Consider the following 72089-nt stretch of genomic DNA (forward strand, 5'->3'; position numbering starts at 1 on the left):
AAAATGTATTTGAAGAATTTATGACTGAAAACTTCCTAACGCTGAAGAAAGAAATAGATATCCAGATCAGGAAACAGAAAGAGTCCAAAATAAAATGAACCCAAAGAGATGTACACCAAGACATATAATAATTAAGATATTGAAAGTTAAACATAAAGAAGGCATTCTAATGTCAGGAAGCGTGAAAGAGAGTCACATATAGGAAAAGCTATATAAGGTTATCAGCTTATTGCAGGCCAAAATGGAGTAGCAAGATATATCCAATGTGCTTAAAGGGGAAAATCTACAACCTAGGTTTTCCACCCAATGAAGTTATTATTCAGAATTGAAGGAAAGATAAAATTCTCAGAAAGGCAAACACTAAACACATCAATACTAAAGCATTTCTACAAGAATTGTAAAAGGAATTCTCTAAGAGAAAAAGAAAAGACTATAAGAAGTAAGAAACAATACTACCTAGACAGCAGAGACATTACTTTGCTGACAAAGTGCACATAGTCAACGCTATGATTTTTCCAGTAGTCCTGTATGGATATAAGAGTTGGACCATAAAGAAGGAATTTATTCTTTCCAATTTTGGCACTAGAGAAGACTCTTGAGGGTCGAACAGGACACACAGGACTAAACAAAAGGACACTCTACCAGGTGGCAGCCATGGCATTTTCTTGGGAAAGTCTGGCATGTACCAGTCTCCAGTCCTAAAACTTAGCTTTTGGATCCTGTTGCACCCTTGGAAAAACCTCAGTCAACACTGGTCTCCAGCTAAGTCTCCCCCGACCAAAGAAGTAACCACTGGCCTGCCCTGGGAAAAACTCTAGTTCATTCCAAGTGCTGGCTACAGCCCTATTGCCAAGATGGTTGCCACTGGTGTGCACTGGAAAAAAGGCCTGGCCCATGTCCACTCCAGCTCCAACTCCAGCCCAAAATGACAAATGGTTAATCAAAGAAGAAAATATAACATTCATAAATATTTATGCACCCTACAGAGAACACTTAACTAGAGCAAATATTAACAGACATAAGGGAGAAATTAACAGCAATACAGCAATATTTGTTGTTGTTCTTCAGTCACTCAGTTGTGTCCAATTCTTCGTGGCTCCATGGACTGCAGCACACCAGGCTTCCCTGTCCTTCACCATCCCCCAAAGCTTGCTCAAACTCATGTTTATTGAGTTGGTGCTGCCATCCAACCATCTCGACCTCTGTTGTCCCCTTCTCTTTTGCCTTTAATCTTTCCCAGCATCAATAATATTTGGGGATATTAATACCTCACATCAATGGATATATCATTAAGACAGAAAGTCAGTAAGGAGATATTGGCTTTAAATCTGCAGTCCCCAACATTTTTGGCACCAAGGACCAGTTTTGTGCAAGACAATTTTTCCACAGACTAGGAGTAGTGGATGGTTTGGGGATGATTTCAACACATTTTAATGCAGAATCAGTGAGAGCCCTGAGTTTGTATTCCTGCAACTAAAGGGTCCCATTGGGAGTGTATTGCTTATGTCCAGTCTACTCTGTAATCTCATTTTGGTTGCTCTCACTGCATAAAAATCCTTCACAGAGATAGGATGTTGGAAATAGAAGCAGGCTTTTCAGTGCTTTTGTGGCAATCTCAGGATATTGCAGCTTGACTTTAATCCAGATCATATGGAAATTTGAAGTTGTCTCAAACATGCTTTTAAGACCACCATCATTTGTGATCTGAGCAGTTGATCCTCTTCTAGCATGGACAAAGTTGATTCATCTTGCATATTCACAAATGGTCTTGGATCCATTCCTTCCCAGTTTAAGTGCTTTTTCGTGCCTGAGAAGTAATGCTCAGTCTTTTGAAAGCTGAGATAAGTGATCATGTGTCAGCTGGGAGGAAGAAGGGCCTGGCTCAGTTTCCTTCAAAATCTCTGCTAATCTTTGAAAAATGTCAAAAATGCTAGTGTTCACTCGTTGTCCCATAATTCCAGGTTGGTTTTGAATATAACCACTTTATCTGCCAACTTGAACACATTTGTCATTCTCCCTTGAAGTTACAGATTGAATTTGTTGAGCAGATTGAATGTATCACACAAGTAAGCAAGTTTGTGATCCATTCTGTGTCACTGAAATTTGCTACCCGTGGTGATTGTTTTTCTAAGACAAATCTGTGGAGTGGCTCTCATTAATGCAAAAATTCTGGCCAGTGATATACCTTTAGAAGCCCATCTTACTTCTGTGTATAAGAGAAGACATGTATGCCCTGTATCATGTCCTCACAGAGCTGCATGAACAGACATGAGTTAAAGACATGCACTTTAATGAAGTTGATAATTTTAATTACATCCTGGAACACTTTGGTAAGCTCAGGTGACAATTTTTGGCTGGTCAGCATGTCTCTGTGGATGGCACAGTAGATAGACTCACATTCAGAAGCAATCTCTTTGACCTGAGTAGTATAATCAGAAAGACATCCATTCATGGCAGCTGCTCCATCTGTGCATACACCAACACAAAAAGACCAATTCAGTTTTCCTTTTGCCAAGAAAATGCACTGGTCATAGCAAACACCCTCTTCTAGCAACACAAGAGAAGACTCTACACATGGACAACACCAGATGGTCAACACCAAAAACAGATTTATTATATTCTTTGCAGCCAAAGATGAAGAAGCTCTATATAGTCAACAAAAAGAAGACGAGGAGCTGACTGTGGCTCAGATCATGAATTCCTTATTGCCAAATTCAGACTGAAATTGAAGAAAGTAGGGAAAACCACTAGACCATTCAGGTATGACCTAAACCAAATCCCTTATGATTATACAGTGGAAATGAGAAATAGATTTAAGGGACTAGATCTGATAGATAGAGTGCCTGATGAACTATGGACTGAGGTTCCTGACATTGTACAGGAGACAGGGATCAAGATCATCCCCTGGAAAAGAAATGCAAAAAAGCAAAATGGCTGTTTGGGGAGGCCTTACAAATAGCTGTGAAAAGAAGAGAAGGAAAAAGCAAAGGAGAAAAGGAAAGATATAAGCATCTGAATGCAGAGTTCCAAAGAATAGCAAGAAGAGATAAGAAAGCCTTCCTCAGCGATCAATGCAAAGAAATAGAGGAAAACAACAGAATGGGAAAGACTAGAGATTTCTTCAAGAAAATTAGAGATACCAAGAGAGCATTTCATGCAAAGATGGGCTCAATAAAGGACAGAAATGGTATGGACCTAACAGAAGCAGAAGATATTAAGAAGAGGTGGCAAGAATACACAGAAGAACTATACAAAAAAGATCTTCATGACCCAGATAATCACGATGGTGTGATCACTGACCTAGAGCCAGACATCCTGGGATGTGAAGTCAAGTGGACCTTAGAAACCATCACTATGAACAAAGCTAGTGGAGGTGATGGAATTCCAGTTGAGCTATTTCAAATCCTGAAATATGATGCTGTGAAGGTGCTGCACTCAATATGCCAGTAAATTTGGAAAACTCAGCAGTGGCCACAGGACTGGAAAAGGTCAGTTTTCATTCCAATCCCAAAGAAAGGCAATGCCAAAGAATGCTCAAACTACTGCACAATTACACTCATCTCACATGCTAGTAAAGTAATGCTCAAAATTCTCCAAGCCAGGCTTCAGCAATACGTGAACTGTGAACTTTCTGATGTTCAAGCTGGTCTTAGAAAAGGCAGAGGAACTAGAGACCAAATTGCTGGATCATCTGCTGGATCATCGAAAAAGTAAGAGAGTTCCAAAAAACATCTATTTCTGCTTTATTGACTATGCCAAAGCCTTTGACTGTGTGGATCACAATAAACTGTGGAAAATTCTGAAAGAGATGGGAATACCAGACCACCTGACCTGCCTCTTGAGAAACCTATATGCAGGTCAGGAAGAAACAGTTAGAACTGGACATGGAACAACAGACTGTTTACAAATAGGAAAAGGAGTACGTCAAAGCTGTATATTGTCACCCTGTTTGTTTAACTTGTATGCAGAGTACATCATGAGAAACACTGGGCTGGAAGAAGCACAAGCTGGAATCAAGATTGCTGGAAGAAAGATCAGTAACCTCAGATATCCAGATGATACCACCCTTATGGCAGAAAGTGAAGAGGAACTAAAAAGCATCTTGATGAAGGTGAAAGAGGAGAGTGAAAAAGTTGGCTTAAAAGTCAACATTCAGAAAACGAAGATCATGGCATCTGGTCCCATCACTTCATGGGAAATAGATGGGGAAACAGTGGAAACAGTGTCAGACTTTCTTTTTTTGGGTTCCAAAATTACTGCAGATGGTGACTGCAGCCATGAAATTAGAAGACACTTACTCCTTTGAAGAAAAGTTATGACCAACCTAGATAGCATATTGAAAAGCAGAGACATTACTTTTCCAACAAAGGTCCATCTAGTCAAGGCTATGGTTTTTCCAGTGGTCATGTATGGATGTGAGAGTTGGACTGTGAAGAAGGCTGAACACCGAAGAATTGATGTTTTTGAACTGTGGTGTTGGAGAAGACTCTTGAGAGTCCCTTGGACTACAAAGAGATCCAACCAGTCCATTCTGAATGGGATCAGTCCTGGGACTTCTTTGGAAGGAATGATGCTAAGGCTGAAACTCCAGTACTTTGGCCACCTCATGTGAAGAGTTGACTCATTGGAAAAGGCTCTGATGCTGAGAGGGATTGAGGGCAGGAGGAGAAGGGGACGACAGAGGATGAGATGGCTGGATGGCATCACTGACTCGATGGACGTGAGTCTCAGTGAACTCCGGGAGTTGGTGATGGACAGGGAGGCCTGGTGTGCTGCGATTCATGGGGTCACAAAGAGTCGGAGACGACTGAGTGAACTGAACTGAATCATTCAAAGACTCGACAATGTCTGTAGCTGCCGTGTTGGTTGGCAACAAAGTGCATACAAAATATCCTCAAGCACATCCTCCTGAAAAATTAATTAGCCCCAAACAAGCACTGTTGCCCTGTTGCCAATATTGGTAGACTTGTCAATCCGGATTGAGTACCATGGTGATTCATCAATCCTCTCTAACAATTGTGCCTCAGGGTCTCCTGTTTCATCGATTCGTCTTGTTATGGTGCTAATTGACAGACATGCACATGCTGTCTTTTGAACTGCAGCCTCTCCCAAAAGTAAATGTCCTTAGCAGCAGGCAAGATCAACTTTTCACTAATAGTAAAGGGCTTCTTAGCTTTAGCAATGCAGTTAGACACTAAGAATCATGCGCTCAGTGCAGACACATTTGATGAAGTGGTGTCCTTCAATAATTGCTTCTGTTCTTCACGCTCACATTGTTTTCCTTTTGAAAACTCTAAAGGCTTGTCATTTAATGCAGGGTGCTTGGCCAAGCAGTTTCAAAGGTTTCAGCACTTCATTGGGTAGCCAGTTACCTCATATTATAAATACAAAGCAGGCTTTGAGAATGTGAATAACCTGTTGCAATGAACCTGTGATTTAAATAGGACTCCTGATATTTTAAGTGCATCCTTCTTTTTTTGGCAGTGTTAGAGTCTTCTGCTGTCTCATCACTGGGTCTTTACCTCTTTTCAAATAAGCTCTCAAGCAATCTTTTTTTAAATTAATTAATTAATTTTTTAACTTTACAATATTGTATTGATTTTGCCATTTACTCATCTTGAATGTGGTCATGTTGTGCGTTTACCAAAACTGGCTGAGATGATTGTGCCATGTGGGAAAGAGGCATGGATGGAAGTGGTAAATAAAATAATGGGTAGACCATGCATGGACTAAAATAAATATTGGTTTATGACTTAAAGCCTGCCATTAGAGGCAACTCTACAATTGAAGTATATCAACTCACTTGCCTGTGTAAAGCCTGCCACCAGATGCAGCTTAATTTTCACTTGCCACTCAGTGATAGTGATTTGATATGAGTCTGCAAGAAATTGATTTATTATGGTTTCTGTGCTGTCAAACCAGTCTGCTAATGATAATCTGTATTTGCAGCCACTCCCCAACACTCACATCATTGCCTCAGCACCACATCAGATCACCAGGCATTAGATTCTCATAAGAAGTGTGTGACCTAGATCTCTCACATGCACAGTTCACAGTAGGTTTCATACTCCTTTGAGAATCTAACGTTGCCGTTGATCTGACAGGAGGCAGAGCTCAACAGTAATGTGACCAATGGAGAGTGGTTGTAAATACAGATGAAGCTTCAGTCACTCATCCACCACTCACTTCCTGCTGAGTGGCCTGGTTCCTAACAGGCCGTGGACTAGTACTGATCAGTGGCCCAGGGGTTAGGGCCCCCTGCCTTAAATGACCATTTATCCAAGGATCCTAGTAGATATATATTGAAAATTTCATCAATTAGTAGCAGAATACACATTCTTCTCATGTGCACATGGAACATTTGCCAGGATAGTTCACATGCTATCCCTTGTTGTTGTTCAGTAACCCAGCCATGTCTGACTCTTTGCAACCCCATGGACTGCAGCATGCCAGGACTCCCCATCCCTCGTCATCTCTCAGAGTTTGCCCAAGTTCATGTTCATTGTATCTGTGATGCTACCCCTTAAAACAAGTCAAATAATTTTAAGAAGTTGGAAGTCATATCAAGCATAATTTCTGACTACAATGGTATGAAACTAGAAATCAATTACTGGAAAAAAAAATGAAAAAAGACATGAACAAGAGGAGATTAAGCAGCACGTTGCTTAACAATAAATGGGCAGTGAGAGAAAATTAAAAAAAATACCTTGAGACAAAATTTAAAAAACAAAAATGTTGAGACGAGGGGCTTCCCTGGTGGTCAGTGGTAAACAATCTGCCTGCCAATGCATGACACGGGCTCTATCCCTGGTCCTGAAAGATTCCCCGTGCCACAGGACAACTGAGCCTGTGCATCACAATTACTGTGCCTGTGTTCTTGAGCCCAGGAACTCCAACTACTAAGCCCACATGCTGCAACTATTGAAGCCTGCATGCTCTAGTGCCTGTGCTCCACAACAGGAGAAGCCATGGCAATAAGTCCATGTGCTACAATTAGAGGGTAGCCCCCTGCTTACTGCAACTAGAGAAAAGCCCATGCAGCAACAAAGACCCAGCACAGCCATAAATAATTGAATAAAAATATGTTTAAAGAAAGTGAAAGTGTTAGCTGCTCAGTTGTTTTCAACTCTTTGCAATTCCATGGACTGTAAACCACCAGGCTCCTCTGTTCCTGGAATTCTCCAGGCCGGAATACTGGAGTGGGTAGCCATTCTCTTCTCCAAGGTATCTTCCCAACCAGGATTGAACCCAGGTCTTTTGCATTGCAAAATTCTTTACTATCTGAGCCACCAGAATGAAAAGAAAACTGTCCCAAATCTGTGAGATGCAGCAAAAGCATTGTTAAGAGGGAAGTTCACAGTAATGCAAACTTACCTCAAGAAAGAGGAAAAATCTCAAGTAAACAGCTTAACCTTACACCTAAATAGAACTGAAAAAAAAAAAAAAAACAAGCCCTTTTGGTAGAAGTAAATAAATCATAAACATCAGAGTATAAAGAAATAGAATAGATATTTTACAAAACCCTTGAGATTATCAATTACACTGAGATGGTTCTCTAAAAAAAATGATAAACATTAAGCAGACTTATTAAGGAAAAGAGGACCAAAATAAATAAAATTACAAATGGAATAGAAGTCACAACTGATACTAGAGATAAACAGTCATGATAGACTACTACAAACAATTACATATCAACAAATCAGATAATCTAGAGAAAGTGGTCAAATTAGTAGAAACTTATAATCTTTTAAGATTGAATCAGCAAGATGTAGAAAATTTGAGCAGACTGATTTAGAGTAATGAAGTTGTATCTGTAGTTAAAAATATCTCCCAACAAACAAAAGTCCAAGACCATAGAGCTTCACAGGTGCATTCTACCAAATATTCACTGAAGAGTTAATATAGCTTTTATTCTTAAACTATTCAAAAAACTGAAGAGAAAGAAGTACTTCCAAACCAGACAAAACCACTACAAAATTAATAATAAAACTTATAGCCCAATATTCATGATGAACATAGTTGTAAAAATCCTCAAGAAAATATTAGCGAACTGAATCTAAGTGTACTTTTAAAAGATCTTACACCATAATCAAGTAGAATTTATCCTAGGGATTAAAGGATGGTTCAATATTTGCAAATCAATGAATGTGACACACCATAAACAAAATAACAAAACAAAAATAAAAAAAATCACATGATCATCTTAATGATGCGGGAAAGGTACTGCAAATAATTCATCATAAGTTTATGATAAAAGCCCTCAGCAAAGTGGGTATAGACGAAATATAACTCAACATAATAAAGGTCATATATGACAAAATCACAGCTAATATCACACTTAGTAAGGAAAAGAAGAAAATATTTACTCTAAAATCAAGAACAAGACAAGGATGCCCCTTCTTGCCACTTTCATTAAATGTTTTATTGGAAGACCTAACCACAACAATCAGAGAAGAAAATGAAACAAAATTAATCTAAATTAGAAAGGAAGAAGTAAAACTATTACTCTTTGCAAATGACATGATTCTCTATATATAGATATCCCAAGGATTCCACTAAAAGGCTATCAGAAGTAACAAATGATCTCATTAAAGTTTCAGGATACAAAATTAATATAAAAATTATGTTGTGTTTCTATACACTAAAAATGAACTATCACACAGATAATTAAGAAAAAAATCTCATTTAAAATTGCATCAAAAGAGTAAAATACCTACAAATAAAATTAACAAAGGGAATGGCAATCCACTCCAGTAATCTTGCCTGGATAATCCCGTGGAAAGAGGAGTCTCCTGGGCTGCAGTCCATGGGGTCACAAAGAGTCAGACACGAATGAGTGACTAACAGAGACACAAAGCTAACCAAGAAGGTAAAACACGTGTGCTCTGAATAGTATATGGCATTTATGAAAGTCACTGAATTGATGCAAATAAATGGAAAAAATATACTGTGCTCATGAATTGGGAGGATATTTTTAAATGATCATACAACTCAAGGCAATCTACAGATTCAATGAAATTCCTATCAAAATAATAATGTCATTTCACACAAAACTAGAACAAACAACTTTAAAATTTTTGTGAAAACACAAGACCCTGAATATCTGAATAATTTTGAGAAAGAAGAATAAAGCTGGAGGTATTACATGACCTGATTCAAATTATACTATAAAATTACAGTAATCACAGTAATATGATATTGGCACAAAAATAAATACATAGATCAAGAGAACAGAATAGAAAACTCAGAAATAAACCCACACTTAAATGGTCAGTCTATGATAAAGGAGGCAACAATATACGATGGGGTAAAGACAATCTCGTCAGTAAATGGTGTTGGGAAAACTGGACAGCTACATGTGACACAATGAAACTCAGTCAATTTATCACACCAAGTACAAGGGCAAGACAAGCAAACATATACATATGGGATCACATCGAATTAAAAAACTCTTGCACAGGAAAGGAAATCATCCACAAAATGAAAAGAAGCTGAATGGGATAAAATATTTGCAAATGATATTTTATAAGGGGTTTATATCCAAAATATATAAAGAGCTCATACATCTCAGTATCAATAAACAAAGAATCTGTTTTAAAAATAGGCAGAGGAACTGAGTAGAAATTTTACTAAAGAAGACATACAGATGGCTACCAGGCACATGTAAAGATGCTCAACATCACTAATCATCAGGGAAATAAAATCAAAACCGCAGTGAGTTATTACCAAAAAGACAAGAAAAGTGTTGGTGTGGAGACATGGGATGAAATACCAGCTTTTGCTCTCATTATATGTAGTGCTTAATTGTCCAGCTTTTTATTTTCAACTGTTAAATGGGAATAATCATATTTCATACCACAGAAGCATGTGTAAGATGCAATTTTTTAAAAAAGTAAAGTGCTTACGAAAATCTGGCATATTTAACACAGAAGGAAATGTAATTGCTATTATTATATTTTGGTGTAGCTTTCAGAGAGCTATTTCCAGTTTGATTATCTGCAAAGATGCCAGCAGTACTTTTTTCCCCTGAAAATACTTAAATACATTTGTCAACAAATTGAAATGTGATTCATTAAAAATGGACTTAAGAGAATATTTGTACCTGTGAATATTTCTGTTGTGCTATATATGTGTCATCAACCATACTTAATGAGTTTTTCCTTTTATTATTTGACATACAAAAGTATGACATAAAATTGATAAAACTGTGTTGACACGTTTTTAATAATCAGAAGTCCCTTGTTTGTTTATATTTGAAGTCTGTTTGAGATTTTATCTACTTGTGGCACTCTGACAAGGTGTTAAGTCGTTATGAATCTCTGTCTCTTCTGCTCTAAAATGAGAGTAATGCATAGTCATATCATGAGTTTTTATGATGATTAAATAAAATAGCATATTTAAATTAAAAGTCATATCTGAGGCATCACACATGGACATTTTCATTAGGAGGATATTTAAACACTCAGTAACAGTGGTTGCCTTTACGTAAAGGTCCTGAGTAGCTGGAAAACAAGTAGGTAGAAAGAATTATTTTCTACTTTAACATTTTTTTTTAATTTAAGCTTATCTTTTGCTTTTGTTCAGTTTCATTGAAATATAGTTGACATATACCTATGTGTGTGTATGTGTGTGTGTGTGTGTGTGTGTACATATATCAGATTAAGGTGTACAGCATAATGGCTTGACATATATATTTGAAATTATTACAGCAATAAGTTTAGTTAGCATATAGTATCTCATGAAGTACAAAGAAACAGCAAAAAGAGATTTTTTTTCCCTTTGGGATGAAGACTCAGGATTTATTTTCTTAACAATATTTGTGTATATCACATAGTAGTGTCAACTATAGTCATTATGCTGTGCATTACACTCCTAGTACTTATAAATGGAAATTTCTACCTTTTCTTGAATTTCCCTTGTCCCTAACCCTTGCTGATGGTAACCACAAATTTGTTCTTTATCTATTTCTTTCTTTTTTTTTTTTAATTTTCTCTTTTAGATTTTACATATAAGTAAAATTACATGGCATTTGTCTGCCTCTGTCTGAGTTTCATCATTTAGTGTAATACCCTCCAAGTTCATATATTTTGTCACAAATGGCAAGATTTCACCCTTTTTCATTCCTTTTTTATGGCTGATTAGCTTTGTCTTATATATCTATATATATCTATCTATAACATCTTCTTTGTTCATTCATCTATTAAATGGACACTTAGGTTGCTTCCGCATCTAGGCTACTGTAAGTAATGCTGCAATGAACACTGGGATGCATATATCATTTTGAGTTGGTGATTTTTGTTTTCTTCATATAAATGTCCAAAACTAGAATTGTTGGATTATGTGGTAGTTCTACTTTTATTTTTTTGAAGAACTTCTATACTTTATCCCACTGTGGCTGTACCAATTTATATCCTATGAAAAGTGCATGAGGTTTTCCATTTCCTTTCATTCATTTATTCATCTTGAATGACAATGACCTTCAATTTTAAACTCATTCCAATAACAAGACTTTAATATTTGCTTTGTATGAAATTCTCTTTCTCAGATATCCACTTGGTTTATTTTATCTTCCTTGACAATCCTTAAAAACAGCACCTGAATCATGCTTTCCATTATTCTGTTCATCACTATCTGACTCTTTATAATATACATATTTGCTTATCTCTATATTATTTACTTTTACCATGAGAATATGAGCTTCACATGGATAGGGGCTTGCTTATTTGTTTATAGCTATGTAACCAGAGCCTTGAATTATGTGTGACATATTGCATATGATCATAAATATGCATGAATAAGTCATTTAATGAGTAATATATCACAATATGTGGTATTTATGTTTGTCATTAAATATTATTTTCAAATATTCTTTAATTTTGATAAGTTGTTTCCTGTTTATGAAAATTTAATACATTCCTTGCTTTGATTTCAAATATTTTGACATTTCAATTAATGGTATAATGAACATCTCTGTACATGAACATTGTTGCCTAATTCTGATTGTTTCCTTAGGATAAAATCTAGAGTAGAATTCCTTGATCAAATAATTAACATTCCATAACTTCTTAAATATTTTGCCACAGCAGGAAATTCATTGCAAGAGCTAATCCAATACCTTGTTGCTAATACAGATACAAGAGATATTTAATTGAACATGTAGGTTTTTGAGGGAAAAAATAGGATGAGATGCAGAAGGAGCTCAGAGAAACATGGTGGTCTAGGGTAGGTTTCTAGGGTAGGTTAAAAGACACAACTTCTTTCTTACCACTTAGCCAAGCCTTTTCGATATTTCTTGCAAAGTTAGTTTCAGCTCCGTTCAGTTGCTCAGTCGTGTCCGACTCTTTGGACCCCATGGACTGCAGCACGCCAGGCCTCCCTGTCCATTACCAACTCCCGGAGCCTACTCAAACTCATGTCTATTGAATTGGTGATGCCATCCAACCATCTCTTCCTTTGTCATCCCCTTCTCCTCCCGCCTTCAATCTTTTCCAGCATGAGGGTATTTTCCAATGAGTCAGTCATTTCTTCGCATCAGGTGGCCAAAGTATTGGAGTTTCAGCTTTAGCATCAGTCCTTCCAATGAACACCCAGGACTGGTCTCCTTTACGATGGACTCGTTAGACCTCCTTGCAGTCCAAGGGATTCTCAAGAGTCTTCTCTAACACCACAGTTCAAAAGCATCGATTGATGGGCGCTCAGCTTTCTTTATAGTTCAAAGTCATTTTAGTGGTGCTGAATTCTTTGGGCTTTTCCTTTTCTGTAGAACTCTGTTTCAAATCTGAATAGTAGCCTTCCTGGGTAGTCCATTCTTGGTTGTAGATATATTGTGACATTCCTTTCTGGTCTGCAAAGTTTCTGCTAAAAAACACACTCATCAAAGATAAGGTGTCCATATGTGCGTGGGTTTATTTCTGGGCTTTATATTTTGTTCCATTGGTCTATATTTCTGTCTTTGTGCCAGTACCATACTGTCTTGATGACTGTGGCTTTGTAGTAGAGCCTGAAGTCAGGCAGGTTGATTCCTCCAGTTCCATTCTTCTTTCTCAAGATTGCTTTGGCTATTCGAGGTTTTTTGTATTTCCATACAAATTGTGAAATTATTTGTTCTAGCTCTGTGAAGAATACCGTTGGTAGCTTGATAGGGATTCCATTGAATCTATAAATTGCTTTGGGTAGTATACTTATTTTCACTATATTGATTCTCCCAATCCATGAACATGGTATATTTCTCCATCTATTAGTGTCCTCTTTGATTTCTTTCAGCAGTGTTTTATAGTTTTCTATATATAGGTCTTTAGTTTCTTTAGGTAGATATATTCCTAAGTATTTTATTCTTTTCGTTGCAATGGTGAATGGAATTCTTTCCTTAATTTATCTTTCTATTTTCTCATTATTAGTGTATAGGAATGCAAGGGATTTCTGTGTGTTGATTTTATATCCTGAAACTTTACTATATTCATTGATTAGTTCTAGTAATTTTCTGGTGGAGTCTTTAGGGTTTTCTATGTAGAGGATTGTGTCATCTGCAAACAGTGAGCGTTTTACTTCTTCTTTTCCAGTTTGGATTCCTTGTATTTCTTTTTCTGCTCTGATTGCTGTGGCCAAAACTTCCAAAACTATGTTGAATAGTAATGGTGAAAGTGGGCACCCTTTTCTTGTTCCTGACTTTAGAGGAAATGTTTTCAATTTTTCACCATTGAGGATAATGTTTGCTGTGGGTTTGTCATATATAGCTTTTATTATGTTGAGGTATGTTCCTTCTATTCCTGCTTTCTGGAGAGTTTTTATCATAAATGGATGTTGAATTTTGTAAAAGGCTTTCTCTGCATCTATTGAGATAATCATATGGTTTTTATTTTTCAATTTGTTAATGTGGCGTTTTACATTGATTGATTTGCGGATATTGAAGAATCCTTGCATCCCTGGGATAAAGCCCACTTGGTCATGGTGTATGATCTTTTTAATGTGTTGTTGGATTCTTATTGCTAGAATTTTGTTAAGGATTTTTGGATCTATGTTCATCAGTGATATTGGCCTGACAAAGGAGGCAAGAATATACAATGGATTAAAGACAATTTCTTTAACATGTGGTGCTGGGAAAACTGGTCAACCACTTGTAAAATAATGAAACTAGAACACTTTCTAACACCATACACAAAAATAAACTCAAAATGGATTAAAGATCTAAACGTAAGACCAGAAACTATAAAACTCCTAGAGGGGAACACAGGCAAAACATTCTCCGACATACATCACAGCAGGATCCTCTATGACCCACCTCCCAGAATATTGGAAATAAAAGCAAAAATAAACAAATGGGACCTAATTAACCTTAAAAGCTTCTGCACAACAAAGGAAACCATAAGCAAGGTGAAAAGATAGCCTTCAGAATGGGAGAAAATGAAGCAAATGAAGCAACTGACAAACAACTAATTTCAAAAATATACAAGCAACTCCTGTAGCTCAACTCCAGAAAAACAAATGACCCAATCAAAAAATGGGCCAAAGAACTAGACATTTCTCCAAAGAAGACACAGATGGCTAACAAACACATGAAAAGATGCTCAATATCACTCATTATCAGAGAAATGCAAATCAAAACCACTATGAGGTACCATTTCACGCCAGTCAGAATGGTTGTGATCCAAAAGTCTACAAGCAATAAATGCTGGAAAGAGTGTGGAGAAAAAGGAATCCTCTTACACTGTTGGTGGGAATGCAAACTAGTACAGCCACTATGGAGAACAGTGTGGGGATTCCTTAAAAAAACTGGAAATAGAACTGCCTTATGATCCAGCAATCCCACTGCTGGGCATACACACTGAGGAAACCAGAAGGGAAAGAGACACGTGTACCCCAATGTTCATCGCAGCACTGTTTATAATAGCCAGACGTGGAAGTAACCTAGATGTCCATCAGCAGATGAAAGGATAAGAAAGCTGTGGTACATATACACAATGGAGTATTACTCAGCCATTAAAAAGAATACATTTGAATCAGTTCTAATGAGGTGGATGAAACTGAAGCCTATTATACAGAGTGAAGTAAGCCCTAAAGAAAAACACCAATACAGTATACTAACACACACACACACACACATATATATATATATATATATATATATATATATGGAATTTAGAAAGATGGTAACAATAACCCTGTATACGAGACAGCAAAAGAGACACTGATGCATAGAACAGTCTTTTGGACTCTGTGGGAGAGGGAGAGGATGGGATGATTTGGGAGAATGGCATTGAAACATGTATAATATCATTTGTGAAACGAGTCGCCAGTCCAGGTTCGATGCACGATACTGGATGCTTGGGGCTGGTGCACTGGGACGACCCAGAGGGATGGTACAGGGAGGGAGAAGGGAGGAGGGTTCAGGATGGGGAACACATGTATACCTGTGGTGGATTCATGTTGATATATGGCAAAACCAATACAATATTGTAAAGTTAAAAAACAAACAAAAAAACATACTCATCATCTTAGAAATTGCCTCCCTTCTGGCTCAGATTGTAAACAGTCTGGCAGCAATGTGGGCTTCCCTGGTAAAGAATCTGCCTGCAGTGCAGGAGATGCAGGTTCAATCCCTGGATTGGGATGATCCCCTGGAGGAGGGCATGACAATCCACTCCAGTATTCTTGCCTGAAAAATCCCATGTAGAGATGAGCCTGGTAGGCTTCAGTTCATAGTGTCACAAAGAGTCAGACAGGACTGAAGTGACTTAGCATGTACAGGGTTCTCTAGAGTAAGTATTTGTACACAGAAGTTAAAACACATGAATTTGATCAGCTATCAACTACACAATTATGCAGAGGGAAAGATTATTACCATTGTAGATGGGTGTGTCAAAAACGCAAGAAGACTATAATAGTTTAAGGTAGGTTTGGGATAGCCCTTGGATGTGCAGAAGCCAATGACTGCCTGAATAGACAACAGAATTAAGTGCCCAATAAACAAAAATGATACTTTACTTTAGACGATTATACAATCAAGATTAATACTAACCTAAAGGGGTTTCTTGATTGTGCTATTTAGCTTACCATATGTAGACTAAATTGCTACCTAATGGCCCATTATTCAGCATAAGGAAATTAAAAACTAAAATTATGTTTTTGTGAACTCTTCTTTATTTCATGAATATAGGAGTATTTAATTCTCCCTTATATTATTAATACATAGATATTAAGAATTTAAAAAATTTCTCTGCTTTCCAAAGCTAATTTCAAATTCACTTAATCATGCTAGCAAATTAATCAGCACTATGTGCTCCATTTATTAAACACCTATTAATAATAAGTGAAAGAGTGTGCTTGATGTCGTCTGAGTTAGAGTAAGTTGTCATTCCTGTCCTTAGAAGATTTTAATCTCTTGTGAAGAAGGGATATAATTACAGAAAGTAACCAAGTACATGTTTAAGAAAAGAGAGAGCATTGAAGTAAAGAATATAAACATCCTTACAATAAAGACAGAAATATGACCTGAATTTGAAATGGAAAGGATAGCTTAATTTTAATTTCCATGTAAGACTCCATGGCGAAGGTAGGACAAGCAGGATTTAGGTTAAATCAGTGGAAGAAAATAGACTTTTCAGGAGAAATAGCTATTGAAAGATGTAATAAGAATACAAAGACAAGAAGTAGGAAAGAACAATGCCCACCTCGTGGGGGCAGACATGGATGGTAAGTGTGGACAACCAAAAGCAGAGGACATTGGAAAATACGATAGAAAATATGTGGAATATGGGCTCAGACAACTCATAGAAGACTGAAAGCGTGACTTTGACTTCAAAATGGTTTTGACAAATCAGGATGCATGTGACATTTTAATAGTGATGCAGATGTCTTCATAGACAGCTGTAAAGACAGGGGTCGGTCCATGAATGAAGTTAATTGACACTAAATGATTTCTTTCACCTTAAACCAGAAGGTTCATAAAATGTTTAGCTCATGGCTGCATTCAAAGCACAGTTAGGATAAGGGGACTGTACAAGCAGTAAGACAGACCCAGTATAATTTAATGGGGTAACAATATTTCATAAACTCCAAGGTTGTGATTCTTAATCCTGCTCTTACAGTTAACACAGCATGTGGCATTTCTGCATTAATTTCTCTGGTTATAAAATAGCTGTTTCCCACGACTCTCTAGGGGATAGTACAAAATCAATTGAATAATGACAGATAAGTACTCTGAGCTTCTTAGAGAGAGAACTAAATCTCATAATTGCCTTCTCCAGCCACCTTCATTTTACTTTACAGAGTGAACAGGAGTACGTATAAGAGATGGATTAATCTTATCTTTCTTCATTCTCCCTTCATTTTTTCTTAAGAAATTATACAAAAAGGGAATTGTTACAGAAATTCAGGATACAAAATTTTTGTTCATAAATGATAAACATAAGTCATATATTAATAAAATCATTCAAATGATACATTTAAGAACTGAGGCATAAGTCTTTATAATCAAAATATGCACATATAACATACCTGAAGTATGCTTTTGTGTTATATCCACCATTAGAATAATTTATACATGGTCTTTTAATTTTCCGAAAAAAAAAAAAAAAAAGATAGATTTTCACTGATTCACCTATATTTTTTGTTCCAGATTCAACTTTTCTCCATAGCTCACATTTAAAAAAAAAATTGGTTAAATTTAAATGTACTGTCCTTGGGCATAGAACATTTCTCAGTGTAGCACTAACAAGTTTACTGTATCTGTTAAGGTTATTTTGAGCACATGCAATAGAAAGCAATAGACCTTGGCCTACTTAATTAAGTACAAGGAGATTTATTATGAGTTTGCTTGGTGCTCAAAAGGCAATGAAAAAGCAGGGAATCAAAACTTCTGAAAAGGCAGGTACTAAAACAGCTTCAGGGACAAGGAACTCCTTGTGCTTTAACCAAATCATTGCCATCAGGTTGCCTCCCCTCTCCTTAGATCCCAGCCTGTATCTCTCTGTCTATGATCTAAATTCCTGGCTGGGAGTAAATCTGACTGCCACTTTGAATCTAGCTCTAATGGTTTGATTCAGTCAGGTGCAGAGGGCAGGCTCAGGTGTTTGGGGCCACATCCAGAGTGGGAAGATTTTTTAGGCGCCCAGGATCCATCACTCTAGTTCTTATGATCAAAGGCATTTTTAGCTCTGTTATTATATATAAACTCTACTCCAGTTTATGCTAAAGAGGATTTGAGTAAAACACCTTTAATAGCAGCATTATTGGAAGCATAATAAAGGGCAACTGCAAATAAATTTTGTCAGGAGTTAAGCCAATCTATACAAAAGTCACTTAAATTTATTGAATGGTTGCTACTCTTTAAAAAATGATTGAAAAGTGGAATATTATAGAAAGTAAAAGGCAAGAGTGGGTATGTAAACTGTATTTTAATTAAAAAATAAGAAATAGAGAAATAAAGAAAACACTGTTATAGGAGCTAAATTCCAATGTAACATGTAAAGTAACTGAAAATGTACTCAGTAGATATACTAGTTCAGTTCAATTGCTCAGTCACGTCCGACTCTTTGTGACCCCATGGACTGCAGCACGCCTGGCTTCTCTGCCCATCACCAACACATGGAGCTTGCTCAAGGTCATGTCCATTGAGTCAGTGATGCCATCCAACCATCTCATCCTCTGTCGTCCCTTTCTCCTCCTGCATTCAATCTTTCCCAGCATCAGGGTCTTTTCCAATGAGTCAGTTCTTCGCATCAGGTGGCCAGAGTATTGGAGTTTCAGCTTCAGCATCAGTCCTTCCAATGAATATTCAGGACTGATTTCCTTTAGGATGGACTGGTTGGATCTCCTTGCAGTCCAAGGGACTCTCAAGAGTCTTCTCCAACACCACAGTTCAAAATATCAATTCTTCGGTGCTCAGCTTTCTTTATAATCCAACTGTCACATTCATATTTGATTACTGGAAAAACCATAGCCTTGACTAGATGAACCTTTGTTGGAAAAGATATAATGAGGGCCTTATACATGGACATAAAAATACTGAAAACACATAATATATAATATGAAAGAGACACTTCAGTATGTTAGCTAATATCACTTCATAGGTATTATAGAAACTTTCTAAGAAAGGAGCCTAGAACTGGAATGCTTAGATTGTTTTCTTAATAAAAAGATGGAACAGACATGTGGAGGAGTATCCCTATACGCCAAGGAGGTATGCAGCTGGATGGGAATCTGAGGCTGGATCTCAGGACAGAACATTTGAATAAATGGAAAGATGATCATAACTGATGTTTCTGTGGAAGAAGTTGAAAGTTCTCAGCCCTGAAAATAGTTCCAAAATATCAATTGTGAAGCTGTCACAGAAGGAAGATACATCAGCAATGTAGGACTTCAAATGTCTTGACATCTGCTGGAAGTCTTATTGTGCTAAAAGCAGCAAATCTGATAACTCAGTAATGGTAGATAATGTGTTATCTTCAATACTGCATCCCCACAAGTCAGCGTTCTCCCACAAGACCCATCCTCCAGCCCCCCTAAGACCTGTGTGTCTCCATCCAGGAATCCTACTCTCGTGTACACAAACCCCTCATCAAGCTACTGTCTTCTTTGTTGGCTTTCACTAGCACTGGATCTTTCCTAAGAGGGTGGTTGTACTTTCGTTTTTTTTTTTTTAGGGTTTTTATAATGCAGGTTGTGGAGGCTACATTCTTGCTGTTTCCAAACCTTTACAACCCAAAGCTCATATAAATAGGCATTCTGCTTTGATGCTTACACCAGGCTTTATTACATGGGTCCTTCTCTCACCTCTGTCATCCACCCACCACTTGTCAGTAGCCTACCCCTAGGACCATCCTCCCCCAAGTCTTTAACTCTAGTCAACAGCTTTACCCTGTGCCTTAAGCCTTTACATCATTCTGGCCTTTCCATGGACAATCTTAGAGCATTCTGATTCTCTCTCTTTCTTTTTTTTTTTTGCCTCCAATTTTCAAGATTTTTTTTTTTCCTTTTTCACACCAGCCATTTCTCAACTCTCACAGCCTGAAGTGGGTTTTTGTGATAACATTTTACTTTTGGAGTCTAATATTCTATTTTCTATTTTTTGAAGTTGCTCAATCCCTTAATATCTTTTTTCTGACCATTGTGAGAAAGCTTGTGTTTGACTATCTTATTTTTCCCAGTTTGATCCTGATCCATCTACTCATTCATTCTCCTGTCAGCCATCTCATCTCCTAAGTCTTCTTTCTTCACAGCTCTCATCTGGCTAGTTAACTAACTGATTTCTCCACTCATATTTATGTTGTTGAACAGAGAGGGGGAAAACTCACAGTTTTCAATAATTTGTGATTAAAAACTCAGACTTTCTAATCTTATCTGGTCTATAAAAACTGTCCAGGTTTCCTATGAATGATGCTAGACAACTCGTTTCCCACTCACTATAGGCGCCATATTCAACCTTCATTTCATGAAGACACCCAAACACATCATCGCCTCTACTTCAAAGAGAAAATAGACGATTAAACTAAGAAGTTATTAATGTTTCTTGTTCCTTTGATATTTTGAGGAAAGTAGCACAACTTCTTATCAAAAGTGACTTTGAAGTGTAAGGACTGTTAAGGTCATGTAAGAAAAAGCACTGATGTAGATGATTCCAGGGTTGGTTCATCTGCATACTATTGTCATTAGAGAACCATCCACTTTGGACCATGGTGAATAGATTCAAGCATGAACCCTCACAATCTCTGACTTCTAGTCTTCATGACTCTATATAATTTCCTTCCCTGGGGTTTGGGTGGGACTTGTAACTTGCTCTAAACAATAAGATATGGCAAAGGTGACAAGATGTCGCTCCTTTGATTATGGTATGTAATGTTGCTCCTGGATGTACTTTGGAAACACTCCTTGTGAGCTTTGAGGAAGTAAGGAGCCATATTGACTCCCTGTCAGAAAGCTGGGCATGGCCTTTAGGAGCTGATGGGCAACTCTGGCCAACAGGCAGGAAGAAATTATATCCTCAGTCTACAACCACAAGGAAATGAATGCAGAGTACAACCTGAGTGAAGTTGGCAGCATAATCTGCCCCAGTAGAGTTTCCAAATGAGGACACATGTAGAAACCTTAATTGCTTAAAAAGTCTACCCGGTAGCCTTCAACCAAAAGATGCCATTTCATTTATACTTTGAATGATAGTACTAAAGAGGTTTGGAAGCAATTACCCTGAGGAGAGTACCTGCAGTATGATAAGACCTGCATCTAGAAAATAGGAGATTTATGAAAGCTATTTTTCAGGGCAGAAATGAACAGCATTTGAATTACATGGGATTAGATAATATATTAAACATCTCCTGCAATATATATGCAATTTTTTGGTGGCTTGAAAATACCCTGTTTTTACAGTCCACCATATTATGCAGAGCTGAGTGAATATAGTGGGAGAAAGAAAAGTAGGACTGCTCTTCCATGAATGGTTTGGATAGGGATCTGAGTTATCAAGGCCATGTTACAGAAATTGAGTTTGCAACAGGGCACACAGGACAAAACAATACTCTGTCACCAAACCAGGAACAATGGCAGTCCAAAGCGGGGCTTGTTACCTGATTGGACTTTCCAATTTTCTTCCCTTTGAGACAGTTGAAGTATGGATAGTTCCTTCCCAGAATCACATAACATTATTGGGTAACTTGTGTGTGTGTGTGTGTGTGTGTGTGTGTGTGTGTGTGTGTGTGTATGTGTGCATGTGTGCATCTGATATTTAGGTAAAGGAGCTGTGAGTCCTCCATTTTGGTACTTTCTAGTACAATTCACCTGACTAAAAAAGTTACAATGAAGAGTGCCCCTCACTACCCTACTCTATCATATTGCACATGGATTTTAGTACATATCCTTGCTACCCCCTTTCAGCCAAACCAAATATAACTAGTATTATATTATCAAATACAGATCTAATTATATCCACTATAATATTCAACCCCTTTTGGGAAGTATGTTGTAATTCAAGGCCAACTTATTTATCATTATTATTTAATTCATCCTCAGTTTATGCAAGAGAATATTTACTTTGTTATATATTAGAACATTCCATATTTCTTTAATACCTATTTACTATGCCTGAATTATATTTGTCTGGAAGAAAGGCAAATCAAATTTTAGTATAAATTCCCAAGACATGAAATATTTGTTAAAAGGAAATAATATGAAAATTCTCAGAATATCCTTTTTGTATCAATATACAGTGCTGCTAAGTTGCTTCAGTCGTGTCCGACTCTGTGTGACCCCATAGATGGCAGCCCACCAGGCTCCCCCATCCTTGGGATTCTCCAGGCAAGAACACTGGAGTGGGTTTCCATTTCCTTCTGCCATTTCCTTCTCCTATGCATGAAAGTGAAAAGGGAAAGTGAAGTCATTCAGTTGTGTCTGACTCTTCGCAACCCCATGGACTGCAGCCTACCAGCCTCCTCCATCCGTGGGATTTTCCAGGCAAGAGTACTGGAGTGGGTTGCCATTGCCTTCTCTGAATATACAGTGAACTGAGATGTACAGGGGTTATACCATAGTTATTTGTTGAATACAACAAATAACTATGGTATAACCCCTGTATATCTCAGTTCTTTAACTGATATTTGAACAGCACCATGAATGGAAAGTAAATACTATTTAATATGCTCCTACTTTCTCCCTTCTGGCTATCTCTTTCTCCTCATCATCTGCCACGGTTGTCGCATTATTCTCACATCTCAGCTCAACAAAATGTTTTCAGTAAATTATTCCTGACACCTCAGACTAGATGACTCTGTCTCATGGATACTCTCAGTGCAGCTCTTCCTTTGCCTTCAGAAACTCTAAAACATTGTTTATGCCAGAGCACAATTTAATTATTTTCCTGGGAAAAGGAAGATCTCTACTAAAATCTTCCTGAGTCCACAGCTACCAGAAATGCAAACCACAAAAAAGCACATGCATTCTGCATTAGGAGTGGAGTGCAGTTTCTCAACTTGGTGGTAAAAATGTACCAAATGGGCAGGGAGGGGCTATGGAAAGATTGGTAAAGTCTGCAGAGGTGTAACAAGGTGTAGAGGCAGGTCCTTTCAGAACCATTATAAGTAGCTTGATCCACTTCTCCCTGACTTGACACAAATAAATGACTTAGATGCAACCATTTGATTCCTTACGTTTGATTACTCTGGAAAGTAGATGTCCTTTTCCCCTAAAATGCCAAGACTCCCAGTAGTGTTCCTCATGCTCTTCTTCCCTGGTGTATCAGGTACAATAGTGCTTAGAAAAGTGGTTGTACCTGTTTCTTGGTCCATTGGAGAGGCAGAGTCAAGGTAGAGCAGGCAGCAGGGCAGCAGGTCTCCCCTTGGCAACTTTTCTTATTGTGGGAAAAAAATCAGATCTCACTTTTGTATTAAATGCAGGAATATGAAACAAGTTGTACTTTATGGCCACCAAACTCCCTACATATTTATAGTTATGTTATTGAAACCAATGAGGTCTGTAATTTTTAATGCACTTAAAGTTCTGCAGCCATGTGGGAATTAAATTTACTTTTCTTGTGTGTGAAAATTCAAGTAGAGGAAGAGTTAAATGCTTTTAAGGTGTCTAATTCCCCAAGACTGATCGCCTACACACCCTGTTATTTTTTCTGTGGTCTAATTGTCATACCGCCCTACAGCATCACTAAAGGTGATTCTAGACATGCTAATGAGTTTTGAAGACTCAAAATAAACAGTCCAAAAGAAACAGTTCATTCTCTCCTTCCATCTCTAAATATTAATGCTCCAAATCCAAAGTTTTACTTATACTGCTTCCAATAATCCCTTTTCTTAATCATCTCCTTGTCACCTTATTTTCCCAACATGCTACCAAAGGCATATTCAAGTAAAACTGAAGTCAAGAAAAAAGTTATGTCTACATTAATTTATTGTAGAGTTTCTCATTTTAATCATATCAAAATTGATTACATTTATATAGGTTCATTTTTCAAACTGAGTTCAGTTTATCTCTTTTGTGCTTACTGTGATTCTAAAGGAAAATTCAAGCAATGATTCATATCATCATGAGCTATTCTCTACCCTCTAAATTTAATCCTCTAAGCAGTCAGGCAAAGGAAGTCTCTTTGACATTATTTGTAGAAACATTTACTTATTTCTGCTCATCTTATTCTTAGTATACTTTGGAAAGTGAAATCTAGAATTTTGTATTTCAAACACAGAATACCTGCTCTATAGGAGGAGCATTATACTTTAAAAGTAAAACTGTTGTTTCTTTTGAACTTTATCCATGAAATATAAGCCCCAGAAATGACATAGCTGGTCATTCATATCTTTTAAAGTTTTTAATAAATACTTATGAAAAACTTCATATGTGCCACCAGCTTCCCTGGTGTCTCAGATGGTAAAGTGTCTGCCTGCAATGCAGGAGACCTGGGTTCAATCCCTGGGTCAAGAAGATCCTCTGGAGAAGGAATGGCAGGCCACTCCAGTACTCTTGCTTGGAAAATTCCATGAATGGAGGAGCCTGGTTAGGCTACAGTTCATGGGGTCGCAAAGAGTTGGACATGACTGAGCGACTTCACTTTCCTTTCCTTTCCTATGTGCTAACCCTTTTGGACCCAACTGGTACACTGAAGAAGATTCTAGTAAAGTTCTGTGCTCTGCCTAAGTAAACTTTGTGCTGCCCTTGATCCCCCAAGGGATCCAGCATGAGGACGCTTTCTTTACGCTTGCATCCTATCCGTGCTGGAGGAAGAACGACCGCCAAGCAGACCTGGCCTCCTCAGTGTTTATACCCACCAGCTGCATCCTGGCTCTGACCACATCCCAGCATGCCTGATATTTCTCCCTCATTGACTGCTTGGCTCATTTCTCTCAGAAATATTTCAAGTCTCTTCAGCTCATAGGCTTCCAGTTTTTTCCTAAATATCAGTGAGATCAGAGCTCTTACTTCACTGAGCATTTTGATATAATTCAGAAGGAGTCCTTTGTTTTCTCAGTCCTCCTACATTTTTCATCAGTCTTCCATACAGTCTCAGAAAAGAATGGAATGGAATTGCCCAAAATATAAAACTAATTTTGATGCCATTTTTTGGGTATCCTGAAGAACCCTGAATGAATGCTAATCCCTTCAAGCATTTTAAGTGGCATCCTCCTAATTTTTTTTTTTTTATCTCCCATTCATTCAGTTAGCAAATATTTACTCAGGATCTACTATATCAGGCAGTGGGTCTAAGGAAGAAAAAAATGAGACATTAAGGAGTTCACAAACTGCTATTTAGATAGTCATTCTACTGTGTGATAAAGGAAATAAGCATACTAGCAAGTATTGAACTCTGACTATAGACAAGCATGGTATTAAACTATTTAATATAATTTTAAAACAAACCATGACAAAAATTATGTCCAAGAAAATTCTATGTTTATATTATTTCTTCCAACTCTGAGACTGACATTTTGTGGGGTTCTATAACTTGTCAAAGCATATTTAGAGAGTGGCAGAGTTGATATTCAAACACCTGATTTTCCGACTCCAGGATTGATGTACTTGAAGTATCATATTATCTATACAATAATGGGCTATACAATGTACTATGGGAAAATAGGAATGTCTAATCCAGACTGGAATACTTCAAAAGTCCCTACAGAATAGGTTATACCTACACTGCTTTACTAACTGAACGATTTAGCTGAAAGAGTACATGGGTCTTCCTCTGCAGGGCATTACTAGTAGAAGAGATAGTACATAGCAAAATGGCTGTTAGCAGAATCAACAGAGAAAATATAATATTAGAAGATCAAAGAGTAGAAAAATAGGAGTGGTGGCAAATTATGTCAAGAAGTAGCCTGGGATTTTGTCTGTGAAGTCCTTCTTTGACACAATGAGTTTAGATTTTATATATTATATAAGAAGTATTGGGAGTCAGTACCATTTTAATAATTTCCAAGGTCAGATGTGCATTACTTACTCATACTGAACTTAGAATGGAAGAGGGGTAATGGAGAGAACCAGACAAGAAGCAGAGAGACCATTGTTCCAATAATCCAGGTGAGAGGTGATTAATGGTAGCTCCGCAGGCAATGGCATTGGCTTCCAGCAGACCTGTACTGTTATTCTGGCTCTGCCACCCCCTAGCTGTGTGACTGGGGGATGGTTTTTAGCCTTTCCAATTTCTCAGTTCCTTAGATGGTAAATAAGGGTAATAACTCTTTCATAGATTTGTTGAAAGGGAAAAATGTGGCATTCCATGTAAGCTGCTTAACAGATGGCTTGACACATTTTAAGTCTTTAACAAGTCAGTGACATTATTATTAATGATGTTAAGTTTACTTACAAAATCAATGTTAATTGCCCTCTTGGGGAGTGGAGCATGGAGCATTAGTTCATGTTTTGGTCTTAGAAGTCAGGGTCAAATGTTGCCTGCTGATGGAGCAGGTTAGACCACTGGATTGCAAAAATTTCCACTCACAAAACATATGTAGCAGGTGGCAATTTTAGTGCACAAACCCAACATACATTTCATAGTAAAACTGCATCAAGTCCTCTCTTGATGTGAGAATATCAGCCTGAAGTACCTTTGGGGCTTCCTCTCCCCCATAGTGTCCCATAGGTCACCAAGAATCTGAGGAAAGTGCCAGGGTCCTTTTTTTTTTTCCCCCCAGGTAATTGTTTTTATTACTCAGTTACTAAATTTATTTTTTAATTTGAGGAAAATTGCTTTACAATGTTGTGTTGACCCTGCCACACAAAAATGCGAATCAGCCATAATCACACATATATTCCCTCCCTGTGTCCCACCCCTCTAGGTCATTAGAGTGTTAAGTTTCTCCTTGTATCATACAGCACCTTTTCACTAGCTATTTATTTTACTCAGGATAGTGTTTATATGTTGATGCTACTTTCTCCATTTGTCCCACTCCTTCCTCTGCCTATTGCATCTACAAGTCCATTCTTTATATCTGTGTCTCCATTCTTCCCCTACAAATAGGCTCATCAGTACCATTTCAGGGTCTTAATTCATAGTGATGCTATAATTTCTTTGGATTCTTCTGCTCCCCAGTCTAATGACCAGAGAGAGTCTTTAGATTCTTGTCTATTTTCAGGACAGTGGGCTCAAAGCTATCCATTGTGGCAGCAACAAACCCCAGAAACTCTGTTTTCTTGGTTGTTACTTGTTTATTCCTGGTCAGCTGGAGGCCTCTGCTCTGCATTGTGAACATTTTGGGACCCAAGAAAATAGATGGTTTTGGTGTACCATGGGAGAGGGAAAGAAAAATCATCATGGGTCCCTACTTAACTTTTAGAGTGTCTACCAAAAAGTGGCATGTTACTTCTTTAGTTAACGTTGGTCAAATAAGGGCATACTTAAATCTCAAAGAGCAGCAAAATAAAACCCCACCATGTACTTAGGAAGAGAGCCAGGTATGTTTGACAGATGTCAGTCACACTCTGCTTCCACAAACTTGCACATGTTGACCTTTCAGTCTGTTCTTTAGTTTGGAAAAACACAGTGTACAGCCTCTACTGTTCTCCTCAACAAACTTGGATACCCTTCACACTTGCTGACGGGGACTTCGTATCTATCATATACAGAGAACATCTCCAAGTCCACACCCATGGGATCTCACTCTTCCTAGAGTGGACCATTTCTACTCTCCACTCAAGTTCTCTTTGCTTTACTAAAGTTTTGGTATAGATAACTTCTAAATGTCTGCAATTCTGTTACCTCATCAGCTTTTTAAAACACTTAAGACTTTAACTATCAATCACTATTGCTACCCTTCTCAATTTTCCAAGCAAAGAACTCTGGAATGAGAATTAAGACAAATTTTATGAAGCACAAGAGGGAAAAATGCTTCTGAAGTGAAGAAAAATACAAATTATATTATTAAATAAGGGAAGTTTCAAAAATGCAACATCTTGTGCCTATTATGGAAAACAGTATGAAGGCTCCTTAAAAACTGAAAATAGAGTTACCATATGATCCAGCAATCACTTTCTGACATATATCCAGAAAAGACAAAAGCCATAACACAAAAGACACCTATACCCCAATGTCCATAGCACTGCTATTTCAATAGCCTAGAACTGGAAACAATATAAATGTCCAGCAACAGGGGAATGGTTAAATAAGATGTGGTATGTGTATACACACACACAAACACACACACACACATGCACACACACACACACACATACACACAATGGAAAATTACTCAACTATAGAAAAGAATGAAATAATACCATGGATGGAGAAAGAGATTATCATACCAAGTCCAACAAAGAAAGACAAATATTACATCATATTACTTATATGTGAAGTCAAGAAACACCAGGAGTAACAGGCAAATTTGGCCTTGGAATACAGAATGAAGCAGGGCAAAGACTAATAGAGTTTTGCCAAGAAAATGGACTGGTCATAGCAAACACCCTCTTCAAACAACACAAGAGAAGACTCTACACATGGACACCACCAGATGGTCAACACCAAGATCAGACTGATTATATTCTTTGCAGCCAAAGATGGAGAAGCTCTATACAGTCAACAACAAGACCAGGAGCTGACTGTGGCTCAGATCATGAACTCCTTATTACCAAATTCAGACTTAAATTGAAGAAAGTAGGGAAAACCACTAGACCATTCAGGTATGCTATGCTCTACTATGCTATGCTATGCTAAGTCACTTCAGTCGTGTCCGACTCTGTGTGACCCCATAGATGGCAGCCACCAGGCTCCCCCATCCCTGAGATTCTCCAGGCAAGAACAGTGGAGTGGGTTGCCATTTCCTTCTCCAATGCATGAAAGTGAAAGGTGAAAGTGAAGTCGCTCAGTCATGTCTGACTCCTAGTGACCCCATGGACTGCAGCCCACCAGGCTCCTCCATCCATGGGACTCTCTAGGCAAGAGTACTGGAGTGGGGTGCCATTGCCTTCTCCGATTCAGGTATGACCTAAATCAAATCCCTTATGATTATACAGTGGAAGTGAGAAATAGATTTAAGGGACTAGATCTGATACAGTGCCTGATGAACTATGGTTGGAGGTTCATGACATTATACAGGAGACAGGGATCAAGAACATCCCCATGGAAAAAAATACAAAAAAGCAAAGTAGCTGTCTGAGGAGGCCTTACAAATAGCTGTGAAAAGAAGAGAAGCAAAAAGCAAAGGAGAAAAGGAAAGATATTAGCATCTGAATGCAGAGTTCCATGGAATAGCAAGAAGAGATAAGAGAGCCTTCCTCAGCGATCAATGCAAAGAAATAGAGGAAAAGAACAGAATGGGAAAGACTAGAGATCACTTCAAGAAAATTAGAAATACCAAGGGGACATTTCATGCAAAGATGGGCTCGATAAAGGACAGAAATGTTGGACCTAACAGAAGCAGAAGATATTAAGAAGAGATGGCAAGAATACACAGAACTGTATAAGAAAGATCTTCATGACCCAGATAATCATGATGGCATGATCACTCATCTAGAGCCAGACATCCTGGAATGTGTGGACCTTAGAAAGCATCACTACAAACAAAGCTAGTGGAAGTGATGGAATTCCAGTGGAGCTATTTCAAATCCTGAAAGATGATGCTGTGAAAGTGCTGCACTCAATCTGCCAGCAAATTTGGAAAACTCAGCAGTGGCCACAGGATTGGAAAAGGTCAGTTTTCATTCCAATCCCAAAGAAAGGCAATGCCAAAGAATGCTCAAACTACTGCACAATTGCACTCATCTCACATGCTAGTAAAGTAATGCTCAAAATTCCCCAAGCCAGGCTTCAACAATATGTGAACCGTGAGCTTCCTGATGTTCAAGCTGGTTTTAGAAAAGGCAGAGGGACCAGAGATCAAATTGCCAACATCTGCTGGATCATTGAAAAAGCAAAAGAGAGTTCCAGAAAAACATCTATTTATGCATTATTGACTATGCCAAAGCCTTTGACTGTGTGGATCACAATAAACTGTGGGAAATTCTTCAAGAGATGGGAATATCAGACCACCTGATCTGCCTCTTGAGAAACCTATATGCAGGTCAGGAGGCAACAGTTAGAACTGGACATGGAACAACAGACTGGTTCCAAATAGGAAAAGGAGTGCGTCAAGGCTGTATATTGTCACCCTATTTATTTAATTTATATGCAGAGTACATCATGAGAAATGCCGGGCTAGAAGAAGCACAAACTGGAATCAAGATTGCCAGGAGAAATATCAATAACCTCAGATATGCAGATGACACCACCCTTATGGCAGAAAGTGAAGAGGAACTCAAAAGCCTCTTGATGAAAGTGAAAGTGGAGAGTGAAAAAGTTGGCTTAAAGCTCAACATTCAGAAAACGAAGATCATGGCATCCGGTTCCATCACTTCATGGGAAATAGATGGAGAACCAGAGGAAACAGCGTCAGACTTTATTTTTTGGGGCTCCAAAATCACTGCAGATGGTGACTGCAGCCATGAAATTAAAAGACGCTTACTCCTTGGAAGGAAAGTTATGACCAACCTAGATAGCATATTCAAAAGCAGAGACATTACTTTGCCAACAAAGATTCGTCTAGTTAAGGCTATGGTTTTTCTTTTTCTTTTTTTGTTTTTTAAGGCTATGGTTTTTCCTGTGGTCATGTATGGATGTGAGAGTTGGACTGTGAAGAAGGCTGAGCGCCGAAGAATTGATGCTTTTGAACTGTGTTGGAGAAGACTCTTGAGAGTCCCTTGGACTGCAAGGAGATCCAATCAGTCCATTCTGAAGGCGATCAGCCCTGGGATTTCTTTGGAAGGAATGACGCTGAAGCTGAAATTCCAGTACTTTGGCCACCTCATGCGAAGAGTTGACTCATTGGCAAAGACTCTGATGCTGGGAGGGATTGGGGGCAGCAGGAGAAGGGGACGACAGAGGATGAGATGGCTGGATGGCATCATTGACTCGATGGATGTGATTTTGGGTGAACTCCGGGAGTTGGTGATGGACAGGGAGGCCTGGGGTGCTGCGATTCATGGGGTCACGAAGAGTCGGACACGACTGAGCGACTGAACTGAACTGAACTGAAAAAATAGTACAAATGAACTTATTTACAAAACAGGAAACAGATTCAAACATAGCAAACAAAAAATTGTCAAAAGAAAAGGAGAATGGATAAATTGGGAGTATGTGATTAATAGATACTGCTATGTATAAAATAGCTAGGCAATAAAGATCTACTGTATAGTATTGGGAAGCATATTCAATATATTACAGTAATCTATAATGGAAAAGAATCATTATATATATATATATATATATATATATATATATATATATATATTCAGTTCTTAAGTCATGTCTGATTTTTGTGGCCCCATGAACTGTAGCATGCCAGTCTTCCCTGTTGTTCACTATCTCCTGGAGTTTGCTCAACCTCACATCTGTTGAATTGGTGATGTCATCCTATCATCTCACTCTCTGTTGAGGAGAACGGGTTCTCCTCCCACCTTCAATCTTTCCCAGCATCAGGATCTTTTCCAATGATCAGGCTCTTCATATCAGGTGACCAAAGTATTGGAGCTTCAGCTTCAATATCAGTCCTTCCAATGAATATTCAAGGTAGATTTGCTTTAGGATTGACTAACTGCATCATTTTGTTGTACAAATAAAATTAACACAACATTGTAACTCAACAACATATAATTTTAAAAAATTTAACATTTTAAGCAACATTATATAAGCTATTTTTTTTTTTTTTACTTAAAATTTTAAGTGACACAATAGCCACTCTGGTATTTAGGCCACCTAGATAAGCTACAATCATCCAGCTGAGACTTTGATGTTATTTACTTCTCCATTCAGTACAGATAGAAACTAATCCTCTCCTACAATTTTATTGCCTTTTGGTATTACATAACTTTGTTTATTAATAACTATAAAGATCTGATATACCACTATATTTGCTGGGATTTTAGATGTTAAATACTTAGCATTCTTTGCTAACACATGCAACCTTAGGTGGCTTAAACAGGCATTTAAGAAAGTTTCACCTCATCTGTGTGTGGTAACACTGATGAATTATTTCAGAACAGATGTTAACATTTAACACATTTATTTCTTGGATGTTCATTTGAAAAAGAAATCTGTAAGGCTGTAAATTATCTGACTGACAGACTGGAAAGAAGAAACATATCTATATTTTTTCTATCAATTAAACACCTTTGATTTTAGAGTCAATGTCTTCAGTGACGTCTTTTAGAGCTGTTAAACATTGTTCACGTCTCTTCAATTACTCTTGCTAAGCATTTAATAACTGCATAGGAAGAAACTGTGTTCCCACTCTCAGTGGCTACACAGTTCCCAGTGCTAATTCTTTACACACTAATTCTTTACTAATATGTGTGTGTGTGAGTGTATATGTGTGTGTGTATATATATATATATACACACACACTAAGTCTGTACTAATATATATATATATATATACACACACACACACACACACACACCTTAGAGTAAAAGTCTGTCCTGAAGAGAGGAGTGGATTGGGATCCCACAAATCATATGTGGAATAAGGAAATGAATCTCAAACATCAGTGTGAATCAAAATCAACTGGCATGTGGGTAGATTAAAACAGACTCGAGTTTCTGATTCAGCTGGTCTGGGGTTGGATACAGAGCTTATCTCTAACAAGAGTCCAGGAGGTACTGATGCTGAGGCTTCTAGTCTGAGAAACACACTGTAACATCAAAAGAGTTAGCAGCCCATCTCCTAACTTCTATTAGAAGACATGAACCTAATTTCAGTGGGTATCTGGCTCCAAGTTGCAAAACTACCTCTTGATCACAAAGAGGTGAGAAGTTAGTTTTTCCTCTGAAAAAAAAAAAAAAAGGCATTCAGATAATACAGATGGTCACCTCAATTTCCAGGTAAAATTAGGATGAATTGTGTGTGACAAATGGTGTTGTCAAGTTCTCTTGAGGACCAGTTTTTTTTTTTAATTTTTTTTTTAATTGGAGGCTAATTACCCTACAATATTGTGGTGGTTTTTGCCATACATTCACATGAATCAGCCATGGGTGTACATGTGGACCAGCTTTGTTTACCTTAAAGATATGTGAATAATGGATTGCGGTTGAAGTTGATTGCCTACAATACTCAGCACATTCTGGTTTAATGCTTATTCAACAATAAAAGTGTTTTCTTTCTCTAAAAAAGAATCACTGATGTTGAATATAAGTTTACCCAGTTGTCTTCCCAGGTTAAAAATTGTTCAATAATTGAAAAAGTCATGGGGCTCTTGCAAATTCAATAAACATGATTTTGTTTTTTAGAGATGTAGAGCAAAGATTCTAAGTAGCTCTAAAAATGAGAAAAATTGTTTAATTTCATTTAATTTCAATATTTTGATGCAGAAAGCTTCCCCCTTTCATGGGTAATGAACATCTCTACTTAAAATATTTCATCATTACAGGGAAAATTGCTCTCAGAACTTTACTATGAGAACCTCCTAGCATGCTATCTTATAGAAATGCATTCTTCACACTTGACCCTTTAGGAAAAGGATGTCAAAGGGCTGCCTTTCTTCTTGCACAGAGAAGGAGTCAATGACACCAAAAGTGTCCTTGAAACTGTAAATACTTTTTGGGAAGCCATAGTAGAGCAGACATGCTCATCATACCAATTTTTTTTTTTGGGGAGGGGGAGCTGGATATTGCCATCAGTCAAAAAGTTTTACTACTCACTGATCCTATGTCCAGTGCTTTATTTTTTCCATCTTCAGATCTAAACAAGATCATTAACTTGTTAATGAGTGGAAATGTTGCCTGGCAGCTAAAAAGAGGTGGTTTAATTTCACGTTGCTGCAAAATGAATGATCACACAAATAATGGATGAAAACAACACACACTTACTCTTATATTTCTTGATCAGGAATCTGGACACAGCTCCCTGGATTATCTCCTCAGGATCTTATGAGGGTGCAATGAAGGTGTTGGTCAGACTGCATTCTCACCTAGGGGATCAGCTTGGGAAAGATTATCTTCCAAAATCTCTGCAGTTGTTAGGAAAATTCAGCTTCCTGCCATTGTGAGGTTGATGTCAGAGTTTTCTTCTTGGCTGTTGCCTCCCTTCCTGGGAGCCTCTCAGTCCCTTGCTCCACAGCTCTCTCTGTTGCCTTTTTACAATGTGACAGCTCACATTTTCAAAACCAGAGGAGAAGAGACAGCTCTTCTCATCAAGGATGGTCCCATTCTTCTAAGTGCTTTCAGCTGATTAAGTCAGGCCTTCCCAAGATGACATCTTTTCAATTAGTTCAAGTCAACTGCTTTAGGACAATATATTAATTTTCAAAATCCTCTCACCACTGCCTATTCCACTGGCTAGAGGCATGTCCCACCACACTTGGGGTAGGGGAGAGAATATGGGTGGAAGCTCAGAGTGCAGACAGCAGAGATTCCATCTTAGCCTTTGCCTTTTACATTAAGTTTAGATCACAGATTATTTTTGTGACAAGTAAATCTGTGATGAGGTGGAAAAACGGTTTAAACTAGTGGTTAACCAAAGGAAGCGAACTTGAGATTGTTAGAACATGCTCATAACTGCCTTAAACCAGGGTTTATAATTTAATTGTCTTTGAGTAGAATTAGTGCCTCAGTCTGTTTTCAATGCTCCCAGGTGATTCTCTGTTTAATTAGGTGAACACAAGTGCTTTCAATACTTGGAAAATTTAGAGAACTAAAGTGCTTACCCAACAGCCCACCTCTTTCTAATCTCATTGGAAGACCCTAAAATAAGTGAGACTGTCTAATTCAACACCTGCAGAAGGGGCTATTTTAATTTGAGAGTCATTTGTACTCACATTTTGGTGAGACCTGAGGTGTCTAGGAGTTAATTATTTAGTAAGATGAAATGTTTAGATTAAAAAAAAATAGTTCATTTGCTTCCTTCATATCATCCTAAAAATTTCAGCTGGGGGTAGATGTATACATTTAAAAAGAAAAGAAAACTATAATAAATCCTGTGACCATGTTGTATTGAAGTTGGAGTATCAGTGTAAATTCACATTTGTATGTGTCCACACTCTCCACTTTGCTGGGAGAAACATCAACAACCTCAGATATGCAGATATCACCCCAATGGCAGAAAGCAAAGAGAAATTAAAGAGCCTCTTGAAGAGGATAAAAGAGGAGAGTGCAAAAGCTGGCTGAAAACTCAACATTCAAAAAACAAAGATTATGGCTTTCAGTCTCACTACTTCATGGAAAACAGATGGGTAAAAAAGTGGAAGCAGTGGCATATTTAATTTTCTTGGGCTGCAAAATCACTGTAGACAGTGACTTCAGTCATGAAATTAAAAGATGTTTGCTCCTTGGAAGAAGGCTATGACAAACCTAGACCGTGTTTTAAAAAGCTGAGACATCGCTTTGCTGACAAAGGTCCTCTAGTCAAAACTATGGTTTTTCCAGTATTCGTGTACAGATGTGAGAATTGGACCATAAAGAAGGCTGAGCAACAAAGAATAGATGCTTTCAAATTGTGGTGCCGGAGAAGCCTCTTGAGAGTCTTTTGGATAGCAAGGAGACCAATCCAGTCAATCCTAAAGGAAAACAACCCTGAATACTCACTGGAAGGACTGAAGCACCAATACCCTGGCCACCTGATACAAATAGCCAACTCACTGGAAAAAGACCCTGATGCTTGTAAAGATTGAAGGCAGGAAGAGAAGGGGGCAGTGGAGGATGAGATGGTTGGATGGCACCATCAACTCAATGGACATGAATTTGAGCAAACTCCAGGAGATAGTGAAGGACAGAAAAGCCTGGGGTGCTTTAGCCCATAGGGTTATAAAGAGTTGGACACAAATTAGTGACTGAACAACACACTTTCCACTGAATGAGCCTGGGACCAGTTATACCCCGGTATCAATGAGCTCATTTAGTGCCTAGATCTTGGCTTCTAAACACCACTGTCACTAAAAGGAGCCATGTATTCTTAAAATATGTGGATAATTCCAGGAATGGCATTGTAAATGCCAGACATGAGCTGTAAAGCTCATGAAAAATATCCTCAAAGAACAATGGGGACTTGTTAACAGAGCCTGAAGAGTTTCCCACTGTTGAAACCAGAGACAATTTAAATTTCAAAATAAATATATAAAGAAATGAATAAATAAATGGAGGGAAGATGAATTTTTTCCTTATAGTAGAAAGATATGTAATAAATATATAAATAATTTAAAACTTCACTATTTAGTAATATCATAGTAATTGATACATGCAAGAATTATCCCTGAGTCCTCAAAATACTGGGTAAAAAATTTTGATGAGAACTAGCATATTTACATAATCTCAAACTGTATGAACAACCAAATAACAGCAACAAGAAATTAATTGCAAAAGGAAAAAGACTACCTTTTAAGTGGAAAATGACAGCAGATGTGACTCTAATCAAGTGGTTAAGATAGCATTACCAGTATTGAGACAAAGTCCAAAATAGGATTCAATGAGATAAAGCACAGCCTGAATTGTCTGAATCTAATCATGATGAAATACAAAACAAACTGAGTGTCTTTCTATGAAATAACCCTGCAGAAATATATATATATATATATATATACACACACACACACACACACACACACACACACACACACAAGCATCAAGGGTGAATGGTTTCTGACTGAAGGAGAGTGAAAATCTATTCCATTTGGAAGCATAGTGAAAAGACATGACAGCTAAATGCAACTGGCCAACTTTGTTTGGATATTTTATTATACATACTATTAGACCACCTGATCTGCCTCTTGAGAAATTTGTATGCAGGTCAGGAAGCAACAGTTAGAACTGGACATGGAACAACAGACCGGTTCCAAATAGGAAAAGGAGTTCGTCAAGGCTGTATATTGTCACCCTGTTTATTTAACTTATATGCAGAGTACATCATGAGAAATGCTGGACTGGAAGAAACACAAACTGGAATCAAGATTGCCAGGAGAAATATCAATAACCTCAGATATGCAGATGACACCACCCTTATGGCAGAAAGTGAAGAGGAACTCAAAAGCCTCTTGATGAAAGTGAAAGAGGAGAGTGAAAAAGTTGGCTTAACGCTCAACATTGAGAAAACGAAGATCATGGCATCTGGTCCCACCACTTCATGGGAAATAGATGGGGAAACAGAGGAAACAGTGTCAGACTTTATTTTCCTGGGCTCCAAAATCACTACAGATGGTGGCTGCAGCCATGAAATTAAAAGATGCTTACTCCTTGGAAGGAAAGTTATGACCAACCTAGATAGCATATTCAAAAGGAGAGACATTACTTTGCCAACAAAAGTTCATCTAGTCAAGGCTACGGTTTTTCCAGTGGTCATGTATGGATGTGAGAGTTGGACTGTGAAGGAGGCTGAGCACCGAAGAATTGATGCTTTTGAACTGTGGTGTTGGAGAAGACTCTTGAGAGTCTCTTGGACTGCAAGGAGATCCAACCAGTCCATTCTGAAGAGATCAGCCCTGGGATTTCTTTGGAAGGAATGATGCTAAAGCTGAAACTCCAGTACTTTGGCCACCTCATGCAAAGAGTTGACTCATTGGAAAAGACTCTGATGCTGGGAGGGATTGGGGGCAGGAGAAGGGGAGGACAGAGGATGAGATGGCTGGATGGCATCACTGACTCGATGGACATGAGTCTCAGTGAACTCGGGGAGTTGGTGATGGACAGGGAGGTCTGGCGTGCTACAATTCATGGGGTCGCAAAGAGTTGGACACGACTGAGCGACTGATCTGATCTGATCTGATCTGATTAGACAACTGGGAAATTAAATGGAGTTTATGGGTTAGATAGTGCATTAGTTTTCTAGAGGTGCTGTAACAAAGTAATACAGAGTGGGCTTAAATTACTGAAATTTATTTTTTCACAGTATGGAAGCTGGAAGTCCAAGATCAAGGTATAAGCAGATTTGTTTTTTTCTGGGGCTTCTCTCCCCAGTTTGCGGATTGATACTCTCTTGCTTCCTCTTTGCATCATGGTCTCATGGCCTTCACCTTCTTGTGGTGTCTCTGTGTGTGTCCAAATTGCCTCTTCCTAGTTCAGTTCAGTCGCTCAGTTGTGTCCGACTCTTTGCGACCCCATGGATCGCAGCACACCAGGCCTCCCTGTCCATCACCAACTCCCGGAGTTCACTCAGACTCAGGTCCATCGAGTCAGTGATGCCATCCAGCCATCTCATCCTCTGTTGTCCCCTTGTCCTCCTGCCCCCAATCCCTCCCAGCATCAGAGTCTTTTCCAATGAGTCAACTCTTCGCATGAGGTGGCCAAAGTATTGGAGTTTCAGCTTTAGCATCATTCCTTCCAAAGAAATCCCAGGGCTGATCTCCTTCAGAATGGACTGGTTGGATCTCCTTGCAGTCTCTTCCTAAGGAGGCCAGAAATGGGAATGGTTTGAGACTAACCCTACTGGCCTCATTTTAATTTAATCACCTCCTTACAGTCTCTAGCTCCAAATACAGTCATATTCTGAGGTAGTGGGGATGAGGACTTCAATATATGAACTTGGGGGGACACAGTGTAGCCCCAAACAGATGGTATTAAGCTCAAAACAGATGGTATTAGCCCCAAACAGATGGTATTAAGAAATCAATATTAATTTCCTGATTTTGATGGTTCTACTGTGGTAATGTTTGAGAATGTCTTTGTTTTCATGACGGCTCCCACTAAGGAATTTGAAAGTGACACCAGTCTCTCAATTTACCTTTAACTGGTTCAAATTTTTCATGCTATATTTTTAAAAAGTAGGACTAGTAAGAAAATCATGGCTTTATGGAAGAGGTATCAATGTCATGCTTAGGAAAGGGCTGAAACAGTGTCAGTATTTACTAAGTGACCAGCACTTATTCTTCTGGCTTTAGTTGCAAACTATAGGAAATGTGACCCACTCCAGTGTTCTTGCCTGGAGAATCCCAGGGATGGGGGAGCCTGGTGGGCTGCCATCTATGGGGTCACACAGAGTCGGATACGACTGAAGTGACTTAGCAGCAGCATAGGAAATGTGATTATAGATGGAATCACTTTCTTGCTCTAACTTTGAGAGATTTCCAGGAGTATAAGTAAAACAGAATTCTAAGGGGAAAAGGAGAGATAAAGCTCTAGTTCGGTATAGTCAAGAAAGATGAACTAATTTTGATGCTCAAGGCGCAAAGCTTTATATAAACTTCTGACATCTTAAGTGGAGAGCCCTGATAGAAGGAATCTCAGCTGTGGTTGGCTGTGAAAAAAATAGCATGAGAGTACAGAGAAGTTAAAACAATTTTTGGACAAGAGATAAATTCAACATTATGTGATAATAGCAATTGACAGTGTACAAAAAATAATGCTTTATTTTCCTCTACACTGAACTTTTCTCCTTTGAATGTTACTATCATATTTAACTGCAATGAATATAAAAAGATGACTACAATAAAGGGCAGAAATGTATGGACCTAACAGAAGAAAATATTAAGAAGAGGTGGCTCTTTTGCTGTCTTGTACTCAGGATGGGGAACACATGTATACCTGTGGCAGATTCATTTCGATATTTGGCAAAACTAATACAATATTGTAAAGTTTAAAAATAAAATAAAATTAAAAAAAATGATTGTCAAAATGTAAGATACAAGAAGAAAATTTAAACCAAAATAAATATAATTTTGGCTTAAAAAAAAAAAAAAGAAGAGGTGGCAAGAATACACAGAAGAACTGTACAAAAAAGGTCTTAATGACCCAGATAACCACCCTGGTGTGATCACTCAGCTTGAGCTACACATCCTGGAATGAGAAGTCAAATGGGCATTAGAAAGCATCATTATGAACAAAGCTGGTGAAGATGATGGAATTCCAGCTGAGCTATTTCAAGTCCTAAAAGATGATGCTGTCAAAGTGTTGCACTCAATATGCCAGTAAATTTGGAGAACTCAGCAGTGGCCACAGGACTATAAAAAGTCAGTTTTTATTTCAATCCCAAAGAAAGACAATGCCAAAGAATGTTCAAACTACCACACAATTGCACTCAGTTCAGTTCAGTTGCTCAGTCATGTATGACTTTTTGTGACTCCATGAACTACAGCCTGCCAGGCCTCCCTGCCCATCACCAATTCCCGGAGTTTACTCAAACTCACGTCCATTGAGTTGGTGATGCCATCCAACCATTTCAACCTCTGTCATCCCCTTGTCCTCCCACCTTCAATCTTTCCCAGCATAAGGGTTTTTTCAAATGAGTCATTTCTTCACATCAGGTGGCCAAAGCATTGGAGTTTCAGCTTCAGCACCAGTCCTTCCAATGAATATTCAGGGTTGATTTCCTATAGGTTGGACTGATTGGATCTCCTTGTAGTCCAAGGGACTCTCAAGAATCTTTCCCAGTACCACAGTTCAAAAGCAGCAATTCTTTGGTGTTCAGCTTTCTTTATAGTCCAACTCTCACATCCACACATGACTACTGGAAAAACCATAACTTTGACTAGATGGAGTGCTATTGGCAAAATAATGTCTCTGCTTTTTAATATGCTGTCTAGGTTGGTGATAACTTTTCTTCCAGGGAGCAAGCATCTTTTAATTTCACGTCTGCAGTCACCATTTGCCCTCATCTCACACACCAGCAAAGTAATCCTCAAAATTCTCCAAGCAAGGCTTCAACAGTATGTGAACCATGAAAGTCCAGATGTTTAAGCTGGATTTAGAAAAGGCAGAGGAATCAGAGAATAAATTGCCAACATCTGTTGGATCATCAAAAAAGCAAGAGAATGCCAAAAAAACATCAACTTCTGCTTTACTGACTACACCAAATCCTTTGACTGTGGATCACAACTGGAAAATTCTTCAAGAGATGGGAATACCAGACCACCTTGCCTGCCTCCTGAGAAATCTGTGTGCAGATCAAGAAGCAATCATTAGAACCAGATATAGAACAGACTGGTTCCAAATTGGGAAGGACTACTCCAAGGCTGTATATTGTCACCCTGCTTATTTAACTTATATGCAGAGTACATCATGCAAAATGCTGGGATGGATGAAGCACAAGCTGGAATCAAGATTGCCAGGAAAAATATCAATAACCTCAGATATGCAGATGTCACCACCCTTATGGCAAAAAGCAAAGAGGAACTAAAGAGGCTGTTGATGAAAGTGAAGGAGAGAGTGAAAAAGCTGGCTTGAAACTCAACATTCAAAAAACCAAGACCATGGCACCTGGTCCCATCATTTCATGTCAAATAGTTGGGGAAATAATGGAAACAGTGACAGACTTTATTTTCTTGGCCTCCAAAATCACTGCAGACGGTGATGACAGCCATGAAATTAAAAGATGCTTGCTCCTTGGAAGAAAAGTTATGACCAACCTAGACAGCATGTTAAAAAGCAGAGATATTAGTTTGACGATAAAGAAGCATCAAGTCAAAACTATGTTTTTTTCGATAATCATGGACCATGACGAAAGATGAGCACCAAAGGATTGATGCTTTTGAACTGTGGTGTTGGAGAAGACTAAAGAATCCTTGTCTTCCTAGTCATCTCAGTCAATCCTAAAGAAATCAGTCCTGAATGGTCATTGGAAGGACCGATGCTGAAGCTGAAGCTCAAATATTTTGGCCACCTGATGTGAAGAACTAACTCATTGGAAAAGATCCTGAGTCTGGGAAATATTGAAGACAGGAGGAGAAGGGGATGACAGAGGATGAGGTGTTTGGATAGCATCACTGACTTGATGGACATGAGTTTGACCAAGCTCTGGGATTTGGTGATGGACAGGGAATCTGGTGTGCTGCAGTCCATGGAGTTGCAAAGAGTTGGACAGACTGTGAACAACTGAACTAAACTGATAATTTGTGGGTCAGTGTCCTTGGCTGTGTATGATATTCTGGAGAATATAGGACAAGTTCTCTCAAACAAAGAGCTTACCATCTGGTGGTGTAGATGAACAAAAAAGAAAAAAAAAAAAAAAGAAAGAAAAAGTTTCTCCAGTATTTTAGACAAAGGCAAATAGAAGGCCTGTTTTGTGGTTCATTGAGGAAAACTACAGAGGTCAAGAAGGCTAGAAAGCATGGTAATTACCCAGAGCCTGATGCCTTTTTTTTTTTTTGGTTCTGGCCTCTTTTGTGATGCAGATAATCCTCCTCCCCTCTCTTGGGCCTCCAGTCACTTGACTAATTCCTATGCAGCTGTAAGTTTATGGCAGCATAAACTCTGCTGTGGACTGTAAGTAGACTTTACAAGTTTTGAGGAGGGGATTGGCATAATCAGACTTGCAATTCGGGTCTCTTCATTATTTCAAATGAAGAATGTATGTCTTCCAGACAGTCCTTGCTGACACCCCAAGAGCCTGTGTTGAATTCTTCCCTGACAGATTACCTAGAGCCATGTACTAATAGTTCCTAAATTATCTCTACTGTAGTGATCTGCCGGCATATCTGGAATTCCAACCAGACTATCCATTTCATGGACAGGAACCACATTTCACAGAATGTTAGATCTTCAGCACTTAGCTAAATGCTGTAAGTTTTTGACGAATTAAAGAATAAATACTTGACGAAATATAACCAAAGAGTTTGTAAACTCAGAGACATTTCGTCCACCTGGAGAATCACTCATGGATTACGTGAAACTTGAACTGATTTTTGGAGCATGGATATGATTGGAAAGGATAGAGAAAGAAGAAAAGGAATTCTAAGCTGAGGCAGCAGGGTTGTGCAAAGATGCTTAAGACCAAGGTGTTCTGTGAGAATGATCTATTTTAACTGGACTGAGAGTATAGCCTGACTGGAATGTATACTTTCTCAGGGATTGTAAAGTGGAGGGCCAAGTTGTAGGGCATATGAATATTGTGCTTAGGAACACACTCTGTGCTGCAAATCATGAGGATATACTGAAATTTTTGAGCAGGGAATTGGCATTTTCAGAGCTCTGGTGTGGGGTTCACTCATCACTTCAGTACCTGTTTTCTGAGCATCTCTTCTGTCTCAGTCACTGTGTCAGATGCTGGGAAAAACACACAAACACTACCATGGAAGTCAGATACACATGTGAATTCTGGAGAGAAAGCAAAGAAAATAAGACAATTGCAATAATATTGAAATAATCTAGTGAGAATTAAGGACACACTGGCTGTGGAAATCTTTGCAGTTATCAATATCTTAATAAGCAAATTATTGTCTACAGAACAAAACATTAGGCATATTTCTTGTGTGACGTATGTGTGATATCAATTATACATACTTGGACATCATCTATGTACCCAGAGAAGGCAATCCTTTTATCGAATTATTTTTGGACTATCTTAGTTTATAATTGATGTTGTTTATTTGCTAAGTTTTCTGCAACTCTTTTGTGACCCCATGGGCTTGTAGCTCTCTAGACTCCTCTGTCCATGGGATTTCCCTGACAAGAAAACTGGAGTGGCTTGCCATTTCCTTTTCCAGGGGATTTTCCAGACCTAAGGATCAAGCCCAAGTCTCCTGCATTGGCAGGCTGCTTCTTTACAAGTGAGCCACCAGGGAAGCCCCCACTTTATAACAGAATCTCACTATAGCATCTCTCTCTGACCTACTTCAGTTCAGTCGCTCACTCGTGTCCGACTTTTTGAGACCCCATGAACTGCAGCACACCAGGCCTCCCTGTCCATCACCAACTCCCAGAGATTACTCAAACTCATGTCCATTGAGTCAATGATGCCATCCAACCATCTCGTCCTCTATTGTCACCTTCTCCTCCTGCCTTCAATCTTGCCCAGCATCAGGGTCTTTTCCAATGAGTCAGTTCTTTGCATCAGGTGGCCGGAGTATTGGAGTTTCACCTTCAGCATCAGTCCTTCCAATGAATATTCAGGGTTGATTTCCTTTAGAATGGACTGGTTAGATCTCCTTACAGTCCAAGGGACTCTCAAGAGTTTTCTCCAACACCACAGTTCAAAAGCATCAATTCTTCGGCACTCAGCTTTCTTTATCGGAGAAGGCAATGGCACCCCACTCCAGTACTCTTGCCTGGAAAATCCCATGGATGGAGAAGCCTGGAAGGCTGCAGTCCATGGGGTCGCTGAGGGTCAGACACGACTGAGTGACTTCACTTTCACTTTCATTCATTGGAGAAGGAAATGGCAACCCACTCCAGTGTTCTTCCCTGGAGAATCCCAGTGATGGTAGAGCCTGGTGGGCTGCCATCTATGGGATCACACAGAATCGGACTCGACTGAAGTGACTTAGCAGCAGCAGCAGCTTTCTTTATAGTCCAACTTTCACATCCATACATGACTATTGGAAAAAAACCATAACTTTGACTAGACCTTTGTTGGTAAAGTACACTTTGTTGATAAAGTTTGTTGGACCTTTGTTGGCAAAGTAATGTCTCTGCTTTTTAATATGCTGTCTAGGTTGGTCATAGCTTTTCTTCCAAGGAGCAAATGTCTTTTAATTTCATCATCTGCAGTGATTTTGGAGCTCCCCCAAATGAAGTCTGTCACTGTTTCCACTGTTTCCCCATCTATTTTCCATGAAGTGATGGGACGAGGTGACATCTTATGTTCTGATCTACTTGTTTCAACTAAATTAAGCACATTTGAATGACATCTACTTAAAGGGTAGAAACCACTAACAGGGCTAATGAACAAAAAAGAAAGAATATATGTGACATGAATTGTACACACCTCCCCTCTTTTAGAACCATCTGGAACCATTAGAACCAGAACCATTTGTGTTTCTGGCTTCCTTGGTATTCCTTGGTCTGTTTTTCTTCCTTGGTCTCAGGGAACTGCACCCTCTTGTGGAAGAAGTGTAATGGCTTCTTTTGGATGATGCGTTGTCTATGCAGGTACCTACCCGGCTAAAGAGCCAGGGATAATTGGAGGCTGAAGGTTGAGTCTTAAGTCAACCTATTACAGGACTGGTCATCTGTGAACATGGCTCAGGTATTTAAAAAAAGTTCTCCATTCCTTACCTCTACAGTCAGAGCAGAACCAACTTTCATCATTTGTTTTCCCTGAAGGGTGTTGTATCAAAGAACACCCTCCACCTCACTGGCCTCTTTCCTCAGAAGCTTCTGAAAAAAAAAAAAAAAAAAAAAAAGAAGCTTCTGACAAAGAAATGTGTGTGGTGGGGCAGTGTTAATTAATATTGATTCACTACTTTGACTTTGTCTACTTTAACTCAGAGAACTGTATGCAATAGATGAAAACATTTCTCTGGCTTCTTGGTTTTCCTGGCCAGTATAAAAAGAGCTTTGATTCATAATTCATTTTGGGCTAAACATATTCACAATCTTATCTTAAACTTCAGTTTTCAAGGAGAAAAAAAGAACAATACCAATATTCTGACCATATAAATGTTTCACTGCTTTACTTTCTTATTCTAATGCATGAGAGTTGCATATAAAACAAAGGACTTTAAGAAATGCTATCGATATCCTTAAACTGGTAAAACTACCTCTGGATTGGCAGCTATTGGAATTATAGGCATCATGAGTAGAAGAAGAAAATAAGCTTCTGGGGTGACTACCTTGCCTTTCCTCCCTTGTTGTAATGGTGATCAATGTCCCAGAAGGAGTCAAAGTTAGTTGGCCTTCTCTTCCATCTCATTGCAGAGCCAGGGGTCAGAAATTGCCTTTGTGTAACCAAAATCAGTTGGGCCACCTTGGTTTACTTTCATGGTAATGAGTACATGCTTAAAACTCCTTTTTAAGTATTTCTTAAGCATTAGCACAATAGTTGTACTCTAATATTATTAATACCAATCATTGGAAGCAGGTTTAGTATAGTATCATTGCAACCAAAAGTGGGTTCTGACTGCTCACTACTCAAAAGCCAAGAAACAAAGTTGGTGGAAAGAAAAGTTTGCTTATATTTTAGATGCCAGCAACTGGGGAGAGAAGGAGGGATGGCAGATGTCTATCCAAGGGCTGGTACCATCCCCTCATTGCCTACTGACTGAATTATTATTATTTTAGCTTATTTGACTGTTTTACTTTGCTCCTGCATTTACTCACTTCTTTGATTAAATTTATTCTTTGAAGTTTTTCTGCTGACAAAATGCAGGCAGGCAGAGGACATGGCAGGCAAGGGTCATAGCATCCCGCTCAATTTCATCATTATATTCTGAGAAGTTTTATGATTTTAAAAGTGACATATTGTGAGCTAAGTTCCAATTTCATGCATGTATTTGCAACCATGATAATGCAAAATCATAAAAATCATTGAAAATATGAAGGCTGCTAGTTAAAGGAGTGGTATATTGAATAATATGGAAAAATATATTCTTGAATGCTGGTCTTAACTTTATTCAGAGTATACTGGTGATTTTTTGGAAAAGGAATTTTTTTTTCTAGAATAAAAGAGAAAATTTCAAAAGCAAACTCAGGTTTCTATGAATATTTTTATCATTAATAAATTAGTTAACTGAAGCTTACTAATAAGTCGCTGCACACCTGCTGAGTGCCTGCTAAGTGCCATGGACTGATCTCAATATCTTACATATGTTAACTCATTCCACCCTCAGACAGTGGTATGAGTTAAGTACTATTATTATCCTGATTTTGCAGAAAGGAAATTGAGGCATGGAGATTTAAGTGTCTTGTCCAATTGTACACTTAGTAAGTATCAGGGGAATTCTTTGAAGCCCAGCATTCTGGACTAGAACCTGTTTGCTAACTGCTGTGATGCATGCATTTGCTTCTCTGAGCCTTGAATCCATGGGAGCTACTCTTGCCAGTGTGAGCTGCCAGAAGCCAGGAGCCAAGTGGCAGTGAGCATACAGGAGCATCAGCTGTCAAGGGGGCTCACAAGCGCTCAAGCTCCTGCTCATTTACAGTGCAAAGGAGTAGAAAAGAGAGACAGGAGCAGAAACATCACTGTGTGGAATGTTGTAGAGTAAGTTCATATCTACTGAGATCAAAATAGCTCTTCTAACACTGAGTGATGAAAACAAAACTTCTGTTGATGTATCTGCACTGTTTCCTGTCAGAGAATATTCTTAAGTCACTGATGTCTTTGAAGAAGTTTGGGCCCTATCTTGAGGGCTCAGAGTGCTGGGTTGTGCTATGGTTTCCATGTTTGTATCTTCCCCAAATCCTCATGTTGAAATTCTAATGCTGATGTAATAGGTGGGGCTCTGGGAGATGTAATGGCCTTGGTAGCTGGGGGTGGGGGCTCTTTGGAGGTGCTTTAGTCCTGAGGGTTGAATATCATTAAGGGAATTAATATCTTATGAAATTAAAAAGGTGCCAGAGAGATTCCTTGCCTACCATCTTGTGAGGCCACACTGATAAATCCATGTCCTGGAAGAAGGATCTCACCAACCCATTCTGGTATCCTGATCTTGGACTTCCAGTATCCAGAACTGAGAAAAATATGTTTTTATTGTTTAAACCCAGCCTGGTATTTTGTTGTAGTAGCCTACACAGACTAAGGTAGGGTGCATGGCAGTCACAAAGTATTTTGAAAGGAATACTATGCCAGAGAATTTTGCATTTCTCATTTCTAGACATTATTTAATTAAACTTCTGATTATGCTCAGGATGATCTGAGTTTCTCCTTATTTATTCCTTCTTCTAATCCTTTTTGACCTTTCTTGATCCTCCAATAATTTCCTACACTCAGGGCTGGTATTCAGCAGAAATGCACCAGCATATCTGATAGATAGCATCATCCTCAGGGCCCAGGCCAATCTTGTTGCTTTTTATACTGATTATCATCTCATTTATATCACTACCATTGTCCTTGTCTTATCTTCTGATTGTCTATCCACAAAGGAATGGATAAAGATGTTGTGGTCCATGTATACAGTGGGATATTACTCAACTACATAAAAGAACAAATAGGGACTTCCCTGCTGGTCCTTGTGGTTAAGACTCCTGGATTTCACTGCAGGGGGCATGGGTTTGATCCCTGGTTGGGGTACTAAGATCCCACATGCCACATAGAGCAGCCAGAAAATAAAAACAAATAAATAAAAATATGCAGAAGTCATTAAATAATTTTTTTTTAAAGAAAGAATGAATGAAATAATTCCATTTGGAGCAACATAGATGGACCTAGAGATTATCATACTAAGTGAAGGCAGTCAGATAGAAAAAGGCAAATGTCATATTACTCCTAGTTTTCTAAAAATGATACAAATGAACTTATTTACAAAACAGAAACAGACTTACAGATATTGAAAACAAACCTATGATTATCAAAGGTGAAAGGATGGCAAGTGAGGAAAAATCAGGACTTGGATTGAATATATACATGCTACTATATATAACGGAGAAGGCAATGGCACCCCACTCCAGTACTCTTGCCTGAAAAATCCCATGGACGGAAGAGCCTGGTAGGCTGCCATCCATGGGGTCGCTAAGAGTCGGACATGACTGAGCGACTTTGCTTTCACTTTTAAGTTTCATGCATTGGAGAAGGAAATGGCAACCCACTCCAGTGTTCTTGCCTGGAGAATCCCAGGGACGGGGGAGGCTGGTGGCTGCCGTCTATGGGGTCACGCAGAGTCAGACACGACTAAAGTGACTTAGCATAGCAGAGCATAGCATATATAACCCTGAAGAAAGAAATGGCAACCCATTCCAGTATTCTTGCCTGTAGAATTCCATGGACAGAGGAGCCTGGTGGGCTGCAGTCCATGGGGTCACAGAGAGTCAGACATGACTGAGTGACTAACCCACAAGCCCATTGATTGTCCCCTGACTTCTCAATATCCAGAAGTGCGGACTATAAAGAGGATGAAGAGGAACATCAGCTAAGTTTCCTAATCAATACAGAACTAAAAATCTCACCTTCACCCCAAATATAAGCATTAGAATTGATGTGAAAAGAAAGATCATCCCAGGACTGTTATGCTCAATGACCAATAACCGATTTTAGTGTGAAAATGTTTGCATTTCTCTTTCTCCTGAACATTCACCGAAGCATGCATTTTTAGTGCTATTCAGGATCTGCACAATCATCAAACATCAATTTCTTCCTTTTAGTGGTAAATAAACAAAAGCCAGAATACTTAAATGAGTCACTCAAGGTCACAGAGATTGCTCATGGAAGAAGCAGGAATAAAATTCTCAGATAAATGGATGTAAAAATTTCGAGTCACACACTCCTGAAGAGCTGACATATGTCAGGTTCAGAGTGCCTGATTGGATAATAAGCTAAATTTAATATATTGACATTAAATTAACAAGCAGTTTAGCAAGTTAACCTTTAATTTTCACAGCCACCTTATGTGGCAGTTACTATTATTTCTATTTTACAGATAAGGCACTGATGCACAGAAAGGTTGTTTAACCTATGCATGTTTTCACAGGTACTGAGCAGCAGGAGTGAGATGATACTTTAAGAACTGTAGTTTTATGGGTCTATAGTATTAGCCACTGAACTCAGTCTCTTTCCCTTAAATGTGTACCAGACATTTCTAATCACAGGTCATCTCTGCTTGCATTCTTTTCAGGAAATGCTCTTGCTCTTAATAGATTAATGTTGCTGGGATGTACTCGTGCCTTGGCTTAAAAAAAAAAAATATATATATATATATATATATATATATATTCAGAGAATATAAGATGTTTGTAGAAAGGAAAAATACTGAATGCCTTTTTTGTTCAGCCACTATATGGTTGCTTCAATGATTATGAGATGTGGACACTACTGGTTAAGAGATTATAATTCTCTTGGATAGATTAGACTTATATAGAAGGCATGACAGAAAATATTTAGAAGACATAACCATGGAATGGCAACTAAAACAGAACATTTGGCAATATATTTGATTCAAGTATTCAGGAAATATTTACTAAGCAACTATTCTACATTATTGGAGAAGGCAATGGCACCCCACGCCAGTACTCCTGCCTGGAAAATCCCATGGACGGAGGAGCCTGGTAGGCTGCAGTCCATGGGGTCACTAAGAGTCAGACACGACTGAGCGACTTCACTTTCACTTTTCACTTTCATGCACTGGAGAAGGAAATGGCAACCCACTCCAGTGTTCTTGCCTGGAGAATCCCAGGGACAGGGGAGCCTGGTGGGCTGCCGTCTATGTGGTTGCACAGAGTCAGACATGACTGAAGGACTTAGCATAGCATAGCATTCTACATTATAGTTTGTTCTAGACACACACTTTTGTAGTAAACAAAATATAGATTCTTTCTATTGGAGAAGTTTACATGCTAGTGAGAGAAGACATTCAAACAACAAAAATAAAAATGGTAATAAATAGGTAAAGTCATTTTTATTGGAAAATAATATGTTATGTTGAATATAAAAAGTGAGTATTAGAATTTGGTAGGACTTAAAAAGGAGTTGGTAGTTGGCATATATAGCGAATGAGTTTCCCTGGTGTCTCAGATTGTAAATTTACTTAAAAAGCTGAGCAAAAATATTAAGACAGAAATGGAGGTGTTTGGAGGTGTTTGCCAATGGAGGTGTCCCTCTTTTAAGAGGGACAACTAAGTGTAAATCTCCCTATGACAGGAGAGCTGCTTGGTTTGTTCAGGGTCCAGGAAGAAGCCCAGTGTGGTTGGAATAGGGTGATAAGAGGAGTTGGAAATCAGATTAGAGGGTTAATCAGGCAAAGATCTGTGGGGCTTTTGTTCCAAGAGAAAAGGGGAGTTGTGGGGAGGTTTAGAGACAAGCCAATCTGCATTTTCCTCCACTGAATGGTCCACTAGGCCATTGAGATGTTATCTGAATGAAATCCCTTATGATTACACAGTGTAAGTGACAAATAGATTCAAAGGATTAGATCTGATAGACAGAGTGCCTGAGGAACTATGGACAGAAGTTCCTGACATTGTAAAGGAGGCAGTGATCAAGACCATCCATAAGAAAAGGAAATGCAAAAAGGCAAAATGGTTGTCTGAGGAAACCTTACAAATAGCTGAGAAAAGAAAGGCAGTGAAAGGCAAAGGAGAAAAGGAAAGATATACCCATTTGAATGCAGAATACCAAAGAACAGTAAGGAGAGATAAGAAAGCCTTCCTCAGTGATCAATGCAAAGACAGAGGAAAACAATGGAATGGGAAAGACTAGAGGCTTCTTCAAGAAAATTAGATACCAAGGGAACATTTCATGCAAACATGGGCTCAATAAAGGACAGAAATGCTGTGGACCTAACAGAAGCAGAAGATATTAAGAAGAGGTGGCAAGAATACACAGAAGAACTAAAGAAAAAAGGTCTTCATGACACAGATAACCACAATGGTGTGATCGCTCACCTAGAGCCAGACATCCTGGAAAGCAAAGTCAAGTGGGCCTTAGAAAGCATCACTACAAACAAAGCTGGTGAAAGTGATGGAATACCAGTTGAGCTATTTCAAATCATAAAAGATGATGCTGTTAAAGTGCTGCATTCAATATGTCAGAAAATTTGGAAAACTCAGCAATGGACACAGGACTGGAAAAGTTCAACTTTAATTCCAATCCCAAAGAAAGACTATACCAGAGAATTTTCAAACTACCACACAACTGCACTCACCTATAATGCTAGCAAAGTAATCTTCAAAACTCTCCACAGGCTTCAAAAGTTTGTGAACCATGAACTTCCAGATGTTTAAGCTAGATTTAGAAAACGCAGGGGAACCAGAGATCAAATGGCCAGCATTCACTGGATTATCAAAAAAGCAAGAGAGTATATAAAAACATCTACTTCTGCTTTATTGATTATGCCAAAGCCTTGACTGTGTAGATCACAACTAACTGTAGAAAATTATCCAAGAGATGGGAATTTCAAACCACCTTACCTGCCTCCTAGAAATCTGTATGCAGGTCAAGAAGCAAAAGTTAGAACCGGCCATGAAACAACAGACTGTTTCCAAATTGGGAAAGGAGTACAATAAGTCTGTATATTGTCACCCTGCGTATTTAACTTCTATGCAGAGGACATCATGCAAAATTCCAGTGTGGATGAAGCAAAAGCTGGATTCAAGATTCCCAGGAGAAATATCAATAACCTCAGATATTCAGGTGACACCACCCTTATGGCAGAAAGTGAAGAAGAACAAAAGATCCTCTTGATGAAAGTGAAAGAGGACAATGAAAAAGCTGGCTTAAAACTCAACATTCAGGATGGGGAACACGTGTATACCAGTGGCGGATTCATGTTGATGTATGGCAAAACCAATACAATATTGTAAAGTAAAAAAAAAAATAAATAAAAAAATAAAAACAGGGGAAAAAAACAAAACAAAACAAAACACCTCAACATTCAAAAACAAAAGTCACGGCATCCGGTCCCATCGCTTCATGGCAAATAGATGGGGAAACAATGGAAATGCTGACTGACTATTTTTGAAGGCGCCAAAATCACTGCATAAGGTGACTGCAGTCATGAAATTAAAAGACACTTGCTCTTTGGAAGAAAAGCTATGACCATCGTAGACAGCATATTAAAAAGCAGAAACGTTAGTTTGCCTACAAAGGTCCATCTAGTCAAAGCCATGGTTTTCCAGTAGTCATGTATGGATGTGAGAGTTGGACTATAAAGAAAGCTGAGCACCGAAGAATTGATATTTTGAACTGTGGTGTTGGAGAAGACTCTTGAGAGTCCCATAGACTGCAAGGAGATCCAATCAGTCAATCCTAAAGGAAATCAGTCTTGAATATTCATTGGAAGGACTGATGCTGAAGCTGAAACTCTAATAATTTGGCCACCTGATGCAAAGAATGGATTCATTAGAAAAGACCCTGATACTGGGCAAGATTGAAGGCAGGAGGAGAAGGGGACTACAGAGGATGAGATGGTTGGATGTCATCACCAACTTGATGGACATGAGTTTGAGCAAGCTCCAGGAGTCAGTGATGGTTAGCGAAGCCTGGCATGCTGCAGTCCATGGGGTCGCAAAGAGTTGGATATGACTGAGTGACTGAACTGAAGTGAATTTGCATTTTGGAAATGTCATTGTTTTGTGCAGTGAGAACATTGCAGCAAAGTAGGGTGGAATCTGAGATAGCAGTCAAGAAGTCTCCTGACAGCAACAATGTCAGTGAGAGATCATAATAACTTATACAAGGGACGAGGCAGTAGCGGTAATCAGGACTGGTCAACTTCCTAATATAATTTGACACTACTGACAGATTAAAAAAAAATCCTGACAAATTAATGTAGGGACTTGAGAGAAAAGGTAGAATCAATGATGGATACAATTTTGAGGGGCTTGATCAAGTGGGACAATTGATTATTTATAGATTCAAAGGAAAGAAATGTGGTGCATGATTTGGGGAAAAGATTATTAATTCAGCTTTTATAGATGATTCTGAGATGGACATTAGACTTCCAAGTTAAGATGTCAGGCAAACTGATGAGATGGGACAGAGAGAGGTCTAAGCTGGAGATACAAAATTTTGAAGTTCTTTTGTCATGTAAAATTCAGGAGTCCCCCACCTTTTTGGCACCAGGGACCAGTTTCATGGAAGACAGTTTTCCCACAGACCTGTGTGGGGGGTGATCTCAGAATAATTCAAACACATTACATTTATTGTGCACTTTACTTCTAATTTGATGTCACCACTGGCATGACAGGAGGTACAGCTTCATGGCTCAGAGGTTAGGGGCCCCTGATGTAGATGACATGTGGAAGCCCTGAGATACTGAGGGAATGTGCATTTTTACAAAACAAGAGAGGATCAGAACTGCCTGTACACTGATGTGAAGGGTTGAAAAGAGGAGAAATCATCAGAAGAACCTAAGAAAGAACAATTGGTGAATTGTAAATGACTTCCAAATTATATGAAGTTCTGAGAAACAAAGACTAATGAGTATTGATGAGGAGGAAATGATCAACAAAATGCAATTCTGCTGATAGATCACATGAAATGAAGACAGAATATTGACCTTTGGATTTAGCAACATTAAGGGCATTGGTGACGTTTTCTTAATTTTATGGAGAGATGAATGTGAACTAAGCAGAGAATGGGAGATGAATTGAAGACAACATAGATAGCATTCTTGAGGGATTTTACTGTAAAGGAGAATAGTAAAATGAGGCTGTATCTCTTAGGGGGACATTTATCTTTCTATCTATTAAAATATTTAGCTTGTGTGTGTATGTATGAAAATACAGCTATTAATATAATAAATAAAGGGCAAACATCCAGAGAAGAGACTTTACAAGAGTCAAAAATGCGAATGCCAAAGACTTCTCTTCTAATGTGAGACATTTTAATATGGTTTTGGAATAACTAGGTTACAGTCTAAACAAGCCTGTGTAATGGAGAGTATTAGATAAGGTTGCACTCTGTAAAGTTGTGTGTTTGGGGAACCTGCATGCTAATGACTCCGAGAAAATTCACTTGAAAAACACCAGCTGGCCAATCAAACACATCCCTACAGGGTGGCACTATTTTGGTGAATTCATTACAGCCTAACTGTCAAAACTGGATTCATGCTAGTGAAGCTTACCAGGAATCCAAGTTTATTTATTTAAATTAGGCACATTCTCTTCTGACTAATTCTAGAGAAAGGAACATCTTTTGTCTTTCAGTTTCTTCCTTTTTATTAGTTTATCTCCCTTCTCTTTGTATATTTGTCAAGCTCCTCGAAAAGACTTCAATGTAATTATGTTAATGTGTGTTTCCTTAGTTACAGTCAAACCCAGTCATACCTCCCTGAGGGCATTCTCAGGTCACTTTGATCAGATTTCAGGTGCATAAAGAGTGCCTCAAACCAAGTGATTTAGACAAATGTGGTGATGATTATGCCTATTCTATACTTCAAAACTCCCAAATTAACCTACTACAAGGATAACTTTTACTACAGCACTGAAGAAACTTTGTGTACTTCGTAAGGTGCTCATGGATAGTGGTTGGGTTCTTCTTTAAAAGTATGGCCACCTTGAATATTCTGTAGTCAGTGAACAAATAGACATTCAGAAAAGCCAGAGGCCAATAATTCCCATATTGCTAGGCTTCCCTTTCTTATGTCTGGAGAAGGCAATGGCACCCCACTCCAGTACTCTTGCCTGGAAAATCCCATGGACAGAAGAGCCTGGTAGGCTGCAGTCCATGGGGTTGCTAAGAGTTGGACACGACTGAGCGACTTTGTTTTCACTTTCCACTTTCATGCATTGGAGAAGGAAATGGAAACCCACTCCAGTATTCTTGCCTGGAGAATCCCAGGGACGGGGGTCACACAGAGTTGGACACGACTGAAGTGACTTAGCATAGCATAGCATAGCACATATTTAGGCCTGTGACCTCGAGGAAGAAGTCTTAAATGACACCTGTTATGTAGGGTGTTATTCATTCCTGACATTCCTCCAAAAAGTAGAATGGATTATTAATATGATACTGTATCTAGCTAGAGATCTGAGAAAAATGAGCTTAGCAAAATAAAATTTAAAAGTTCAAAAATGGGCCAAAGAACTAAATAGACATTTCTCCAAAGAAGACATACAGATGGCTAACAAACACATGAAAAGATGCTCAACATCACTCATTATCAGAGAAATGCAAATCAAAACCACTATGAGGTACCATTTCACACCAGTCAGAATGGCTGCGATCCAAAAGTCTACAAGTAATAAATGCTGGAGAGGGTGTGGAGAAAAGGGAACCCTCTTACACTGTTGGTGGGAATGCAAACTAGTACAGCCACTATGGAGAACAGTGTGGAGATTCCTTAAAAAACTGGAAATAGACCTGCCTTATGATCCAGCAATCCCACTGCTGGGCATACACACTGAGGAAACCAGAATTGAAAGAGACACGTGTACCCCAATGTTCATCGCAGCACTGTTTATAATAGCCAGGACATGGAAGCAACCTAGATGTCCATCAGCAGATGAATGGATAAGAAAGCTGTGGTACATATACACAATGGAGTATTATTCAGCCATTAAAAAGAATACATTTGAATCAGTTCTAATGAGGTGGATGAAACTGGAGCCTATTCTACAGAGTGAAGTAAGCCAGAAAGAAAAACACCAATACAGTATACTAACGCATATATATGGAATTTAGAAAGATGGTAACAATAACCCTGTGTACGAGACAGCAAAAGAGACACTGATGTATAGAACAGTCTTATGGACTCTGTGGGAGAGGGAGAGGGTGGGAAGATTTGGGAGAATGGCATTGAAACATGTAAAATATCATGTATGAAACGAGTCGCCAGTCCAGGTTCGAAGCACGATACTGGATGCTTGGGGCTGGTGCACTGGGATGACCCAGAGGGATGGAATGGGGAGGGAGGAGGGAGGAGGGTTCAGGATGGGGAACACATGTATGCCTGTGGTGGATTCATTTTGATATTTGGCAAAACTAATACAGTTATGTAAAGTTTAAAAATAAAATAAAATTTAAAAAAAAAAAAAATATGGAAAAAAAAAAAAAAAAAGAAGAAGAAAAAAAAAAAAGTTCCAAAGAGAATAATTTAGGGTAGATGTGGTACTTTGGACCCCATCATAGGCTCCACAATGCAGTAAAACTAAAGGCTCTCCAGCTCATCCATCATTCATTCTTTGCAAATGCCTTCATCCTCAAGGCCACCTCATTGTCATTGGTAGTCACTGTAGCTCCAGCATCATGTCTCTGTGAGAGACACAAGGGGCCAAGGATCCTGCCAACTGAATTTACTCTCCCAGAAGCCCCTCTCAAAACTTTCATTCACACCTCATCAGCCACAAATTGTTTATGCTAAAAAAGGTGGAAACATAGGATTTTGTAGCTGGGCACAATGCCATCCCAACAAAACCAGGGTTTGGTTACTAAGTAAGAAGAAAAGAATGGATTTGGTATAAATGATAAACCTTGTCACAGTTGGACTCAGTTGTGAGTGCTCCAGAATGTTATTTTTTTAAGAAGCCTGATAGTCTGTATATTTCAATAACTTAATTTTATTTAAAATTTTATGCCTGAGATTTTGCTTTTGCTTAAATGTCCTTGATTGGTTTCTGCCACTTCTATATTTAACAAGATTTTAAGAGCACTGCTGCAAGTATTGATGGCTAATCTTTAGAAACATTGTTTATAAATAAAGTTGATTTTCTTCTTTATTGCTTTGACAATTATTTTTCCAGGCCAATTCTGTTAATAGTTGTTCCAGTAAACTTATACTGAGCTGTTGGGAAAATAAATCACTTATTTCATATGGAGTTTTCCATATAGTGATTTTCATATGATTATGCTAAAGACCACAAGTTGGTTGAGTTTCTGTGTAATCAATTTTTCCAAAGCTCAAATGATTTATATTCAACAATTTTGATTATTAATTTGACCTCCTAGGTTTGTTTTTTATAATTATTTCCAAACATAGGAAGATAAATTGCTTATATAGTTCTGAAAATGATATTTTCTCTCTAATTTTCCTGTCTTAGATAATTTTGTTTTCATGGTATAACAGTAATTCTATGAGGGTGTGATTCTTTTTCCTATTATGTTAAGACCGAATAGTAAACATTTATAAAAATATCCATTTCTATAGGAATTTAAAATCCAATTTTAAACCAACTTAGATAAGTAAGTAGTAGTATATACTTCCCTGGATTGAGACAATCCCCCACAGGAGGGCCTGTCAACCCATTCCAGCATTCCTGATTTGAGAATCCCAAAGACAGAGGAGCCAGGCGGGTTATAGTCTGCAGATTTGCAGTCAGACATGATTGAAATGACTGAAAACAGCACAGCACAGTATTATATACTTACTGAATACCTATTATCTCAGAGTACTAATACTGTTGCTGTTTAGTTGCTAAGTCACATATGACTCTTTTGTGACCCCATGGACTGTAGTTGTCAGGCTCCCTTATCCAGGGGATTTCCCAGGGAAGAATACTGGAGTGGGTTGCCATTTCCTTCTCTAGGGGATTTCCTGACTCAGAGATTTAATCCACATCTCCTGGTGTCAAGCAGATTCTTTACCACTGAGCCAGCGAAACCCAGTAATACTGTGCTGCTACTGCTAAGTCACTTCAGTCGTGTCCGACTCTGTGCAACCCCATAGATGGCAGCCCACCAGGCTCCCCCGTCCCTGGGATTCCCCAGGCAAGAACACTAGAGTGGGTTGCCATTTCCTTCTCCAATGCATGAAAGTGCAAAGTGAAAGCAAAGTCGCTCAGTTGTGTCCGACTCTTAGCAACCCCAAGGACTGCAGCCTACCAGGCTCCTCCATCCATGGGATTTTACAGGCAAGAGTACTGGAGTGGGGTGCTATTGCCTTCTCCAATAATACACACTACTCTTATATAAAACAAACAACAAGGACCCACTGAATATCACAGGGAACTATACTCAATGTTAGGTAGGTAGAACAGGGAAAAGCAGTCCAAAATGGCGGTGGCCCGAAGACAAGGACGGTCCGAGGACCAGAGTGAAGACCCCAGGCAGAACAAACAGAACAAACAGCACTCCTGGCCAAGCCCAACCTGCATAGGGCAGGCCCAGGTGGAGGAAAAAACACACAAAAGGAGGAGCCAAAGCGCTTTCTCATGGACTCCCTCCCGCGTGCATGCGCTCTCTCTCTCTCTCTCTCACTCTCTCTCCCTCTCTCACTCTCTCTCTCTCTCCTGCTATCTTCTAAACAAAATGGAGCTGTAACACTGACCCGCCTAAGAGCTATAACACAGTAATACTGTGCAGACACACAAATATCAATATACTAATAGCCCTGATTCAGTGACAAAACATTTAAGTCGATAAACACAATGCAGTGTGATGAGTACTGTAATTGCTGTAATAGGAGCATCAGCCAAAATATTGGTCCAATGCCAGAAAGACCTCTGTGTTGAAGAATTAAAGCAATGACTCTCAATACTTAGACTCTCAAAATCAACCTCAAAGATGGAAAAAAAAAAAAAAAAAAAAAAGCCAGCATCTCACTACTAGACATCTAGAGCTTTCTTGAATGATTCTAAAGAACAGATAGGTGTGGGATAATATTAGATTAAAGAAAGAAAGCTTATTTTTGAGAGTAGGGTAGTTTTCCCAGAAGAGAGCCTGCCAGGCAAATAGCAGGTACAGTCATCCAAGGGTTTCTGTGTGACAGGAATCCAGGAAAGAGAAGAGCTGATACCAGCGGATTTTGGAAGTGAGAAAGATGAAAAGCAGTCCTATATTGTCACAAGAAAAAGTTTTAAATTCTTCCATAAAACAGTACTTTTTAAACGGTGTTCATAGGCATTTGCACTCCTCTCCCTGCCCAGATTTCTTGAACAAATAGCTTAAGGAAATGTTGAATTAAAAGCATTGAATGTCTACTCTTCTTGGATATTAAGGATGTATACAACATCAAAATAGCCTGAGAAATCTGCAATAATGAGACCAGTTACAGCCACAATTTCTAAAGCTTTCTTGCACAAGAAAATTTTGTCCTTTCCCCCTAACCCAGTTTTGGATTTCAACTGATATTCCATGAAACACAATAAGGAAGGCACTGTTTTAGGCAATGATGAGGGCATTAAATATGGCATAAAACCCAGGTTCAGTTCAGTTCAGTCGCTCAGTTGTGTCTGACTCTTTGTGACCCCATGGACCACAGCACGCCAGGCCTCCCTGTCCATCACCAACTCCCGGAGTTTACTCAAACTCATGTCCATTGAGTCAGTGATGCCATCCAACCATCTCATCCTCTGTTGTTCCCCTTTCGTCCTGCCTTCAATCTTTCTGAGCATCATGGCCTTTTCAAATGAGTCAGCTCTTCACATCAGATGGCCAAAGTATTAGAGTTTCAGCTTCAATATCAGTCCTTCCAATGAAGGTCCTTCAAACCCAGGTACATTGTGTATTTTGAAAATCAATTTTTAAATTAATTTGTTTATTTTAATTAGAGTATAATTGCTTTGCAATATTGTGGTGATTTTTGCCATACATTGACATGAATCAGCTATGGGTGCACATGTGTCCCTAATGGTTGTAGTAAGTTGGGAACTTGGCAAGGCTGGAGGCGGGAAACCAGACTACTGCCCCAGTCCCCAAAAGGGACACTAATCATTGAGCAAGGCAATGCTAGTGCAAGAAAAACAGAAAGACTAGATTTGAGAGATATTTTAAAAAACAGTATATGAAGATTTATGGGTAATAGACAGGAATTATTCATGTACAGGTAATAAGGGAAGTGAGTGAAGTCATTGTCGTGTCCAACTCTTTGTGACCCCATGGACTGTAGCCTACCAGTCTCCTCCCTCCATGGGATTCTCCAGGCAAGAGTACCAGAGTGGGTTACCATTTCCTTCTCCAGGGGGGTCTTCCCGACCCAGGGATCGAACCTGGGTCTCCTGAATTCCAGGCAGACGCTTTAACCTCTGAGCCACCAGGGAAGTCAGTACAGGTAATAAAGTCCAGATTAATATAAGAAAAAAACAGAAAATGTTTACATGGGGTACTTGCAAATCCACATGAGATAATCAAAGGCATGTGAAAGATACTTTATTTAGGCACGGAGAAAAACAAATGCCTGTTAGAAGTTTCCCAAGTCTCCTGATATGAAACAGTGAAAATGAAAAGTAAATATTTTAGTTTGAAATAAAATTATTACCCTTATAAAAGCATTTGATTGTAATATAATTTAGCAAGAAAAGTGCAATTTTTGACACAGTGTGTTTTATAAACATCTCAGGAACATATGTATCTTGTCAGTGGGTGGTACACCAGGATGAGATCTAGAAAAATCCTGTAGACTGTCAGGCTGAAGGAGGAAGATATGGCAGAAATGTGATCTGAGAACTAGCATGCTGATAATATGCTGGAAACCAGGAGACAGTGTTTCTGTGGCAGGTATGGTGAAAAGAAGAGAAGCCAGTCCTTACTGGTTCTATTTTTAACACCTTCATGGACGGTGTTTACACTAAACCTGCAGTATTTGAAGGACAATGGATTCATAAATCTTAAAAAAGTTTTTTTTCCTTTTATTTATTTATGTTTTCTGAACATTGAATTCTCTCAGTCATGGTGCCATTCAAATGTTTCTCATCCATTTCGATGACAATTACATGTTTCTGCCACACTGATGAACTTAGTGGGAGTTAGTGATTATCATTAAAAATACAGTGTTTTAGAATTTTTATAAGCAACATAATGAAGTAAAATGAACTATATAGATGCGGTGAGTATGCCTTTGAGCTATTCCATATGTATTACATACAGATTCCAAGAGTATTTATATGACACATCTGACATAATATAAGAAGATCAAATCAAGATTTAAAATCTCCAGATACTGCAGAATATTTTAAAACTTAGACTGAAGCAAACTTCAGATTATATATACCCTAAAAATTTAAGTACAGAATGTCCAACTTCAATTGCATGTAAACAAAACTGAGTGAGCACTCAAACTAATGGCATAAACATATTGAATAGGGATGAATGTTCTCAAATTAGCTTATCTACAAGACAGAAACAGACTCACAGACATAGAGAACAGGCTGATGGTTGCCAAGGAGAAGGGGACGTGCGGGAAGGATGGATTGGGAGTTGGGATTAGCAGATGCAAACTATTGTGTATGGAAGGGATAAATAACAAGGTCTTCCTCTATAGTACAGGGAATGATATTTAACATCCCGTGATAAAGCATAATGGAAAAGAAAATGAAAACGATTATATGTGTATGTATACCTGAATCTCTGAATGGAAGAAATTAGCACAGTATAAATCAACTATACTTCAATAAAATAAATTTTGTAAAAAGAATGCATGCTATCATATGAAGACAGCCTGGCTGTCTAATAAAGCTGTGGCCATGTGTAGCAATGCGTGCAAAATCCCAGTGTTCTCTTCCATTTCTCTTTCTTGAATTTCTGTTGATCCTGAAGAAGAGCAAACAGTTCTTTTCTAAAGAATGTAGTCCCATCTGCTTCTCATTTTGACTCTCTTTATGCCTGAATGTTTTAAACTAATATTCAGGCCTTTTGTAAAGCTAATCTAAGAGAAGTTTATAGAAGACAGCTAAAAATCCTGATCTCAACTTGTTTGTTTTGGTTAAAATATTTGATATTGCATCATCAACTTGTTTCTTTCCAACTGAAATTAATGTTGGCTTTAGAGTTTTTCACCATCATAAATACAATAGAAAATAGCAGCTAAGGATAAAATTTATCTATTCTGAGGGCAATGTGTTGCTAAGTTGCATCTATCCTCATGGAGTCCTTATGAGTAATGGCATAAACCATGTTTTTCTAAAAAAAATAAATAAAACCACTATCATCTATAAATAGATTCCATGTACCAATTAAAAATTCAGCTATTATATACACATATTCTGTTATATTTTTCTGACCAATTGATTATCCAAGAATAAAGTAGTATCTATTGGTAAGGAAAGATTTAGATTAATTTAGTTTATGATGAGGAATTAGGCTGCCCCAAACCCTAAAATTGCTATTATTAATTTAATAATTATGCTTAAGAGCTTTAGTTAACTGTTTGAATGAACAGTTATAATTGACTTTAACAAAATAGCATTTGGATTCCTGCCATGAACTGTTCTTGTCAGTTTCCCAGTCTATAGCATTTAAGTGTATTACTCTTATTTGAGGTTGAGGAAAATCTATAAGATAGGTATTGGAGAACTTTTTGTAAAAACAGAAGATACGTTTTTATTATTTTATATTTAGTTTAATAAACCAGTAACAGAAAAAGAAATCATCAATGGAATCCCTCTTCTTACCTACTTCACCAACTGAATTAAGGGTCTGCTGGGCTATAAGTGAAAACCTCTCCATGGTTTACAGCAGCAAGAACAGTGAGGACTGTAATATGTTTCACTGTACTTGTTGCACTCATAAAGGCTGATCACTATCATTTTCAGTTCTTGGGAAGTTTCTTTGCTCCTAGCTCCAAGACATGATTCATACTGTATATTGGGAAATGGAGTAATAAAAAGACAGTGCAGAAGATGCTTGTTTGTGGGTCATGAAGAGGAAATAAATTTGAATTCAGTGGAGTTGTGTGAAAAAAGGAGAAAGGCAATCCTGACTACACAAATGTTACTAATGCCTGCACATTTGGTTCCATGATGCATAGTGCAATGGGGGCCCTACGATTAAGGTGAGCCTGTGTTATTTAGAGTCACAAATACCAGGCAATTAGACCACTGATAGATATTTCCTAAATAGAACATTTCCATGATGTTTATGGATCTAAAACAATTTATATAAAAAATATAAACCATGACTAACTTGTGTGTGAAGTGTGAAGTCGCTCAGTCATGTCTGACTCTTTGCGACTCCATGGACTGTAGCCTATCAGGCTCCTCTGTCCATGGTATTTTCCAGGTAAGAGTGCTGGAGTGGATTGCCATTTCCTTCTCCAGGGGATCTTCCCGACCCCGGAATCGAACCCAGGTCTCCCGCATTGTGGGCAGACGCTTTACCGTCTAAGCCACCAGGGAAGCCCATGACTAACTTACCCAATGACTAACTTACCCAACTGATATCTTGTTTTGGTGCATCCTACAGGCCTCATGAGAAATCTGTATGTGGGTCACGAAGCCACAATTAGAACTGGGCATGGAACAACAGATTGGTTCCAAATTGGAAAACGAGTACATCAAAGCTATATATTGTCACCCTGCTTATTTAACTTCTATGCAGAGTACATCATAAGAAATGCTGGGCTGGTGGAAGCAGAAGCTGGAATCAAGAATGCCGGGAGAAATATCAATAATCTCAGATATGCAGATGACACCACCCTTATGGCAGAAAGTGAAGAGGAACTAAAGACCCTCTTGATGAAAGTGAAAGAGAAGAGTAAAAAAGTTGACTTAAAACTCAACATTCAGAAAACAAAGATCATGGCATCTGGTCCCATCACTTCATGGGAAATAGATGGGGAAACAGTGGAAACAGTGTCAGACTTTATTTTTGGGGCTCCAAAATCACTGCAGATGTTTATTGCAGCCATGAAATTAAAAGATGCTTACTCCTTGGAAGGAAAGTTATGACCAACCTAGATAGCATATTCAAAAGCAGAGACATTACTTTGCCAACCAAGGTCCGTCTAGTCAAGGCTATGGTTTTTCCTGTGGTCATGTATGGATGTGAGAGTTGGACTCTGAAGAAAGCTGAGCACTGAAGAATTGATGCTTTTGAACTGTGGATTCAGAGAAGACTCTTGAGAGTCCCTTGGACTGTAAAAAGATCCAACCAGTCCATTCTAAAGGAGATCAGTCCTGGGTGTTCATTGGAAGGACTGATGCTAAAGCTGAAACTCCGATACTTTGGCCACCCCATTGAAAGAGTTGACTTACTGGAAAAGACCCTGATGCTGGGAGGCATTGGGGGCAGGAGGAGAAGGGGACGACAGAGGATGAGATGGTTGGATGGCATCACCAACTCGCTGGACATGAGTTTGAGTGAACTCCGGGATTTGGTGATGGACACGGAGGCCTGGTGTGCTGCAATTCATGGGGTCACAAAGAGTCAGACACGACTGAGTGACTGAACTGAACTGATTTTTACCACCTAATCCAAAAAACCTGGTAATACATTAGCCTGTGGCATAATGGAATTAATGTTTCTAGTCATTTTATTTTAATTTAGTTAGAGATCCTGGATGATCTGGATGGACCCAATATAGACACAAAGATTTTAAAAGTAGAAGTGAAAATTGGGAGAGAGAGCAGAGAAAGAGAGAGAGAAATATGAGAGTGACTTGGATAATGTTGCTGGCTTTGGAGCTGGGAAGGAGTTATGAGCCAGACATGGAAATTGGTGGCCCAGAAAAAGAAAACAAAACCGTTCCTACTTCAAGGATACATAAAAGAGCACAGGTATTCTATGACTTCATTTGAGCCTGGTGAAACTTATGTTGATATTCTGATCTTGAGCATAGTAATATGATAAATTTGCATTAAGACACTAAACTTGTGGTAATTCAGTATGACAGCAAGGAGAAATGAGTACATTCTTTGGTGTCTGCACTTGATCTTAGCCAAAAGTCTGAGAAGCAATGTACTTTGGTGTCTGAAATTGAGCTGTAATAAATACCTAAACTGTGAAAAATGAGTTTGTAATTGGTCAATGGACAGAGGCTAGAAAAAAATTGAAGGAACACAATAGCAAAAGCTCAGATTGCCTTAAATTTACTGTTAGTATAAATTTGGATAACAATGTCTCTGCTAGGGAGGACTCAGAACTAAAGACTATGCTAGATAAAACATTTGTTGCCTTACAGAATGTTTAAGTTGTCTTGTTGACTATTGGTAAACAATGTCAAAGGTGCTGCTGGATAAGTCTCAAAAGGATTTGAGAGGTTGTTATTGGAAATTGGAGGAATAGACATCTTTGTTATCTAGGGGCTGAATCTTAGCACAATTATATCCTGCAGTTATATGGAATGTCGAATTTATAAGTGATAAAACTGAACATTGTCTGAGAAGATATGTAAGTGAAGGATTAAAATATATCTTAGCTTCTTTTTTAGTTTCTTTTTTTCTAATTTATTTTTTATTGAAGGATAATTGCTTTACAGAATTTTGCAGTTTTCTGTTGAACCTCAACATGAACCAGCCATATGAACCTCAACATCCCCCTCCTTTTGAACCTCCCTCCCATCTCCCTCCCCATCCCATTGAAAAAGACACATGTATCTATTGTTCATTAGCTTCTTTTTTATGCTTAAAGTACAAGATAAAAGAAATAAATTGGAAGAATAACTTTTAAACAAAATAGAACCATATCTGGATGATATGAGGAAAACATGTCCAGTCTGCAAAAGATGCTAGAATTAAGAAGTTCAAAGCTGAAAAAGTAGGCTCTAGGGAAAAAAAAAGCCAAATGCATGGACAGGCAATCTTTCATTAATACCTCAGAAAGATTAAGAGTTTATAGTGTGATTTTGCATTAAGAGCTCTGAAAACATCAAATGTATGATTCAGAGTCCCTCAACCATATCAGAAGAAGGCAATGTTAGAGACTGAGGTATCCATGAAGATCTCTTGTCTAAAGGAGTAACAAGGCCTTGACAGGTCCAGGTGTCAGTCAGTGGAATGGCATACCCTTGGTTCTCCAGTCTCTTAGCAAGCAGCAGCATAGTGGTACAGAGAACTGTGCTGGATCTTCCTAAGATGTTTGGCTCATTTTGAGGCCATTGCTCACATTCTATGCTGATACTACCTCTGGTCCTTGTTTGATCTGTGTATCTTCACATTTGAGAAATGAGTTACCCTACCCATGGCCAATCTTATGCTTATCTGATTGAAATATTGTATAACTCAATATGGCAGGAACTAGCAAAGTTGTAACAGAGAAGGCAATGGCAACCTACTCCAGTACTCTTGCCTGGCAGTCCCATGGACGGAAGAGTCTGGCATGCTGCAACCATGGGGTTGCTAGGAGTCAGACATGACTGAGCGACTTCACTTTCACTTTTCACTTTCATGCATTGGAGAAGGAAATGGGAACCCACTCCAGTGTTCTTGCCTGGAGAATCCCAGGGATGGGGGAACCTGGTGGGCTGCCGTCTCTGGGGTCGCACAGAGTCAGACACGACTGAAGCGACTTAGCAGCAGCAGCAGAGGCAAAGTTGTAATGATGTTAGAGCTTCCTATATATCGTGAGAGTATGATAACTACACTTCCTAAGCAGATCTTTCCCTCTGAGGAAGTTCTGACAGGGGACAGTTTTACAGTTGGCAAACAATGGTGCATTTCACATGGTGATGATGAAATCTTTATCCAGTTTCTACTGTCCTATATTTTACCAGTGGAGGAATGACAGCATCTTATACTTTACAAGAATTAAACATGCTTTCATTTGAGGGTTTTGTGAAACTCATTTTAGCTTTATGATTCTGAATTCATACTCATGAATATAACATCTAGTCCTCATGACCAGGCTTTCTACTCCAGGATTTGAAAGCACATAACACATTATAAATAATTTTTCAGTGCAGACATAGCCCAAGAGCATTGCTATAGTCTTTTCCCAATATAATCTGATTTAGTGGTGAATAAAGAAGTGTCTACACAATAATTGAAGGAAATCAATCTAATTTGGTCAAGATGATATAGAGAGCTGACATGATATTTTAACTGTAACAGTAGGAACCTAAAGATCAAAAAGTGTTTTAATCTGTACAAAGAATTGAAAAAATTTTTTTCTTACATATTATTCCTGTTGCTAAGTTGTGTCTGACACTTTGTGACCCCATGGACTGTAGCACACCAGGCTTTACTGTCCTTCACTCTTTCCCAAAGTTTGCTCAAACTCATGTCCATTGAGTGAGTGATGCCATCCAACCAGTTCATCTTCTGTCATCCGCCTCTCCTCCCTTTAATCTTTCCCAGCATCAGGGTCTTTTCCAATGAGTTGACTCTTTGCATCAGGTGGCCAAACTATTGGAGCTTCAGCATCAATCCTTCCAATGAATATTCAGGGTTGATTCCCTTTAGGATTGACTGGTTTTGGAATTGAGAATTCCTTGCTGGAATTGAGAGTTCTTTACTGTCCAAGGGGATCTCAAGAGTCTTCAACACCACAGATTGAAAGCATTAACTGTTCAGTGCTCAGCCTTCTTTATGATCCAACTCTCACATCCATACATGACTACTGGAAAAACCATAGCTTTGACTATATGAATCTTTGTGTGGCAAACTGATGTCTCTGCTTTTTAATGCACTGTCTAGGTTTGTCATAGCTTTTCTTCCAAGGAAGAAAAGTGTCTTTTAACTTCATGGCAACAGTCACCATTCACAGTGATTTTGGAGCCCCCCCAAATAAAATTTGCCACTGTTTTCATCCCCCACCCCCATCTATTTGCCATGAAGTGATGGTGCTGGATGCCATGGTCTTAGTTTTTGAATGTAGAATTTTAATCCAGCTTTTTTGTTCTCCTCTTCCACCTTCATCAAGAGGCTCTTTTGTTCCTCTTCAATTTCTGCCATTGAAGTGGTGTCATCTGCATATCTGATGCTGTTGTTATTCCTCCCACCAATCTTGATTCCAGCTTGTGATTCATCTAGCTTGACATTTTGCATGGTGTGCTCTGCATATAAGTTAAATAAACAGGGTGACAATATATAGCCTTGACGTACTTCTTTCCCAATTTGGAACCAGTCCATTGTTCCATGTCTGGTTCTGTTGCTATTTGACCTGAAAGCATTCTAAGGAGACAGGTAAGATGGTCAGATATTCCCAATGAATCGTCAATCCAGGTTCGATGCATGATACAGGGTGCTCAGGGCTGGTGCACTGGGATGACCCAGAGGGATGGGATGGGGAGGGAGGTGGAAGGCGGGTTCAGTATGGGGAACACATGTATACCCGTGGTGGATTCATGTCAATGTATGGCAAAACCAATACAATATTGTAAAGTAATTAGCCTCCAATTCAAATAAATAAATTTATATAAAATAAAATAAAATCAGAATATGAAAAAAATAAAGACAAAAGTAATCTTAAAAAAATAAAAAATAATTTTCTACAGAAAATTTCAACCAAATTCCACAATTTTATTGTGATCCACACAGACAAAGGCTTTCGTGTAGGCAATGAAGCAGAGTAGATGTTTTTCTGGAATTCCCTTGCTTTTTCTATGATCCAGCAGCTGTTGGCAATTTGGTCTCTGGTTCCTTCGCCTTTTCTAAATCCAGCTTTTACATCTGGAAATTCTCAGTTCTTGTACTGTTGAAGTACATGAATGTTGTGTTCACATACTGTTGAATACATACTTACATATTAACTTTCATTAAATTATTGTTTCACTATGTTCAATTCAATAAATTCCAAAACCTCACAGAAAAGACACATTGTAGTTACTATATCAGAGCAGAACTTTTAAAATGTTTTACATTTTCCTAGTATTTGGGCTTAGGTCCTCCCTTAATGCTGCATACTTTTTGTAAACTTTATGAAAGGCTAATGATAAATCTTTGTTACATGATTTGGGGGGATATAGTATCTTTAAATATGCAAAACGTAGAGGGTAAAGTCCAAGTTATTAATTTATAAGAGCCAGAGTCCCCTGATGCTTCTCCCATGTGCTGTCATTTCTATTAGAATTGAAAATATAGCTTTCTTTCCTTTGGATGTGAAGTGCTACTTCTAAAAAAAAGGGCATTTTGGAAAATAGAGATCGCATCTCTCAGATTTTCACAGAGTTCTCAAACCAAGTGGTTATTTTATGGAACAGGCACTCTGGGTGCAGTATACTTTTCAACTACCTGAAAAGCCCTGCTGGGCAATCATTCCTTATATCTGGAAACAACAGAAACTGTCTCTTATGGTCTTAGATGTTCTTGTACCTGTAAACATGTATACACAGATGGAGTAGAGATCCTGTCATACTAAGAAATCTCTTTCTCCCTGCACTTCAATCTATTTCTTACATATTTATATTCCTGAGTCCTTTCTTCAACCATAGTGGTTTTGGAAACAGCAACCAGGATTGGGTTTCATAAGGTATAGTATACAAAAATAGAGTGAAGCTAAAGCAAATTATACTCCACAATACCTGCTCATATCCCTTGATTTATTAATGGTTAGCATCTTAGCTTTTGACCTTTAGGATCCCACTACCACTAGGAATATACAAATACCATTGTAAACATTAGAACATTAGCTAGCTCTTGGCTTCCTTATACACCACAAATTGTGAGACATTTATGGTATAATGGCAACGACTGAAATTAAAATGTCCCACCTTATTGTACAAATGACAAGATACAGCACAATTATTATAGTATACTGAATGTTATACTACAATAAAATATGTCTTTTAAAAGGTAATCTTTAGTTCTTCTAAAGCAATTTAAATTTCTAGGGACACTGGAGAGTGTTGAAAGGTAGTCATGTAATAAAGAATGTATTAAATAGTAACTTTTTTTTTTGAGAGGGGAATACAATATGGAATATGAATCAATATATTTGGTTTAAAAGGCTTAATTTAACAATTTCATCATTTTCTTCATATATATAAACACCTGAGTATAACATTAAAAGTCATTCAGTTGAGTCGGACTCTTTGTGATCCCATGGACTGTAGCCCACCAAGCTCCTCCATCCATGGGATTTTCCAGGTAAGAATACTGGAATGGGTTTCAATTTCCTTCTCCAGGGGGTCTTCCTGACCAGGGATCGAACCTAGGTCTCCCACATTGTGGGCAGACTCTTTGCCATCTGAGCCACAAGGGAAGCCTTTTATATTAACATTAGTAAAACTCTTTAACATTAATATAACATTATAGCATTATGTATACATAATGTTATATATATTATGTTAATGTTACATTAATATGACACATATTAATGTTTAATATAGATTGATATAACTCATATATTACATTTAATATAATTAACATTTAATATACATTAACATAACATTATGCTACATGTAATATAATGTTAAGTTACATGAATGTTACATTAATATATCATTAATGTATAACATTCATAAAGTGCTATTATGCTATTTTACCAGAAAAAAGATACTGCTGTTTTTACAGTTTAAGAAACCAAGATTCAAAGAGGCTAAGTTCCACAAAATTACATCTTGAAAATATTCCATTTTGAATTCCAAAACTACCAGCTGCCTCCCACTTTAAGGGAAACTATGGTAAGGAAAAAAGGAAAAAAAGAAAGGCCAAATTGACTTATGGTGCCAGTAATCATTAACACCTTCAGATTTTTCCTTCAGGTAAAATATACTTAAAAGGCCTCATTTTGATATTTAGCAAAACTAATACAATTATGTAAAGTTTAAAAATAAAATAAAATTAAAAAAAAAATGCTTCAAATTCTCACTAGTTGAATTGCCTCTGAAAATCTTACTAATTTAACGTGTTACTTACCTCACTCTAATCCTGTGACAATTCTACTGCACCCATCTGCCAGGATAAACATATGTAAGTATTATGTGATTTCCTCCAACTCTGGAAATATCCGTACAGAAAACTGACAGTTTTTTGTTTAGTAACAATTGCATTTTATTGATTCTAAATATTAAGTTCTTGTAATTTTAGATTTTTGGCACTGCAGCTATAGATGACTTTAACTTTCAAAGCAATTACCAAAATCCATTCATTTCTATAACAATCTTATACTTCAATAAAACATTCCTATTTACAAACAAACAAAACAACAGCAACAATAAAAATCAAAGTAAAATTAAAAAAAAAGAAGAGATAAAAAAAGAAAAAAAGAAAAAAAAAGAAAAAAGAAGAAGAAAAAAAAAAGAGAAAAAAAAGAAAGAAAAAAAAAAAAGAAAGAATAACCACTGGTGACTTTGTTTAAATTATTTGACTTATTAACAGGCTAGTCCTGGGAGGTCCTTTGGGCTTCCAGTAGTCTTCATTCTCCTTTCTAAACTCTAGGCTGTCACCTTGTGTTTCTAAAAGGGCACATTTAGGTATCTTTTGAGTTGAGCCGGGATGGGTTTAAGAAACTGCTTTCTGTTCTGTGACCACTTCATCGATCTTCTTAGGGCTTGCACCCCTGGACACAGAACATCTTCTCCCATGAATATGGTTTAAAGGGTTTGTAATGAGAGCTTCTCTTGTAGTAGCAGGTTCTGGATCATCAGGGGGCAAGCCATCAGGAGGCATGAGGATGAGAATCTCTGTAATGTCCTTGGAGTCTAACTTATTACCTCCTATTTGCATTGGGATGACAAAACAGGCCCTTTGGTTCTTTACATAAAGATAAAAGACACATTTTTCATAGTCACCAAGAACTTTATTGAACAATGTATTCACCAGTTTGGTCTACTACCTTCCGCCATTTTTAGGCAACTTTATAATTCCATCTTCCCCAAATTTTTGATCTTCTTGACAAAGAACTCTTCCATGAACCTGTTAAGGTCTTCCAAGGAATTGAAATCTTTTCCATTAAGAGAATTTTGTAGACTGAAATAAATGGGAACACAAAGGTGGACTACCAGATGAATATGGCTGATGAATCAGAACTTCCCAGCCAAGTTGTATCAGTTTTTGCTTGGTCATCAAAGAACCATGAGCCCTTGAGGTATCCTGATTGAAGATTATGTGTTTTCTGTTGGCTAACTCCCAATGCTTTTTTTTTTTTTTTTTAATTTAAATTTATTTATTTTAATTGGAGGTTAATTACTTTACAATATTATATTGTCTTTGCCATACATCAACATGAATCTGCCACAGGTATACACGTGTTCCCCATCCTGAAACCACCTCCCTCCTCCCTCCCCGTACCATCCCTCTGGGTCATCCCAGTGCACCAGCCCCTAGCATCCAGTATCATGCATCGAACCTGGACTGGCGACTCATTTCATATATGATATTATGCA

General features: G+C 38.3%; 1 long non-coding RNA gene across 2 annotated transcripts; it reads right to left on the reverse strand.

Moving 5' to 3' along the window:
• Nucleotides 1-18900: 18900 nt before the first annotated feature.
• LOC123327817 lies at nucleotides 18901-34505 on the reverse strand. 2 transcript variants are annotated; one of them, XR_006542516.1, is made up of 3 exons: nucleotides 33820-34505; nucleotides 23255-23332; nucleotides 18901-18953 (listed from the first exon to the last, which is right to left on the reverse strand). It is a non-coding gene; the product is annotated as an uncharacterized LOC123327817 (long non-coding RNA). The 2 variants fall into 2 exon arrangements; XR_006542517.1 differs by lacking the exon at nucleotides 33820-34505 and adding an exon at nucleotides 31414-31466.
• Nucleotides 34506-72089: the final 37584 nt, after the last annotated feature.

Source organism: Bubalus bubalis, chromosome 10 (genome assembly GCF_019923935.1).
Source record: "Bubalus bubalis isolate 160015118507 breed Murrah chromosome 10, NDDB_SH_1, whole genome shotgun sequence".
Taxonomy (NCBI): domain Eukaryota; kingdom Metazoa; phylum Chordata; class Mammalia; order Artiodactyla; family Bovidae; genus Bubalus; species Bubalus bubalis.